Here is a 72089-nt window from a genome sequence, read left to right as displayed (position 1 = left end):
TTAGTGGTTTTCCCGAGTGTAGCTCGGGGTAAAATTTGAGTACCAAGAGTGGTAACCCCGAGCTACACTCTGGCTTACCATGCGGCGTTGCTCAGGGAGTCCCTGCAGCACTTACCTTGTCCTTCGCTCCCGCGATGTGTCCCCTGCAGCGTCCCCGGCCATCTCCTCCGGCCGATGCCGGCATCCGGCTTCCGTGTTCCGGTCCCTGTGACGTCAGGACGTACAGGCGCCGGAACCGGCAGCAAATTAGAAATTTTTTAAAAATTCCATTTTTGCTGTCATTGCTGTTTCAATGCATTTCACATATATTTTGTCCCTACTGCTTTGTCCTGTGCCCTGCCTGCATTTTGTCTGTTCTTTCTGCCTGGAAACTTAGAAAAGTTCATGGCGTCCAAAAAGCGTCCCTTTACGTCAAAAGCGGTTTTTGACCAGCTAGAGAACAGCAATAGTAAATCAGAACCACTTGCAGAATTGAGTGATGATTCGTGGGGAAATTCGTCATCAGACACTGAAAACGATTTTGCGACTTTGCTCAGCGATGTGCGAATTTGCCTCTGTATTTCAAATTTCAGTGTTTTTGGTTTGATTATATTATTGAATTAAATTTATTATTATTATATTTTTATTTTTTATGATTATTTATTAAATTATAATTTATGATTTCGTGTTTCAAGTTTTATCATATCCGGAATGTTTACTAGACTCTTGTTCGTACTGATTTCAGTGAGTTATTCCTAAACATTACAGCCTACAATAAAAAACTACATATTTCCATGCAAAAAAATGGTACCGCTTTCAGCACAAAAAATCGGAAAGAATCATACCACCGAAGAGGTTAACAATGCAATCTGGTTCAGACAAATGCACTGAGTAAAATGCAAATGAGTTTGTAACCTGCTTATGGGTTGTTGTTAACTTTGAATTGACACCCGCAGCAGATCGCAAAACATAGTGCATTTGCAATGCGATGCAGGAAACACACAGGAATTGCACCGTTTCCAAAGCTGTATATGTGTGAACCAGGGCTAAGCCTGGGTTCAGCTGATGCGGTGCAGAATTTGCAGCATTTTCTGTGCGAATTCTGCATCACATCAGAATCACACCCCGTTCATGTGAACCGCTGCAGGTGTGTATGTTAACAACACCCCAAAATCGGTCTGCAAAACGCGGTGCGATGTGCAGAATCGGATCGCATAGATGTGAATACCCATGCAATCTGATTCTAATGCGGACTAAAAAAGGGTCCTGCACCTTTATGGTGCAGGTGCAGTGCGATTAGAGCCATACAAAATGTATAGCTCCAGTTGCACCGCACACATATCGCATGTGATTTGCACAGGAATGCGGTGTGGTTCCTGTGCGAATCACATGCAATATACCACACCGCATATATGTGAACCCATGCTAAATCTGCATTGTGAGATGATATGTGGTTATTTGATACACAAATAATTCTGCTTGGATGAATTCTTTATTATTTCAGTTACATCAGTTATGGCTCACTGATGCCACCATCTTCTAGGAAAGTTCCTGATCAGCTATCCGTTCCTTGGAAAGCTGCTATTCATATGAAATTCAACAGTGAAAGAGATTTTTAATGTTTCCAACAAAATAAGATGAATATATGTTAACTAAGTATTAAGTTATATTTCACGTTACCTAGGCTGTTGTAGTAATAAATATTTTGCAAACAATTCTCCTTTAAGACAAAAGGATCACTTAACCTCCAATTAAATGCTGGTCAGAGTCAGTTACTACAGATAGAAATGAATGTGCTATTACAAAACCACCAACTGTAGCTATAAAACAAGGACTGGATTGCTATCACACAACTGACCAGACGTTAGCTGGCAACTGTAGACTGGTGCGCCCCAAATGACCTTGGGATTACAGAACGCACAGTCTTTTTTTTTTCTATTTGAGGAGGACCAGTCGGCACTTATGTGTTGTGCAGTGCTAGCGCAGGGTGTATATGGGCAAAGTTTTCCATCCCTCTGTGTCCAGTATGGTGCATGCTGTATGCAACTCTGGCTTACATCAGCAATAGACTGTCATTTCCAGGTGTTACATAGTTAGTCTAGCTGAAAAAAGACAAAAGTCTATTCGGTTCAACCATAAAAAAAAAAGTTATAATCCTATAGCCACAGTTGATCCAGAGGAAGGCAAAAAACCCAGCAAAGCACGATTGCAGTGTAGGAGTCACCGAAACAGAAAACCACATTTTTTTAATATAGGGCAATGGTTATAACCCCTATTATGCATATTATAGGTACGTTGTATTTAACATATTTCATGTTATTTACCTGTAAAAGTTTTTCTTGTGTAGACATGCAAAAGCCTTGAGACTGCTGATGGTTGCCACCATATTGGATGTAATGTCAGCAGCCCCAAAAGACTCAGCGCTGTCACTCAGGTGAGACTCTGTATTATGTATATAATATAATATTTTAAAATATAATAATATAGTATAACTAAAGGCAAAACATTTTTTTTTTTAGTTTTGGGTAGAGTTGAGAGTGATTAGAAAGCTTGTCAGTGTTTATTCCTGTCTGTGCCCCCCTGGTATGGAGATTCACCCTATTTGTCCTGTTTACCATTATTATTGAAAGTTAAAAAAAAAAAACTAAAATATTGGATTGTCTCCAGAAAAGTAAAATCTTCCAATGGGGACACGTGTGACCTTGGGGTCCCCAAGAAATTCCCTTAATTTGCAGGGATTTCTTTTCACTTCCTGTTTGGCTTTGGGACAGGAAGTGAATGAAAATCTCTGCAATGGGACACATATGGTGAAAAGTAATCTGGCAGGGGCTGTAACCCTCCCTTACCTTTTTCCAAAAGTTCTACTTTGAATCCTCGGCTGTTTCTGACAAGCTCATGGAGCTTTGGAAGGTGAGCAGAGGAGCTGGGCCAGTACAAAGAGTAATCAAACATCTCCACAGGAGGAGAGGGCTCTGACATACAAGAATGGAGGGGCTATGCTAGGGAATTATTACTTCCTGAAGTAGCCAGGGTTTACAGAAAGTTTAATTTTCTGCATTGTTTGCAATAATTTTTATGTCAGTAACAGGGTTTTTTTAAAGCACGATTTCACAAAACAGGACCTGCAAAAATAGAGGGTTTATGCTTCCAACCTGTAAAAACTGTTTTAACAGTTATTAGGTGTCAAAACAGCAAAATTGACATCTAATTAGTGTGTATGGTCAATGTGATGGGAGTCACTTTGGGTGGGGAGCTCATGGAACCCAGCTTACTTTGCAGAGGTTGGGAGACCACTGTCTCAGCTCCCCATATCCCTCATATGTGCAAGTAACCCTGTGTCTCTTAGGGGCACAGGGTGACTAATGGACGCTGAGAATGCGGTTGGAATTACTTCAGATGGGACAGTAATAGTTATCAGCCATATGAAGACTATTCCTGGTTGTTGATTCTGAACTAGACATGTGAATTGAAAGAGCTGATCAAGCTGGCCTCTCCTCTACTCCAGTGTAGGAGCCAAACCTTCTGCTCTGTAGTGAGATCCTAATTCATCAAACCATTGTCTAGGTGTGAATTTCCTTTCACCTTTTGTTTAGGTCACCCAGCTAGCTAACAAACCTAATTAACTTACTGTTTAGAGTGTTAAGTCTATTTCTCTATACAGCTGCATGTGATCATGTGATCAGTCTCAGTGTGTATTGTATAAAAAGCCTGTTTGAGTTTAAAATAAAGAGTTCCATGTTCAGACAGACTGGTATTGTCTAGTGTTGTATGGTCGGCCATGGTGTCTGTTATCTGTGTTCAGATGGGAAAGTGGTATTCTAACGGACGTACTCAAGCTCAGTCTGGGTCAGTTCCGTTACATTGGTGGCAGCGGTGGGATGCTTCCTGCAGTCTGGGACATCCAAACCTTCGCTGGGATCCAAGGTTCGGATAGCAGGAGAGATACAGATACCACCCGCAGCTATGGAAATGGAGGTCTTAAGACAGAGGTCTTATGCTAGCTTACCTAGACAATCCTGTTTCTGCACGGGACGAGTTTGGATGGAGGAATGCGTCTGTCCAACAGCTGGATGAGGGTATGGAAGGTGGAGTAGTCGGATCATCCCTACAATTACAGATCCCAGAATATATGGATCTAATGGATTTTTCAAGGGAAGAAGTTATGGGTGATGAGTCAGCTGCCAAATTGCTGGCACTGGGCCCAAGGGCTACCAACCCATGCCCTGGACATTTAGCCATTCCAGAGACTGGGGATTTGATAGTCTTCACTGCTGAGGAAAAACAACCTGGTGAGCCTCCAGCAGAAGAGCTGGCAACAGGGCCAAACATTTCTGAGCTCTTCCCAGCAGCAACAGCAGCTTCAGTCTCCCTGAGAGAAGAGGCTGCCGGCCTTTCTCCTACACCACTGACCGGGACATGGGATTTCCTGCCAGCAGCATCTTTGGAGGTAAAAGAAACTTCTCCAGTTGAAGCGCTGACAACCAGACAGCGGGTCCAGGACCTCTGCCCCACACCTGCGGTAGTTTCAGAGGCCCAGGGGGAGAAGGGAGAGGAGGTTGTTGTCCTCCCTCCCCCACAGTCAGCCAGAAATGCCCGCAGCGGAAAAAGAAGAAAAGAATTAGCGCAGGGCAGGCATGACTAGGCCCAGAGTGGGAAGGAAGATGTGTAAGGGTTAATGTTAGTATTAGGGTTGGTAAAGGATAGCTGGGGGATCTGGTTGGTAGAGGAGAGTGTAGGTGGGGTCTCCTGCACTTTAGGGTGGAGTGTTCTGGGGAGGGGCGTCAGTTGGGAGCTGGACGTGGGAAAGAGAGCTTCCCTCTCGCCCTCCACCAGGGTGTCCTTCCCTGAGGTTTAGGTACAGTGGCAGCTGCCAGGGAGGGACATTTGGCCCAGCTGCGGCTTGCAGGGGCTGTACTGGCTGCGGAGCCGGGTCTCTGCCTCCCTGCGGGGCCCGGGCTAGTCACCAGCGGCAGGGGGGCAGGAGCGCCCATGTGCTTAGGCCTCCGGAGCACTTTTGCCCGCCCCACAGAGAGCTCAGGACCAGAACGGGAGCCCCACTCGGGACCCTCCGGCCCCGCTGGCAGGGCGCTCTCCTGTGTCTGCCTCTGGGGAGGCCAGGATGAGAAGGACGGTTGGGCCGGGCTGGGTGAGTCTGCGGCCTCCAAGGGGAGGGCCTGGCTGCGGAGCCGGGTCTCTGCTTTTCTGCAGGGCCCGGGCTCCTCGGAGGTAGTTGGGCAGGAGCGCCCAGGTGCTGGGCGGTCTGCGCCTCCGGAGAGCTTTCCCCCGTTCTCCCTACTAGCCCTGGGCTCGGCTCCATGATGGGAGCCCCACTCGGGACCCTCCGGCCCCCGCTGGCAGGGCGCTCTCCTGCCTCTGCTCCCGGGTAGGCCGGGAGGAATCCTAGGCTTCGGCGGAGTTCGGGGGGGCGGGGTCACTCGTGGACGAAGCCCCGCCCCCCGCCCGCACGGCAGTGAGGACGGGATGACAGCGGCTCCTCCGCTGACAAGGCACCTGTCAGGGAGGGTGCCCGGCGAGGGGAGATGTCCTGCTGCAGCTGCCGGGCTGTCTGGTGCTGCGGCCGGCGGGCCCCCTGTCAGCATGGAGCAGTGGCTCCATCAAAAAAAAAAAGAAAAAAAAAAATTTTTCCACAGGTGCAGCGCTAGGCGGAGGGCTGGCAAGTGCCCAGGGTCGTCAGGGAGCGTGGCTGGTGCTGGGCGGCAGGAGCGGCACAGACCTGCGGGACCCGTGGCTCCTGGGACTGGGAGGCCATCCAGTCATCGAGAGGAGGAGGACCGATCGGAGGGCGAGCTGTCAGAACCCGATCCGGGGGCGACAGCTGGCCGCTTGGCGCCGGTGGATTTTTGGACGCGCGGCTGCTGGGACGTCTCCTGGGCAGCCTGGTGAGTTACCAATTTTTTTTGGGGTCTGCTCTCTTCTTTTCAGCTGCTCTCCGGGAACTGTTGGGGGCGGGCTTCTGCGGTGTCGGGGGGCGGCGTCATCTCGTTGGGTATTGGTGCGGGGGTCTGTGATTTGCGGTCCGGCTGGGGACTTGTTGCGGCGCTTTGCGCTGGGCGGTAGTGGGAGTGCTGGGCCTGTTTCTGTGTGATTCCCGCCTGCAGGTGGGGATGTTTGCGGGGGCCTAGGGCAGGATAATGGGGACGCATGGGGGCCTGGTGTTTTCTTCTCTGGGTTAGGGTCAGGGGTGGTTACGGCGGGGTCCGGTGCTCTGGGCTAGGCGGCCCCATCCACGGTTTTGGGTGAGGGTGCAGGGGGTGCCAGGGCCGGGTGGCTTCGCAGGGTGCCTGTGGTTCGAGGGCCCGTTGGTGTGCATTGACATTCGGATGTACGGGAGTAGATTGGGTGAGGTGTGTATGTTGGGATCTTCACGCTCTTGCTCTTGGAGCGGCTGCCTGTCGATGGGTCGAGGGTTGACGAGGGCAGGCGGGAGGACGCGGAGAAGCGGCGTTCTTTTTCGTTTATCCTGCGTGCTTTTGCTAATTGGTTGCAGGCTTTCGTGATTGTGGCCAGTGTCATTGGGGAAACGGCCCCTGAGCATTGCTCGGCGTTTTCTGTTCCCTTGACGCTATTAGCAAGGCTCCTGGGTTTAAGGGGGGATCGCTGGGCTACGGTGCGATGCACAGTTTCGGCAGCGTAGGGCGGTTTACCCGTCATTGCGCTGGGACAATACGGTCCGTGGCCTTTGGATACAGCTCATGACTCCGGCGAGGCCCTCTGGTCTGTTTTCGGGATGGGCTGGTGGTCCGTTCTCCCCGGGACAATCAGCCTCAAAGCGTAGGGGTTCTGCTGGCGGTTCCAGTTTTGTTCGGAGGGTTTCCGCATCCCGTGTACTTTGACTTCGATTCCTCCTTTTAGCGCGGAACTCACGGTCGGCCTTGCAGTATGCAGCGGTGGTTTCGGATAAGTTGCGTAAGGAAGTGGGTTTAGACCGCGTGGGCGGCCCGTTTCCTTTTTCTCCCTTGGGGGGTTGTGCCCAAAAAGGAGCCTCATGTGTTTCGGTTAATTCCTCACCTGTCTTTCCTGACAGTGGGGTCGGTGACCGACGCCATCGATACAGAGTCAGGTGCGGTGTAGTATACGTCGTTCGATGCGGCAGTGTTCTGGGTTCTTCGGTATGGGCGTGGTGCGCTCCTGGCGTTATGGGATATTGAGTCAGCACTTCGGCTGTTGTGGGTACATCCGGACGGTCTTCGTGTTTTTTGGGTTGTCGTTGGGAGGGCTCGTTTTATGTTGTGAAGTGCCTTCTCATGGGGTGTTTTATATCCTACGCTTTGTTCGAGCAGTTTAGTTCATGCATGGAGTGGGTGGTGCGGGATGTCTCCGGGGGTGCCTGCGGTCATCCGTTATTTAGATGATTTTCTTTGTGTGGGTCCGCCAGCTTCCGGGGTATGTGCAGTTTTTGCTGGCCACTTTGCAACACATTGCACAACGTTTCGTTATTCCGCTGGCGTTGGACGAGACGGAGGGCCCGGCTGCGGTGATTACTTTCCTGGGCGTTGTTTGGATTCCGGAGCTGTGGAGGGCCGGCTGCCTGAGGACAAGCTGTTGGCCTTCAAAGTTGAGATTCGTGGGGTACTGGGCAAGTGTAAGTTTCAGCTGCGGGCCTGGCAGTCGTTGTTGGGCAAAGCTTACCTTCGCTTACCGTATACTGCCGATGGGTTGGGTGTTCTGCCGCCGATTGCTGATTTGGCTCACCTTTTTGGATTCCTTCAACAGGCGAGCTCTGTGGATGTCTGGCCCTGGGAGCTATTTTGACCTGGATTTGTTCCCGGATGCGGCGGCTTCCGTGGGATGTGGGGCCTTTTGCTGAAGTCGGTGGAGCGCAGTTCCATGGCCTGCTTCCTGGTGGGAGGCGGGGGGTTTGTTCTTCGTATCTTGGTGCTGTTGGAATTTTTTTCCAGTGGTGCTGGTGGTTGCCGTGTGGGGGGAGCATTTTTCGGAAGTAAAGGTTCATTTTCGGTGTAACATTTTTGGGGGTGGTTCGGGTCATCAATCGGGTCTCCGCTTCTTCGCGGTCGGTGGTTGGCCTGCTTCGCCATTTCGTGTTGCGTTGCCTGCAGCTGACCATTTTTCTTCATGCTGTGCATCTCCCTGGGTTGAGCAAACTCTGGTTGTCGCTTTGGCTCATTTTCAGTGGGACACATTCCGAGGGTTGGTGCTGGGGGAGGAGCACCGCGGGGTTCCTTGTCCCGACTAGCTGTGGGATTTTGCCTTGGGGTCGTTGCAGGCTGGATCCGGTAGTCGGGGAGTGTGGCGACATGGTCTGCATACTCGACTTAAATGGTGTGGGACCCATCGTTGGTATGGTGTGCCCGGGTACATTCCAGTTAACCAAGGTTTAACTGGCAGGTGGTGGTGCTGCACTGCGGATGGTATGGTTGTCTCCGACCTGGTTGGTTGCGTCTGGAGGCCTAGTGGCATATGGTTGTCCGCAGGTGCATTTTTACTGGCGGGAGTGGTGGACCTGCTGCAGCGGGTCAATATTGATCCGTGGGGGCCTGAGGTGGGTTCGCTGTGTTGTACTTTTGGCACGGAAATTAGAGCGGGGGGTGTCGGCTGCTGTGTTTGATTGCCGGTTGGCTGGTTTGGCCTTCTTCTTAAGTTGCTGGGGTGTCGGGGTTTTTCACGAAAGCCTTTTTGGGTTCGACAGGCCCTTCGGGGTTCCCGTAGGGCTCATCGCTGCAGGGATTCACGGCATCCGGTGTCCGTTGAGTTGCTAGGGTCTTGGTTTGTGCGCCTGCGGTCTGTGTGTCTTTCGGGCTTCGAGGTGTTTGTTTCGGTACGGCCTTTGCGGTGGCCTTTTGGGGGCATTGCGTTTTGGTGAGTTTGGTAGTCCGTCTACATCAGTTATTGGGGGGTTATTGGGGGATGTGGTCGTGTGCTGGGTTTACTGGGGTGGAGGTGCTCGTCCATCGGTCTAGGACGGACCAGTTGGGGCGTGGTGCATGGGGTGCAGTTCTTTGCTCTTCCAGCATCTTATGTGTGCCCAGTGGGTGCGGTGCCAGATTTTCTATCCCATCGTCCGGTGGGGCAGGGGTCCTTTTTTCCAGCACGCTGAGGGGTCCTCTTAATTCCCTTTGTGTCAGTTTTCTGACGGTGTTTCACGGCGGCTGGTTGGATGCGTCCTTGTGTGCTTCGCATTCGCTTTGGATGGGGGCTACTACGGAAGCTGCCGGGTGGGGTTTGTTGGATATGGGTCGCACGTATTGGTAGGTGGGATTCACGGAGATTTCGACTGTGCGTTTGTCCGCATCTGTTGGGGGTCTAGTGGGGTCTCGTGTTCTGTTGTCATGGCCTGGGGGGAGTGCCTGTCCTGTCTGGGTGATGTATTGTCCTGGGGGTATTGCTTGTCCTTTTCTTTCAGAGGGAGCGGTGTGGCCTGGTGTGGATCCTGGGTCACTCCTATGTGTTCTTGGGGGGCCCGGTGGGCTGATGTTAGGCCTACTGGTAGGCAGCTGGGGTTGGCTGGGCAGGAAGCTTCTGTCGGCTGGATGGGTGTGCCGGGTATGTTGTGGGGTCGTGTGCTGCAGGGGGGCAGCGTTTGACTCGACGGGATGGCCCACTAGATGTCCTGGTGCTTCCTGCGGGTGGCATCGATCTGAAGGTCGACATGGAGGTGGGGCGCTTTTTTGTCCATGATGGGGGGCTGGTGGTCCGGCATCTGGAGCTAGAGGTGGATACTTGGAGGTATCTTTGGAGTGCTGGGGTACATCTGCCTGCGGTTGGAGCGGATTTCTGGTCTCTGGGTCTAAGGGATGGAGTTCGGAGGGGTTTGTTGTGGTGTGGCACGCATGGGTAAGGGCTCACCCAGCGTGCTGTGGCGGTGGTTGGTCTTTGGAGGCGGTTCTTATCTTGGAGGTACAAAATGGTGTGGGACCCATCGTTGGTATGGTGTGCCCGGGAACATTCCCAGTTAACCGAGGTTTAACTGGAAGGTGGTGGTGCTGCACTGCGGACAGTATGGTTGTCTCCGAGCTGGTTGGTTGCGGCTGGAGGCCTAGTGGAATATGGTTGTCCGCAGGTGCATTTCGGATCGTTTTGGTGGTGCCTTCAAAGACCAACGACAACTCTTTATGTTTTCTGTTATAAGGAATGGTTGATGTGTTTAAACTTGATTGGTTAATAAAAGGCCGTGCTGGCCATTTACTCCAAAATTGGTGTTGTGTTTTCTGTAAGTATAGTAAGTAAAGGGGATTGGTATGGAAGGGTAATGGTGGTGTAGTGGGGTCTGGATGAACCTATCTCGGGTGCACTAGTCAAGAAATGCCCGCAGCGGAAAAAGAAGAAAAGAATTAGCGCAGGGCAGGCATGACTAGGCCCAGAGTGGGAAGGAAGATGTGTAAGGGTTAATGTTAGTATTAGGGTTGGTAAAGGATAGCTGGGGGATCTGGTTGGTAGAGGAGAGTGTAGGTGGGGTCTCCTGCACTTTAGGGTGGAGTGTTCTGGGGAGGGGCGTCAGTTGGGAGCTGGACGTGGGAAAGAGAGCTTCCCTCCCGCCCGCCCTGTTTGGTGAATGTTGTGTTCCTCCTGGGGGGGGGGTGATTTTGGTTCCTGGGCGGTGGTTGGTCTTTGGAGGCGGTTCTTATCTTGGAGGTACAAAATGGTGTGGGACCCATCGTTGGTATGGTGTGCCCGGGAACATTCCCAGTTAACCGAGGTTTAACTGGAAGGTGGTGGTGCTGCACTGCGGACAGTATGGTTGTCTCCGAGCTGGTTGGTTGCGGCTGGAGGCCTAGTGGAATATGGTTGTCCGCAGGTGCATTTCGGATCGTTTTGGTGGTGCCTTCAAAGACCAACGACAACTCTTTATGTTTTCTGTTATAAGGAATGGTTGATGTGTTTAAACTTGATTGGTTAATAAAAGGCCGTGCTGGCCATTTACTCCAAAATTGGTGTTGTGTTTTCTCTAAGTATAGTAAGTAAAGGGGATTGGTATGGAAGGGTAATGGTGGTGTAGTGGGGTCTGGATGAACCTATCTCGGGTGCACTAGTCAAGAGTGGAGGAAACTGTCTTCCCTCCCAAGCCAGAATCTGTGCACCAGGGGGACAGTGACAGAGGAATGTCATCCCAGCAGCAGATCCACAGTCTGGGAGTGGAGGAAGCCGGCCTCCCTCCCCCACAGTTAACCGGAGTAGATGTGGGGTCCCCAGCAGAAGTGCTGGCAACAGGACAGAGTGTATTGTATAAAAAGCCCATTTGAGTTTAAGATAAAGAGTTCCATGTTCAGACAGACTGGTGTCGTCTAGTCTTGTATGGTCGGCTGTAGTGTCTGTTGTCGGTGTTCGGACGGGGAAGCGGTATTCTAACGGAAGTACTCAAGTGCAGTCTGGGTCAGTTCCGTTACAGTCAACATCCTATATACACTTTGAAAACACATCAGGTCTCATTGAGGAAAAATATCAAGTTGGATATCTATACTGATATGGACTGTAGAAAAATACCCCTCGGGGAACATCATGGGACTTTACTGGTACAGTATACGACAAACTCACATATTTTAGTTATAAACTTATATCTTTTATTGAATACAACATAAACTGGACTTGTTTAAGAACAATACATGGCTAACCAGCCCAAATGTATCTGCAATGTTCTCTATGGCATTATATCGTCCAAAAGGTGGACGTGTTTCACTTGTTAGCTTCCTCAGAACAGTAAAAATTGGATGCAGAGGGATCAATTGTCTTAACTAAAAATATATATATACATACATATAACATTAATCATATACAGAAATTTTCCAGAAACAACATAAACTATTATATGGACTGGGTAATTAGGGATGTAAGGATGCCCCATCATTTTATGGAAATGAAAATTATCATCCTACAGAGGACTGAATTCAAAGACACCCCTGAAATCAAAGCGAAAAAATGATGCAGCAGGCTAGTCCATTTTGCTGAAATTTCATTGCAGCAACTCAAAATGGTACTCAGTAGTTTGTATGGCACCCACGTGCTTGTATGCATGCCTGACAACATCTGGGCATGCTCCTAATGAGACAACGGATGGTGTCCTGGGGTATTTCCTCCCAGATCTGGACTAGGGCATCACTGAGCTCCTGGACAGTCTGAAGTGCAACCTGGCGGCATCGGATGGACCGAAACATGATATCCCAGAGGTGTTCTATAGGACTTATGTCAGGCAAGCGTGGGGGCCATTTAATGGTATCAATTCCTTCATCCTCCAGGAACTGCCTGCATACTCTCACCACATGAGGCCGGGCATTGTCATGCACCAGGAGGAACCCAGGACCCACTGCACCAGCGTAGGGTCTGACAATGGGTCCAAGGATTTCATCCCGATACCTAATGGCAGTCAGGGTGCCATTGTCTAGCCAGTAGAGGTCTGTGCGTCCCTTCATGGATATGCCTCCCCAGACCGTCATTGACCTACCACCAAAACAGCCATGCTGAACGATGTTACAAGCAGCATAATGTTCTCAACGGCTTTTCCAGACCCTTTCACGCCTGTTACATGTAATCAGGGTGAACCTGCTCTCATCTGTGAAAAAGCACAGGGCTCCAGTGGCAGACCTGCCAATTCTGGTGTTCAATGGTAAATGCCAATCTAGCTCTATGGTGCTGGGCAGTGAGCACAGGGCCCACTAGAGGACATCAGGCCCTCAGGCCAGCCTCATGAAGTCTGTTTCTGATTGTTTGGTCAGAGACATTCACACCAGTGGCCCGCTGGAGGTCATTTTGTAGGGCTCTGGCAGTACTCATCCTGTTCCTCTTTGCACAAAGGAGCAGATTCTGGTCATGCTGATGGGTTAAGGACCTTCTACGGCCCTGTCCAGCTCTCCTAGAGCAGTGGTGGGCAACCTTTTTTTTCAACTGAGCCAAATCTCGCCAAAACCACGATTGAAATTTATTTTGAGAGCCACATTTTTAAAACTGAAAATACATAGGATGGTACACTGTTTTTAGTTTCAATAAGTTTTTATAGTAATTCATCCCCCATATAGTAATTCATCCCCCATAGTAATTCATCCCCCATATAGTAATTCATCCCCCCTATAGTAATTCATCCCCCATATTAATTCATCCCCCATATAGTAATTCATCCCCCATAGTAATTCATCCCCCATAGTAATTCATCCCCCATATAGTAATTCATCCCCCCTATAGTAATTCATCCCCCATATAGTAATTCATCCCCCATAGTAATTCATCCCCCATATAGTAATTCATCCCCCATATAGTAATTCATCCCCCATATAGTAATTCATCCCCCATAGTAATTCCTCCCCCATATAGTAATTCATCCCCCATAGTAATTCATCCCCCATAGTAATTCCTCCCCCATATAGTAATTCATCCCCCATAGTAATACATCCCCCATATAGTAATTCATCCCCCATATAGTAATGCATCCCCCATAGTAATTCATCCCCCATATAGTAATTCATCCCCCATAGTAATTCATCCCCCATGTTAATTCATCCCTCATATAGTAGTAGTAAGTAAGTAGCAAGTAGTAAGTCAAGTCCCTCCTGTGTCAATTCACTTACCTTTGCTCCGCGCGTTCCTCTCGCCGTGCTCCCCGCGCCGTTCCGGTCTTCAGGGCGGACTGTGAGAGGAGCCTAGCTCCCCTCACGTTCGTCACGCTGCCCCGCCTACACACATCCTGACAGCCAATCACTAGCTATCAGGATGTGAGTGGCAGCGAGACTGGCCAATCATTGCTGGGCTAGCTGCAGAGTCCTCGGCCACCCGAGAGGAGGGAGGGGAGGGGAGCGGCCGCCCGAGAGGAGGGAGGGGAGGGGAGGGGAGCGAGCGCCCGGCACACAGAAGAGCCGCATTAAAATGTGTAAAGAGCCGCATGTGGCTCGCGAGCCGCGGCTTGCCGACCACTGTCCTAGAGTAACTGCCTGTCTCCTAGAATCTCCTCCATGCTCTTGAGACTGTGCTGGGAGACACAGCAAACCTTCTGGCAATGGTACATATTGATGTGCCATCCTGGAGGAGTTGGCCTGCCTGTGCAACCTCTGTAGGATTCAGGTATTGCTTCATGCTACCAGTAGTGACACTGACCCTAGCCAAATGCAAAACTAGTGATAAACAGTCAGAAAAGATGAGTAGGGAGGAAAATGTCTGTGGCCTCCACCTGTAAAACCATTCCTATTTTGGGGGTTGACTCATTGTTGCCCATCTAGTGCACATGTTAATTTCAAAACACCAAAGCAGCTGAAACTGATTAACAACCCCCTCTGCTACTTAACTGACCAGATCATTATCCCAGGAGTTTAATTGACTTTATGCTATACTCTGATTAAGAAGTGCTCCTTCAATTTTTTTGAGCAGTGTAGATTTAACCACTTTCCCCCCAGCCACAATGTCCCTTTAAATGGGTCTTTACACCCAGGGGCTGGGATGGACTTCCTAATCTTGTCACCATTGTGAATCACTGTCACAGTGGTCACATTATTGGGAGCCCATCCCATTGGTTCCCAATCATGACCGGAGACCGAAAGCACCCAGCAAAGAGATTCTCGGCACAGAAACCTCAGCCGTTCATGGACGTACATGTACAGCATGTAGACATTAAAGCCCATCCTCTTTGCCACCACACATATGCATTACATAGGTTGCAATAGGTTAACGTAGAACTTTCACCTCAGTTTTTTTTCAGTGTTTTGTCCCCTATTGCTTTTTAAGCCTAGCTACAAGATCGAACAGGGAACCTAGTTATAAGATCGAACTGTGACTGTTCAACAACCTAGCTAGCAAGGAGAAGGTTGCTTGATAACTAGCCCTTGTCTCAGGTTCAAGCAGGGGCATAAGGAATGGGGGGAATTAGCCTTCTGTCCTGTAAACTTCTTGCCGCCACTTATCTCGGGCAAGTGTTTGCAGGTAAGACAAGCGCCAGTTATTGAGCAGCTAGTTACATTATCAGATGTACTTACATGTTACAGAACACATAAGAACATGGGAAAGTGCACTTCATGTATTTTATTCCCCAGAGAGCAGAACACTGCAAAGTAGAGTTAGGGTTCTTCTTTAATAAGCTAAAATATTTGTTTACAAGTAGGCTGTATGTAGATTGATAATATTGTAGTTGCTAAATTCATGATACACAGACACATCATTTCAATTAATGACTTATATGTGCTGTTAATCCCCCTTATTACAGTTCCCACGATCCTCTGCCAGCTACTTCAATCACAAGCCATCAAACAACATCTGGATAGACGTATGTAGCATCGATCTTACATATTGAATGATATTGTATGCTGACAGCAGGGAGTGAGATCAGTTAATATTCCACTTGTTGAGGGTTTTCAGCCAATTGGAGAGACTTCTGTGAGATGTGCGTGTTTCTACTCTGTCTCTTGTCAATGGAAGTTTTAGACATCCCATGTTCTCATTTAAAAAAAGAAAAAGGAAGCTACCGCCCTCTTTCTAGCATGTGAAGCCCTGTTTACTCACAGTTTAGATATTGATTTCAGAATGAGTAGAATCACAGCCTCTCCATCTGGAGGTGGCTTGGCTGGTCCCTCAGAGCATTGTACAGCTCATGGCGCCACGCGGTGGTAAACATCAGAACAACCACAACCCTTGGGGATGGCTGCCAAAGACTCCCAGTTTGTACACAGGCCAAGTTTGCACAGGAACCAGACCAAGAATAAGGTGAGTTAGTTACCAGAGGCATCCAGCCACCCAGGCAGTGAAAATATAAGTCTGAATTGAACATGGAAGAAAAAATATGAATTTCCATTATTTAAAAAAAAAAAAAAAAAAAATGTACTTTTCATTTGTAGCTACTGTATATAGTTACTGTAGCCAAAGAGAGCCTATTACAGCGCACATAAGATCTGCTAATGCAAATAGTTTTGTCAAAAGGTATAAATGCCAACTTCTTACCTTTTATAAATGAAAATAAAAACCCTTGAAATTAATAGCATTATTACACAATGGTCTGGCCAACATCACATCTGGCACACCAACATCCGAGTGAGTCAGATGCTTGGGTCTCTTGCCATGTGCTGTGGTTCTATTTGCTGGCCCGTGTCATTATAGGACACAGTAGTGACCTACAAATGGAATCACATCACATAGAAGGAGATACAGGAATCCATCATAATGGAAGTGTTGGATGTGAATATTCTGCTGGAGTCCATGCTGCTGCTTTGTACCAGGTCCTGTACCGGCATCTCTTTCTCTGACATCATCAGGAAGCTGGCTGTCTTTTTTTGCAGCTAGCCCCTAATGAAGCACATGCAGTGCAGATCGTCATCAAGGTACTGGTTGCAGGCATTAGAAATAGAAAATCAGTTCCCATAACGACATGTCGCCCATGGCGAACATGCCAAATTGTGCCCCCTCACATTCTCAAATATGTACGAGAATTATGTGTCAGCAAAAATCCCCTCCTCCCCCAAAAGAAATCATGCACTAATCTGCATGCTTACCCCTAAGCATAAATCCTCCCCCTCCTCCCTGTTCAAATCTGCCCCCCTGCTGAAATTCCCCCTCCCAGCACAAATCTTTGCCCCCCCCCCCATTCCCCCAGCTCAAATCCTCTCTCTCCCCACATGATCCCAGAACAAATCCCTCTCAAAAGAAAATTTCTCCCTCTTAGCACAAATCCTCTACCCCCTCAAATTTCCTCCCCAAGCATAAATCATCTTCCCCCCACTCCAAATCCCCCTTTCCAGCATAAAACTCCCCAAATCACTACTCCTAGCATACCTCCCCAAATTTCCCCTCCTAGAACAATCCTTACTCCCTGCCATCTACTAAATTCCCCTTCTCAACACAAATCCCCTCCCCCCAACCTCCTTGTGGTGCCCCCCACCTCACATGATACCACAGTGCCCAGGGCAGCCACCCCTCCTGCCCACGCCTTGTCCGGGCCCTGGTCATGTCGCATGAACAGTAGGATAACCCGTGACAGTGAGAAGTAAAATGTCATTCTTGCCTTGGAAACATGTTGTACCTGAAGTTGAAGTGCTGAAAGCAGAAATAATGAGCAGAAGAAGAAATAATGAGCATCACAGTTTGTCTTTTATGGGGCTGCATAGCAGCAGATCAGTCAGGTTACCTATGCTGACCTGTGTCTATAGCCAAAAGTGCCTACAACGGGCATGCGAGCATCAGAACTGGACCACAGAGCAATAGAAGAAGGTGGCCTGGTCTGATGAATCACATTTTTCTTTTACCTCATGTTGATGGTGAGGTGTGTGTGTGTCACTTACCTGGGGAAGAGATGGCACCAGGATGCAGTATGGGAAGACAACAAGCCAGCAAAGGCAGGGTGATGCTTTAGGCAATGTTCTGTTGGGACATTATTATTATTATACAGGATTTATATAGCACCAACGGTTTGCTCAGCGCTTTACATTATAGTGGGAGACAATACAGTTCAATACAAGAGGGATTAGAGGGCCCTGCTCCTTGGAGCTTACAATCTAGGAGGGCGGGGTGAGTGGTACAGTAGGTAGTCACTGTGGGGGATGGAGTGGTTGGAAGAGTAGAGGATACCAGAATTAGCAGAGGGTGGGATAGGCTTCCCTGAAGAGAAAGGATTTCAGTGAACGCCGAAAGGCAAGTAGAGTAGGTGATAATCTGATAGATTGGGGTAGAGAGTTCCAGAGGATGGGTGATGCCCTGGAGAAGTCTTGGAGACGAGTATGGGAGGAGGAGATAAGGGAGCTAGAGAGTAAGAGGTCTTTCGAGGGCATTCATGTGGATGTTACTGTGACGCATACCACCTACCTAAACAATGTTGCTGACTAGCTACACCCCTTCATAGAATTGGTATTCTACAATGGTAATGGCTTGTTTCAAGAAAATAATGTACCTTGCCACACTGCAAAAATGGTTCAAGAATGGTTTGAGGAACACAAGGAATTCAAGGTGTTGACTTGGCCGTCCACATTCTCCAGATCTCAATGTAATTGAGCATGTATGGGATGTGGTGGAAAAACAAGTCTGATTCACGGAGGCCCCACCTCGCTACTTACAGGACTTAAAATGATCTGCCACTGATGGTACCAAATACCACAGCATTCCTTCAGACGTTTAGTAGTGTCCATATCTCAACTTGTCAAGGTTGTTTTGGTGACAAAAGGGGGACCTACTCAATATTAGGTGGGTGACCATGAAGTTATGTCTAATTGGTGTATATATATTTATGTTACACACACTTTGTGTCTTATTACCCCTTTAAACTACAAAAAAAAAATCATTACATTTTGAAATATACCTAGTATAAATATCTATATTTATCTATCATAGTTTCTCCTACTTTCCTACACAGCAGCATTCAGACTCCAAACAGGACTTTATTGTTTTGTACATTGCTTTCAATATATAGCCAGACACATCAGTTGTGCTCCTTTCACACAGGCAGTGGTAAAAACAGGTGCTTAATCTGCATTTTTACCACCTGCCTACAAGTGGACATGTTGCTGTTCAGGTGAGTACACACTGCAGCGGCCACAATGCATTCCGCTGTGCAAATTTTAACGGGACATGTCCAGTATGACAGGAAGCTCCTCCTTACTGTCCCATGTAAGTGAATGAGACCACACCATGACAAGCCAAACATTTGGCTCCCAGTTGCAGTGTGGTCCTGCAGTAAAAAAAAAAAAAAAGGCATTAGGAAGCAGGAGTATTGCCTTCTGCATGCCTGCAAACCTCCTTTTTCTTTTTTTCTTTATATCTTTGTAGCACCCCTCTAGTTAGCTAGGGGCAGCTAACTAGTTTTTTTTTTTAGAAAGGCTGAGTAGCTGGGCTGAGTTAAAGGGGTCTAATTTAGGTCAGGGCTGAGAAACTCTGCAGATCATTTCCTTGATACCTCCCTCTGCTCTAGAAACTTGGAGAAGATTCTAATGCAGAGGGGTGAGGAGGGTCTGATCTGCATACATAAGGGATCCTCACCAATCCCCAGGCAGGAGGGCTTGGCATGGGGTCAGGGCAGCCCTTAATTATGACTCAGTAGCAGAAGAGTTTGAGTGGAAGATGTGAAGAAGGCTGAGATGTAGGAGCCTGGGAGGGGCCCAGTGGAAAAGGGCCTACCTACAGGCCGGGACCTGGAAAGTAGGAGCACTCAGCCTGATTGGTCCCTGGAGGGAGGACCACCTGTGGAGCCAGGGAAGGAGCAAGCCCAGCAGAAGGCCTGAAGGCAGCCACCAACCCAAGCAGCTCACAGGCAAGGAATACGTGAATAATCCTGCACCCTCTAGGCCAGATAAGGGGAAAGGGCATTCTGGTGGGAAACCTTACTAGCTCCTTACCTGGGACTGTGTAACTTAAAGTGCCAGCCACTGATCCCTTTGCCCAGGGATTTCCACCAGATAGCTGGATGAGAAGAAGAGTCATCTGGGGTTTGGGTGGTATACCCAGAGAGGCTGGAAAGCTCTACTAGAAGAGACTTTGCTGTATAGAGACTTGTATATGGCTGCCAGGAAGCTGTCCTCAGTTGCAGTTCCCTTGGGCATCCCATACACCTCTCAACCCCATGCAAGTTTAATACCCCTAATACAACTTTAAAACCAAGCTCAAGGACTGTTTCCAGTTTCCCGAATGCAAGTTTGTGCCAGGAAGTTGTCCTCGGTTGCAGTTCCCTTGGGCATCCCATACACCCCTCAATCCCATCCAAGTTTAATACCCCTAATAAAACTTAAAAACCAAGCTCAAGGACTGTTTTCAGTTTCCCAAATGCAAGTTTGTGGAAAATGCATGTTGCGTGGCTGTGCAGGACTATAGGGGGGCCCAAATCATCAGCAACTCCTACGGGGGTAGTGCTACATCTTGACATGATTTGATATGCAATATATCTTACATAACCCTATTATTCTAAGATGAGTAATTTGTCTAAAGGTTTGGTATAAAGTTTTGTTGTAAAAGAAATAAAACAATAATCTAAGATATAATTCTTTACTGTATAGAGTAATACAAGACTTTGGTGAAAAAAATGGGTCATCAATTTCTGCCAGTGCATTTTATAGATTGCCATTGTCAAACGATTCAAAAGTAATAAAGGCCTAATAGGATTCATTTTTATTAGTATTCAATGTAGGCATCCAAGCTGTGTGGCTGCTATATTTAATAAGGAACTGCATTATCCTCCAGCACATCACAGTCCAAACCCCAAAAGGAGGCTGCACAGAGCTGGCAGTCTTGTGGCTTTTCTGTTTTAACTCCGCAAGGCACTGGATAGCTGCACTTGAATCAGTGAATGGATTATCCTCTGACACACCACTGAAAATGTCAACATCTGCAATTAGAAATCCCCAAATCAGGTCCAGCTGTAGAAGAGGGGGCATGATGCCAGGTGAGAATGGGCAAGATTAGCAGTTTATTTTGTGCTTATGTCTGTCCCTCAGGGCCCACTCATTACAGTTTATGCAGCAGGTATACACAGGTAAGCTTGTTAAACCTGAACTCCAGAAAAACTTAACAAAAACGGTATCTATACCTAAAGAAATATTAAATTGTAAGTGATCATTCTATAAATGAGGTGATTTCATTATTTTTCTTTCTTCCTTTATTTTCATGTGGTGATCCCGCCAGTAACATTTCTACAGTGACAATGGTGACTTGCTGCACTATATCTATGGAGCAGTTGCATTCTCATACTCGGTTGCTTGTCAAACACCTTTTTTTCCTCACCTCTATGACATATGGAGGAAGTTTAAGGACTGGTAAACTGCAATACATTTTTGTTGGTGGGTATAGAAATACCTATCTCCATTTTGGATGGAAAGAGAAGAAAGGTTAGATTCTCTTTTTACTGTTGTATGTGTCTCCACTGTGGAGATTCACCATTCTGTTTGTACTGGTTACCACTATAGTTTGGAAAGAAAGGGAAAATCAGAAATCCTAGAGTTGATTAAAGATAAAGAGGTGAGGGCAAAACTTCCAATGGAGACACCTATTCCAGGGACAATTGCCTATGGCCTGGTTCACACCAGATGTAGTCCAGTGGACAGTGTTTAGCATGGATTCCAATGGCCTTACATCAAACCAGAGCAGTGAGTTCCATTGCAATCAATAAAAGGAGAACATGCTGCATTTTCTCTGTATGGAACGTGGTTAGTAGGTCCTACTGATGAAGCTGTACTTGCTGTGGATGTAATGACCCATGTTTTTATATGCGGTTTTAATATAATTTATTTTTTTTATTGGAGTGTTTTTAATAAAATAAAAAAACAGAGCACTATTTTTAGCCCCATTCTATTTTTGCATGCATGTTTTCCTGAGGTGGATGGGAGTCGGCGGAGAGTATAAGTTGAAAAGTGAATAGAAGATCTATGATCCACTGTAGCAGATGCCAGATAGTCCAAGGTAGGGAACAAGTGTGACGGGACACTAATCCATGAGAGAAGGTGAGCATATTGTATGCACACAGGGTGGATGCATGTATCACCTGGTTGGGATTTTTAGAGATTGGAGAGAACACTGTATCGAATGCGGTGCCTGACCCTGCCCTTCTCACCAACTCATGACAAAGGATCGGTCAACCTCACACCGCACTGTCACTTACGTAACAATGCCATTCTCAGCTACACCCTTCATAAAGATTTTCCAGATCACAGGGCTTCAATCTAGCTGCCAGCAGGCTGAGAGCGATTGTCACTGAGTGAAGTTAATGAAGCAATTAAGTTTTTAAGCTACCTCCACCCCATTTTGACTGAGAAGGCAGAAACTGAATCGTAGAAATAACAAATATGAAAAATATAAAAAAAATTCTGAGATTTGGCATATACAGTAGCACTCTTCAAGAGACAGGGATTCTTTGATTTGCATTAAAAACCTTAGGGACAGTTTTAACGCTTTTCAAAATACTAATGTCAAAATGGTGCAAAATATTAACAAAAAGGTCAAAGTGGTGCAAATAAAATATTTACAGAGAAAAAAAAAAAGTGGTACAAAGAAGAGTCAATAAAAGCAACAGAAATTTAAAAGTGAGTTGAAAATGAAGAATACACTTGCAAAGTCCTTGGTTTTAGCAGAGTTCAATCGATCAAGCAAAAACGATTCAGTGGCTCTCAAGTCCAGTTAGGTGTTCCTTCATTGATGGTAAAAACAAGAGCTGTTAGAGCAGCGGTTCTCAACCTGTGGGTTGCGACCCCTTTGGCGGTCAAATGACCCTTTCACAGGGGTTACCTAAGACCATCATAAAAACACATATTTCCGATGGTCTTAGGACCCAAGACACCGCTCCTCTATCTGTCTCAAGGCGGATATGCCCACATACGAGTACCCAGCTTGATGACACCCATATATATGTGACAGGGTTGGCGCCATAATGTACTTATGTGGCCCAGTCACACATGTGTAAAGAGAAGCTACTGTGTTGAAAGCAGCAGTATTGGAGGCAAGATATTTACATTACGATTCATAATAGTAGCAAAATTACAGTTATGGTTGGGGGTCACCACAACATGAGGAACTGTATTAAAGGGTCGCAGCATTAGGAAGGTTGAGAACCACTGTGTTAGAGGGTCCTAACATTTCCTTTTTACTGTCACATCAAAGGGGTGTTGACAGAGACCATCTGACCAATTACTTGGTTTACAGGGTGGACTGTATAGTAGCCCTCCCTTACACACCGTTTTATACTAATAATAATATCTTCCACTTTATACAGGTTGCATTCTGGAAACTGGTAGATTATTGTTCAGCATTCTATTTCGTGCCCAGGGATTCCAAACACAGAGTATTTTGGAACTGTCTGTCACCCGGGAGGCAGGAGACTGCTTTTTTTCCCCTTTCGTGTAATTTAGTCATGTATGACCTTGATTTGTTCAGTATGATGCCTACAGAGCAGCCAACCTCCTTTGTTAGGAATACATCAGGCCAACCACTCAGCATAGGAACAAGGAGCATGTAGCGATCACTGGGGTAGCGATGTCTATTTCAGTGATATCCAGCTTCCAGGGGAATTGGCCAGGTATGCTATATACATAGTTACAATGGTCCAAGCTGGACCAATGTAACTAGGCAAAGATATACCATGCACAGAATTCTTCTTTAAATAAAATATAATTTAAAGTGGTTCTAAAGGCTTAAGGTTAATTTTGCCTTAAAGGATAAGTTCACCTTTCGTAGAATGTTACATTTATGTTGAAGCTGTAACATGTTATGAAAAGGACTGGCCCCCGCTCCCCCATTGTGACAGCCAACTCTGCCCACATCACTCATTTACAGTATTCTGTGAATGGGAAAACTACAAGTTCCAACAGCCTTTGCAGCTGTCGGAAACTACATGCCCGTACGAGGTTCAAGCAGACAGATACACTGACCGATCTGCAGGAGCCCTGCATAGCACCTGTGATCTGCTGATCGCTGGTGCTATACTTTCCCAAAACAAAAAATAGTAAATGTACATTTTTTTTATCTGCAAAAAATGTGCAGTCATTTTTTGTTAAAAGGTGAACTTATTGTTTAATGCACAGGTGTCAAACTGGCAGCTCTCCAGCTGTTGCCAAACTACAAGTCCCATGAGGCATTGCAAGATTGACAGTTCCAAGTATCTCCCAAAGGTAGAGGCATGATGGGACTTGTAGTTTTACAACAGCTAGATGACTACCAGTTTGTCACCCCTACTTTAATGCAGAGAATGCATTAAAGTTAAAAAAAAAAAAAAAAAAAATCTGTGTCCAGATCCCCTCCCGACCCCCTTTTACTTACCTCGATCCAGCGCTGTGCATGAGCGCAGCAGCTTTCTTCCTCCTCATGGTGCAGATGGGAGCAGCTGCTATCAGTCAAATCCTATGATGAGGGAGTGGGGGGCAAAGCACCACTGTCTGTGTCAACGGACACAGGCAGCAGGGCACGGGAGCAAGCCTTCATGAATACTCAAGGGGGGAATACACAAAGGGGGGAGGTGGAGGTGAAAGAGGCAAGTATAACATATTTGTTATGTATGCCCGGTTCACACATTTGAAAGGGCTGTTGTGCTTGCATTTCATGCAAGGAAAATATTCATGCACCTTTTCCAAAATGCATCCACAGGGAAACCACATGGTCTTTTTGACCATGCGGTTCCCACATCCACATTTGTGCTGCAGGATGGGATGCATGGAAGTGTCATTCAGAATGAATGGCATCCCGCATGTCTCGCAGGAGAAATGCTATGTGGCTATCACATAGATTTACGCACCCACAACCAGTCTTCAGCATGTGGGCTAGTGTGAACCAGGGGTACAAAAAAAAAAAAAATTAACTAAAAATAAAGGTTTAAAATCACTTGTAAAAGGAACAGATTGAGAAGGGTTAGATAATGTAAACGTGTGTATAAATAAAACCATTACACAAATAAAATGCAAACATAATTTGCAGAAGACCAAAATTTTCACTTTTTATTGAAGCAAAAATTACAAATAAATAGTGTTCAATCAATATACAACAAAACATACCTAGAACAAAGCTGCTAATTTCACTCCTCAAGGACCAATAACAAGCAGGGATACTAGCATGCTTATGCGAATTAACGCTTAATTCAATGTTATTTTGATAAACTCCTAAAACTGTGGGTGAATCCTGGCCCTTGAGGTCTGAACAGTCAGCACTATCTTTGAAATTAAAAAATAGAAAATGTCTGTATATTTCTTAGCATTTACCTTTTTTATGAAAACAGTCTGCAATGTACATTGAAAGACATTCTGACATGTAAGCCTAAAATACTTCCTTAAAAAGATTTAAAAAATAAAATAAAGAATGCAATTTCCAAGATCTCAAAAGTGCATATCCACAGCATATAACTCGTTGCAAGGAGTTCCGAGTACTGCATGATGGCTGCACAGGACTGTCACAAAGGACTGGAATAAGCCCAGTTGGCTTTCTGATAAGCTTACTGGAAGGCACTTCAACAGATAAAAAGGTTTAATACAAAATGCACATACCTTAAAATATTTACAGGTATAATTAACTTAAAAAATTAGAACATTATATTAACATTCATTTAAAAATAAAAATGTATTGCATTCCTTTCCTAAAGCAACGCGGTCTAAAATCGAGACATAAGAAAAGTATTCCATTCTATATGAATTAAGGAAGGACATTGGTGCAGTATTGTCTATAGCTTTTGGATATAGCGGTTTAAAGTTTGTGATGTTAGCTTGGTTGTATTCTGTGTAATTTTAGATCTCTAAATTTGCATAGAAAGCTGTTCCTGAATGATAAGTCATCTACATATTTCTGCAAACTATTACTTAGTATGTGGCAGAAGCATTGGGAAGATCAGCTTTTTTGGAGGTCCCGTCTTGACCTTACCACAGCCATTAGGCCTGTGTTTAGATTTAGGGAGCATTTGCATCTGCATTTGGGGGGGGGGGGGGGGGGTCTAAGTGAATTGGGACATGTAACAGCCGCCCTGCAACTGTGTGCATTACATATTGTGGCACAGTAGTGTGGCATGTACAGGGTAAAAAAAAACAGGCATTGAGGAAGAGACATATGGCCCAGTCACCACCTGCCAAACACCTCTGTAAAGCAAACCAATGCGAATTGCTTTTCAGAGCAATTGTATATCATTGAAAGAACTTTGTTGGGTCATTTTAATAAGTTCAAAGAAATACCCATGAATCTTCCCAGAAATCTTGCAAGCTAATAACTTCCTGAGCTCTCTGCCTATGTGGACTTATCAATTACATGGATCTCAGAAAATAAATACACATAAGAAATTGGCAAAAAAAAAAAAAAAAATTGGTGAGTGAGTGTTGCCATCCTAGGACTGGGAAGGGGATACTAGCAGTTGAACCTAAATGGAAAGAGCTTTGAAATAAAACTAATGCAGGCTTCACAGGGTTATAGGAAGACAACATAATATTTATCCGATTGAATGCTCTAGCTGTGCGACCAGTGGTGGTCCTTTCTAAGGTGCTCCCGGTCCTGATTGCACTGCCACCTCCACCACATACAATGGAAGGTTAATTGGTCTGCATTGTATGTGAAGCTGCTGGAGGAACACCCACAGCCTGAAGCAGGGTATAAGGTAACTAATGCACGCGTCTCATCACCCACTAGATATATTGAGCATTTAACCCTTTAGCATACTGTATATAGAAAACAGAGAAGACGAAAAATAATCTTGGAAAATGGTTGCAATTCTTCTAAAGCCATTATTGGAATTCAGAAGTACTGCTCCTACAATAGCTACCCATTCATATTTCTGTCTGTGCAGGACTCAATCTCAAAAGTTCCAAGAGAAGCACATATGCTATTTGCCTCTCGGACAAGCACCTTATACTAAATGAATTTCAGCAATGGTTCTGTGCGGCACTCTGCATACATCAGTGGGAAAATATCTAAACCATTTGAACCTGCTGACCCAACTTTTTAGTCAACACTGGTATACTCTTTTACATCTGATACAGTGGTTTTTGTACAGACACCAAATGTCCCATTTTACCACAATTGTATATTGCCAAACCACAGTAGGTATATGGGGAAGAGATTAGGTCTGTATGTAAGCATTGGTATGTATACAGGGTTTGTAAATGTATATGTATAGCTTATTGATCTTGATTCAAACAATGCAAGTCTTTGAAAGGTGCTCATCATGTCTTGTGTATGAGCAGTTTACTACACTTACCATAAACCTGTCATTAAAATGAGAAGTACAGCCAAAGCTCCTTTGGCTGTACTTCTGTGAATCACAGGAGTGGAGTTTGTTCTGCACTCCTGTGACCCGTTTTCAGCAGGTCCAGGCTGGGGAAAGATCCTGACTTCAAAGCGGCACCTGGCTCAGCCTGAGCTAGCCGCTTCCTCCCCCTCCACAGTCCAGCACTCTAGTGACCGTGGGCTGAGGGGGAAATGAGCAGAGCGTAGAGCGGTGACTGACATTCACCAATCTCTGTTCAGAATGGCTGTGAGAACTCAGGGATGAGTGGTCATGCGACTGCTCAGTTCTCACTCTTATAGTCGTCGGGGGACAGACACAGTATCGGATCGATGCTGCATCCACCTAGTTAAGTATAAATGGGGACAAAAAGAAAAAGCCCAACTTCTCTTTTAAAATATGTCAGCTGTCATTGTAGATACCTGACCTGCTAACTTTCAAGCCTTCCAAATCGATATTCCGGAACAAGTGTCAGGAAAGTCAGTCAAAATGTGAGAGGTCCTTATCAAAAGTACCTTTTCCATGTCAATGACTCACTATTAAAGCGGTAGTAAAGTCACTTTTTTCATTTTTACTAAACAGGTAACAAAGCTTACCTATAGGTAAAATGAATATCTCCTAAACAGTCATTGGGTGAAGATGAAAGCCTCTGCAGCGGTGACAGCGCACTGCAGGAGGGCTTCACTCTAAGGCAAGTCTTTCATAATGTGATAGCATATTATATTACCTTCCAGCAGGAATTTCTTTTATGCGTTTAGGGTCAGTTTGACAGCCAGGCAACTAGTATTTTCAAATCAACATGTCAGTAATGGCACTATCCAAGTTTTTCTCATGACAGGTTTTTGGTTAGTACATCCAAAACGGATTACTATTTAGGTAGATTAGAAAAGGGAGATTCTGTCAACAAGATACCTTTTCTAAACATTGAAAATACATCCTCTAATGACTGCCTTTATTACGGCATATCTTTTGTTTTGGAATTTGAATTCCGGCTAAATTATAGACAATTCAACAGGAAGACTCCATGAAGTGTATGGTAACGGTAGAGCCAGGAAAAGCATGCAGCCTGAGTCACCAACAGGTACTGTACAAGCCAGAAAGTGATAAAGCCTGGCATTATCCACAGTCAAGATACGTTTTATGTGAACTGAACCTTTGACTCACAACTATCATGATCCTGCAAAATAACAAAAAAAAAAACAAAAAAAAAAAAAAAAAAACCCACCACACAAAAAGCAGATAGCTCAGTTCGTCAAAAGAGTTTCTGCCTGTCACTGAATGCACTTGAAGGCAATTGGTGGCTGATGGGGCCATGTCAGTACATACAATGCCAATGGGGTGGCTTTTTGTACCTATTGGGATCCTTATCAATAAGGAGATAAACTGGAGCAAAGGTGCCATTTTGCCTGTGGCCCCATTGTGCCTTAATCCTTCTCTGCATCCTTTCCTCCAGAGATACAGTGCTGTTTCAGAGCAGCCAGTTGCCAGGCCCAATCACTGTCATGTAGGGGTGGAGAGTGAGAGGCATTGACCCAGTACAAGCTCAAGCCATGGCAATATGGAGGTTACTTGGGTCTTACTGTATGCTCTACTGTGTGATGAAGAGTGTTGGTAATGGAAGGGTACAATTCAGTACCACATTATGGGCAACAAGTTTCCTTTGTACATTGTTTTAATAAATATCAGGATATAGTAATTAGAAATACTAAAAATGATCAGCTTGTATGCATATACATACGTGCCTATACAATTTTAGCTTTTTAATAAAAAAAAAAAAAAAAAAACATTATGACAACCTGCTTAGAAATAAAAACAAAAGACCCCCCCCAAAAAACAATCATAATAATATTTGAAAAGTGCAAAATACATAACAGCACCAACAAACTAGTGGAATAAGAATAAAAATATTGTCCTATTGTGGTTTCGTTAGTCTGGGCTTTTTTTTTTTGAGGTCTCCATTTCACTGCTTCACCATTGTGCATTCTAACAGGCTAGCAGAAAAATTTTCATGAACGCTGAGAGGTAGACATCATCTGTATCAATAAACATTTTCCAAACATTTAACACTGGCAGAATAAAAGTACAACAGAAATGGTCTAGAGGGAAAGGTGTCATGTTGATGGGCTTCCTTTATACTTTGAAATATTGATCTTACAATCTCAGCCATCTCTTTCAGCTACTTTTCTCTGATTTAAAAAAGGGAGCTATTACATTTTCAAGCTTGTGAGTCCTGATAAAAATATATCATTAGTCACTAGAATACTTTGCCATACAAAAGACTTGGCATACACATTTTGGACCCAACTGCAGTTATAGTATTTACTGGATCTTCACCATGATGGATCGAATTGCTCTGGACTGCTCTTAAAATTCCATCAATAGGCATTCGATTTCTTCAGCTATTGTCCTCATATTTCCAACAAACCTTGTCCAGGACTACTAGATGATCTGTCTTGGCTAGTGCCAACAGGGGATCCTTCTGTTGCCCCTGGCCCATCTTCTCCTGTGCCTTCTACAGCTCCTCCACCACCATCACCCTGAACACCACCCTCCTTTGTCCCATTTTGCTCAGCATGACTCCGCTGGTGCTTGCTTAGGTGATCACTGCGTGTAAATCTTTTTGCACAGAGAGGACATGTAAATTTTTTCTCACGAGTGTGGGTGCGCACATGTCGCTCAAGCTCATCACTGCGTGTAAAGCGCTTTCCACAGAATAGCCAGTTGCAGACAAAGGGCCTCTCTCCTGTATGCCAACGAAGGTGAGCCTTAAGATGAGATGCTTTGCCATAGACCTTACCACAGCCTGGAATATGACAGCTATGTACAGGTTTTCTCTTCAGCCCTGCTGCAGAAGCTCCTAATCTCTCTAGTTCCTGGCAATTTGGGCAGTCACATGATGGACGTCCGGAATTCCCATATGATGAGGCTCTTTGAGGCTTCAGAGGCCCTGGAGCCTCAAGCAATGGACTAGCAGTAAGAAGTTTTGGCTTATACATATCTGGCCCCAGTGAGTGCTGAGATGGTGATAGAATATGAGATGATGGGGAAGGGCTGGATGAGGGTGATATGGATGGAAATCCCACAGGTGCATACGTGGCAGGTGTCAATGTGGTGTATTCAGCAGTGTACTGGTTGCTCATACCTGCTGGGCTTGTCACAGGTGGCATAGATGCAGTTAACCCATCTGGCTGTGGCTGGTTACCTAGCCAGTTGCTATTAGGATGCATATCCCACCAAGAGCCTCCTGCTCCAGGGGGGGAACCAGAGATCCCAGGATGATGGATTCCGGTTTTGTACCATGAACTGTAAGGATGCCCTACATCTAGGGAGGTGTAGACTCCTGGAACACACTCAGCTGTTGAAAGACTTTTGGGCTCCTGGCACCCTGAAGAAGGGAAAGAATGGGAAAAGGAGGTGTAGTCACTACCATAACCTGAAGGAGCAGGTGGTGTCCCACATGGTGTCATTAAATTGCTTCCGCCTAAGTAGGCAGAGGAGTATCCATCCCCCATCAGTTTAGTTGCACTAAAGTCATTTGTAGGACTATAAGACTTTTTTGGTCCAGATTTTGATGATGGCGGAGGATCCCGAATAGGACTTGAACCTCCAAACTTGTTGCAGGCAGCAGTTAGCATGGCTAGAGGACTCGAGACATATCGGGCTTCTTCCTGAAAAAGAAAAAATCCTCTTATGAACACAAAATACCAAGCATAACATTAAACGTCCCAAATAACAGACTGATCATTAAAAATAAGGTGTCTCTTTGGTCTGCCATGATGAGCAAGTGGAAAAGAATCTGACAGCCATTATAAGTGTGCGCTCATGTAGCTAGATACTAGCCTAAAAAATTTTTTAAAAAAAGTCTCCATTTATGGGTATTGAATTGTGTGGTTTAGATAGCAAACGTGTAAATCCTGGTACTATTACTCTCTTACTGCAGGTCCATTGAAAATGGTAAAAGTTATGTATCATGCACAGCTGCCAACATGGACTGTGTCGGAGATCTCCCTACTTATCTAAATAGGAAAACTTCTAAATACACTCTGTAGCAACATTGCAGATCATCCACACCAGACAGTGAAATGTTCAGATTACAAGAAGCTAGCAATGGAATGACAGTAGCATGATTTGGCTAAACATGGATGTGACTTGGTGTAAAAAGGTCCTTACAAGCATAGAAAACTTGGTTTTCATCTAAAATGTCATCTTCCATCACATGGCATATGAAATATGGATTTATGGATGCACAGTATTTGTTATCCATGGAAAATCCAATAGAACCACCATGTACTTTATTTACAGAGGTAATATTTTGTAATGTTTGATGGCTGTGCTTTTGGTCACTTGGGTTTAGACACTGTGGCATATACTTGTTTTATGGTTAAAATTCACACAGAAGTGTCTCTGTATGTACAAGTATTCAGTGTCTCAGGGGTAAGCTCAGCAAAACTACTGCTACCACAGTCCACAGGCTGCATTAGCAGACATATTTTAACACTGACCTGGCAAGCAACAAAAATTAATATACACACACACACACACGATAGAGGATATATATATATATATATATTTTTTTTTTTTTTGTACATACTCCTGTGACTCCTCATAGACCATATCTTCTTTTATTAGTTCATTATGTATTGCCTATCACCACTCTGTCTAGTTAATCTGCGTAGCCCCAACCTCTCCATGATAAGGATCAATTCCAGATTTCATAGCAGCTTGCCAGTGTAAGCTTGTATCAGCCTTTCTCTGATCAGACAGAATTATACTTGCTAGTCATTTAAAAGTAACTAAAGATGGCCATACACAGCGCAAATAAACTGCACAAAATGGACAAATCTCCCACTGCAGCTACTTTATTCTGATAGCTGTCAACGTAACCAAAGAGTGCCTGCATCTGACTGGAAGCAGGTGCTGTTCGGCCATTAATTTTTTGTCCGGCTTCTTGATTTTTTCAGTCAAAGGCTGTCAGATAGGAGGGTGCCAACAGGGCTACCCATGGAGTGAATTTCCACCAGTTCATCAGGAACTGGCTGAAACTTGCTCTGTGTATGGCCAGATTAATAGGCAAATGATAAAATTTTCAAAAAGACTTCTAAAAAGGTGAAAGTCTATGTCACACTAATCTGCTGTCACTTACATCAGGCTCACCCTACAGCCCTCTTCTGGTTGACAACCTCTGCCTATCAGAAAATGTTGGAACTGGGCAGAAAGAGCCAGAGATACCAACCATTAATTTGAACTCAGAAGTTACAAGTGTGTAATGTCAATTTTAGCAAATCAGATTTACAGTTGAAATGTAACCTTTTTCACTAGAAATATTTGACATTGTCAATCTACTTTTGTGGAACACCACTCAACCTGGACAGTGACACAATTTTCTCTATTATTATGAATAATAATAAAGTCCTGCTAGATCGCTTTATGTTGGCCACTTTTGCTATGCTTAAAATCCAGCAATACGCTGTCTCAGCATGATCTGCACATGCTCAGTTGCTCTCTTTTTTTTTGGCACTGTGCCGAATTTGTAAAGCCCGATCTGCTGACAGTCTAAAGATTGACTGCTGCTCAGGGACTCTGGGCTTCAGCAAACGGTCAGCCTCCAGCAAGAAGAAACTGGAGCAATGCTGGAGGCAATTTACAGCACACACTAATGTTGGTACCATAATTATTAATGTGTTTCCCATTAAATAGCATTTTTTTAATCAAGTTTTTATGGGTAAAATGCTACTTTAAGAATACAGTAGTATCATCTAACCCAGTGTTTCTCAACCTTTTTTCAGTCAATGCACTCTTTAAAGTTATGGCTAGTTCCAAGGCACCCTTTACAGTTGTGGACAGTCTTGAGGCCATTCTAAAATGGTGTGCCTCAAGACTAATTTTAAAAGGGGCGCTCCATTCTAAAATGTGAAAAACTATTCTTATAGTTTTATATAATGCAGCAACATCCACACTAAAAGGCAGGCTTGTTTCACCTGCTGGCCTGTATACACGTTTTGGGCAATTTTTAGACATTTTGCCAAACCACCCCTAAAAAGGAACCTTAAGGCACCCCAGGTACCCTGGTTGAGAAAGGCTGATCTAACCACCTAAGCTTGCTTGGACAATGAAAATATTAACAAGCTGACTAGGCGGCTTGTTCCTGCACTGAAAGTTATTTTCACAGCATTAATTTGACAGCACTGTCCACTGGAATAGAAACCAATCACTCTGCTCTCCAAGTCCTGCTGTAAATGGCATTCCAGGGGCCATTATAAAAAACTTTAGAGATACCTATATTAGCTATAGACAGAAAATAATTATTTTTAATAAATATATAACTGGATTTAACGTGGTTGTAAGGTAATATATACATAGAATTATTTTTTTAATAAGAAACGTCATACTTATCTGCTCTGTGCAATAAAATTGCACAGTGTGGCCCCGATCCTCCTCTTCCGGGGTCCCCTGCTGGCGCTCCTGGCTTCTCCTCTTGGTGTGCCACCACAGAAAGACTTTTTCTGTCGTGGCACACCTGGCTACTTGATCGTGAGCTGCGCTGCCTGTGTCTATAGATGCAGACAGCGTGGATCTGCCCAGCCCCCTCATTAGCGGATTTGACTGACAACAGTGGCAGCCCATGGCAAAGACTGCAAGACCAGGGAATGAGAGGAGAAAACCAGTACAGACAGGCACAGTGCAGGATCAAGTGAGGGCTCAAGTATAAGGGGGATTGAGGGGGCAATACTAATACCTAAACATGGTTTACATTAAAGGAGAAGTACAGTCAAAGCTCTGCGGGGCAGAGCAGACAGCGGCTGTGAGAATTCAGCTATCAGTGCTCATGTGATCGCGGAGTTATCACACTTAGAGCAGGCAGAGGACCGATGCAGCATCCACATAGGTAAGTATAATTTGGAGGAAAAAACAAAACAAGCCCCATACTTTTACTGCAGGGATTGTTTGGGCTTTAGAACCATTTTAAGGATGTACATTTACCTAGAGTTCAGCTTTAACACAATTTGGAATGACCTCAATAGAATGGAAGGTGATATTTTTATACTCTTATAAAAGAACTTATGTTACATTGCACTTTTATTTTTGTTTAACAAACCTAATGGTCTATATTCAGGCGTGGAATATTTGCAGGTAAGCATTGATCTAACGCAGCAGGGCCAAAATCAAGTCTCTAGATAAACAGAAGACAAAAAAAGTTGTAAACTTGGCTTAAATATCTAAATAAAAGAAGCTCCACTGCCACACACCGTGCCTTTATACAGAATGGTATTGTGTAACTGTGTGAGGGCACTGTCAGCGCTGAACTAAGAACATCTATTTGTCCTATTAGGTTACTACATGGTGTTTACAAGAATGAAAGAATACCATCCTATATATAGGTGTTCCACAAATAACATTAGCAACAAATTTCTGGGGTTTATTGACCTCAAAGCGCGGGCTAATATTTGCTAAGCCAGCGTCTGAGGCTGCTTATTATCCACAGAATTTGAAGCATGTCCTTGCTGGGTTTATACAATTTATTTTTAATATTTTATGATCCCACCCAAAACGTATCTCCACCTTAGTCTCATAGTGTGAATTTAAAAATATCCCCTACAAATAAACGGAACTCAAGTCCTGTTTAACCATGAAGATACTAGAGGATTTCTCAGTTTTCTTGCTCCTAGCTTCTCTTTGCATGAATATTAGGCTGGCCTTAGACAGATCGCCTTCTCTGTTCAACAGAAGTCAATCCTTAGACTTCTGTCAAATGGACAAGCTGGAAACTTTTGACCAACAGCTACAACCAATTGTCAAAATACAATGTCCCATAGGGTAGAGGGGTTGGGGAAGTCCTCTATTCACCTCATTTGCGTTGATGGAGTCTTTTTTTTTTTCGTTCAACCCACTGGCTGAATGGAAAAACCACCCATCTATGGCAACCTTAACAGAATGTTACCCCAATATTTCATATTCCTGATATGTGCCTGTTGTACCATGTACAAGTGTTAAAAAGTATTTTTTTTTTTTATTGCTTCCTTGGTGTGAAATATCTTGTGTTCCTTCCAGTCCCCCGATTTTCTATTTCAAACTGACCAAGCTAGGCATGACAGCACATCCATCCCAGCTTGGTTTTCTGGCTGTGCTGGGAGAACAGCCTGCCTGTCCTCCAATGATCAAAAACTTTTACTGACATGCCGCATCCCCCCCGGAAAATCAGTGTACTACTGTTTCTCCACCCCCCCCCCCCCCCCCCCCCACCTCTCCAAGCCCCATCTGCAGCTTAGAACAGATATTATGTAAATCACTTTTTTTTTTTATATATAAATAAAAGCATTGTAATTAGGATTTATTACATTTAAACACAAACGCTGTACCTTTAATTTCTGTTGCAGAATGATGGGTTATTTTACAAGGTGAGGGTTCACATACTGTATATTTTACCTCCAGCTTATTTATGAGATTTTCCACTTACAGTCTAATCTTTCTATGCACCAACATTTTAATGGTTAAGAAAAAGGCTAACTGAATGAATATTGATTCATGATGTGGCCAACACACACATCAGTAGGATCATTCAATGAGGCTAAACCGATCATATTGAAAGCAAATCGTAAAGTTCCCCTTAAAAAACCCTTGGCAATTGCATGGACCGTCACTCGTAAGTGACTTTTTCCATGAATTCTCTTAGCAATTATTTTACAGGGTAGGTTGCCAGGTCTTTCCCAACCCCCACCATGCAGGAGATCCCACATGGCCAGGGATGAAACTAGGACAATTTAGACAGGAGACAATTAACCTACCAGCATGCTTTGGAATTGGGAGGGAAACGGTGTACCCGGAGGAAACCCACGCAAGAACAGGGAGAACATGCAAACTCCATGCAGGAGGCGCCATGGTTGGGAATTGAACCCATGACCCATTTACTGCATGGCAGGCGTGCTAAGCCACTGTGCCGCAATATATATATATATATTTATAGATTATACAGGATGTATATAGCGCCAACAGTTTGCTCAGCGCTTTACAATATAATGGGAAACAATACAGCAACAATACAGTTCAATACAAGAGGTTTAGGAGGGCCCTGCTCCTTGGAGTTTACTACATATAATAAATGCACATCTTTTTGCGGGTAACAAATGTGCATGTATTATTTTTTTTTTTATTTGGAGCCTGTAGAGCTTTACACCCGTGCAGAAGATTGCGGGTGCAGTCTCAAGCTCCTGCACTCTGTCAGTGTAGCTGTCTGCCTAAACCCCGAACAGGCAGTTATCGAATGACAGGAAAAAATCAATGAACTAACTAGAGCACTCACCAGCACCCTGGTAGTTAATTGAGAACTACAAGCCGTCAGGCGCAATGGCTGCTCATTTAGTAACAGGTTACATCCTGGATACGGGTGTAACATGTTATGAAAGGTGAATTCTAAAGAGCCTTCATTCAATTGTTTTAGTGTGCTGTCAAGCAATTTGGACTCTGCCAAAAAATAGTTGACTATGGTGGAATGTCATCAATTGCTTCTGACCAAAAACAAACATTAGCACGCATTAGAGCACTGATCACAATTTAGATTGATTAAATGATTTTACACAGATGGATCTATGTTCGATCGATATTTTCACTTGATCCCAAAAATACATTACAATACCCTGTATGTTGTATCATTTATTTTAAAAGGATGATAGAATCATTCACAAACAAGTGGTCTAACTAAATTGATTACAAATCGCTACATGTATGGTTAACGCTAGGTTCACACCTAAGTGTTTTCTGCAGCGTTTCGCAGAAACGCAGTACAATCCATTTAACATGATTTCCTGTGGGACAGGTTCCCATCTCTGTTTTCACCTGGTGTGTTTTTTGGAAAGGGTCAGGGACTTTTTTTTAAACACAAAACATTGCGTTTTTGGTACTATAGACTTCAACGAGAACTCGTTTTGTGTTTAACCGGTTCCTGCCCAGCCTATGGCCGAATGGCAGCCGGCAAAAACCCTCATCCCTCTGGGTGGACGCCATATGGCGTCCTTCAGGCATGCGCAGTTGCATGCCAGCAGAGCCGCGCGATCTGTCACCGGCCGTGTACCTCGGACATGGCCGATGACAAATCTGTGTACTGGCCCCATTGCCAGTACCATGTGACCTGCTGTTACCAATCACAGCAGGTCACATGACAGTTGTATACAATGTATGGCGGTCAGTAATAAAAGGAAAAATAAAAAAAGGGTTCGAAAGTCAACTCGCCAGCCAGCTTGCAAACAATCAAACTAACCGGTCTAACAGTATGCGTTAAAAACAGGGGTTTAGTTAGCACACATTTGCAAATACCTACGTAAGCCACAGAGCTTCCTAATCATGCCATCCATTGTATACAAGTGTGGCTAGCTGTTAATGGTCACAGCCATCACATGCACAAGCTGGGCCAATCACAGCCCAGCTGTGTCATGTGATTAGCGGTGGCCAAATCAGTTAAGAAAAAAAAAAAAAAAACCCACACACAACCCTGAATGAATCAATTTCTTTCAGGTAAATGCTTGCTTATAGCAAAGTAATTCTTTGCTATAACCAAATTGTGTAAAAAAAAAAAATATATAATAAATAATATAGATCACTTCCCCAAAGTAGTACAATCTTACTATGGTAACATTATACTACTTTGGTCATAGTGAAATATGAAAACAAATCATGCATGATGGTGCTATATTGTTTGTTCTCACACATTTCATGTCAATGGAATTATACTGTAAAATGTGCAAATCTTGCTGCCATCCACACACACACTTATCTAACAATTTCAGTCATCTATCTAGAACAATTCCAACCTAATTAAAATCAGCATGGCAACATCCCAACCACATAAATTGAAATATAAAACCTGCTTGTGAGTAGGTTGCCTTGATCTACCCTTTTGAGTATTGATACTGCAAAAAGGTGTAGGGTATGCCCAAGTGCCAATCAATCAGCCCCTGGAAGAAAGGAGAAGAAGCCCTGTCTAAGCTTCAAGTGGTGTCTTTGATCTTACATTCGCACCAGGTTATTAGGTGCCTGAGCAGCCAACTGCTGAACACAAACACTGTGCTGTGCAGCCAAGCGAGTCACATGATTCCCCATACTCGGAAGCATAGGGTAGGTCTCTTCACTAATGACCACCAAACAAAATGGTGGGGAGCAAAAGGGGAGAAAAGTATAACTTGCTGCAAAGACCACAATTCTAGTGAACCCATTTTACAAAACATGGTCCAAACATCAGATGCCAAGGTCTTTGTGTACCCCTGACTATACAGCACAGTTAAAGGGTTTGAATAAAACCTTTACTAAAACATTTTAATGTTTCCTTTGGATGTTGAAGATGCTCCTCGGAATGTCAGATGTCTAGAACAGGGGAAAAACTGCTGTTATCCTGCAGGATCATCATGGAAATCATTGTGAGGAGTGCTGCCAAGTAATAGAACAGGAAATTATATTTTTTTTTAATCTAAAATTATATATATATATATATATATATATAATATTTTAGATTAAAAACTAAATAATAATCAGAATCTGCAAAAAAGCCATGAAAAGTAAATATGGGAGTAGGCACAAAAGAGTTTCAACATGGTATCTACAAGGGCTAAACTATTCCATCTAGGGCTAGGCTAACAATATCTCAAAGCTTTGTCACACCCAAGTGGCCTCCTAGTAACCTCTACACTGCTCAACTCTCCCCAAGAATACTTTGTCACATTGTTAGTTAAAATCTTATCATAAATTGGCTGACAAATGAGTTTTCATTGTGTGAAACTCACAAAACTACTAAATATCCCTCCTGTGAGTGTGGATTCACACATGTGCGATGCGAACTGAAGCTCCGTTCTCACGGTGAATTGACAAAGTACTTGTTCAGCGGTTGAGGACAGGTTTAGGTCAGGTTCAGTACAGGATTTTTTTTATACAGCTGTGAATAAGCGAACTGTGCTGAAATCCCTTCACAGCATATGACATGTGTGGTTTAGAAGCAGTATACATAGAAGTCAATGAGACTAATCTGCACCAGAACCGGACCGCACTGCTCAGAAATCAGACAGGACTCTTTTCTTCATTTAAAATCCACATTACCAATACACCACATATATCTAAAACAGGCACAATTGAAACCAATGTTATTTTACATGTCATGTGAATTGGATGCGAATCAATCCGCATATATGTGAAATTGCCCTGAAAGTTATGTTACCGCAACAACATAAGTGAATCCATCTGTTAACATTATCGCAATTATGCAGAAGATGCACTAGAACCAAGGGGCATACAAACAGACAAAGTTACCCTGCATCCATGACACCCATGAATGAATTTAAGTAAGCCTGTATAGAAAGAATAAAAAAAAAAAAAAAAAAAAAAAAAAAAAAAAGGATTATAACATTCAGCCTGCATTTCATTAAAAGAAATTAAGAAATTATTAAGAAAACAGCTCACAAACGTATCCTTGTGCTGAATATTTAGAAATTCCCCTCACTTTGTTGTCTTGCCACATTAACAATACAATCACATGGTCTCTGACAATGGGGACTAATGTTAGGGGAATTTACCAGAGCTCCCAATCTACTGGATCTTCCTCAACATAATCATCTAAAATTTTTCGGGTAGAGAAAATATAGCCATTGCCTCAGAATTAGTCATGTGACTAATACAGAACAACTATTGTTTAAAGGATAAGTTTTAGGTTCATTAACTTTTCTTTATTCAGGATGCATTTTAAAATAACACTGCCTTGGTTTTTCGCTATAGTTCTTAAAAAGAGCAGCCCTCCCAAAAGGAGGCTTATTGACTCCTGTTCACCTGGGCCTCCTTTAAATGTGCAACAGTTTATCGCCTCTCTCAGTAGCAATCCATGGTGCATCACTTTTCAGAGGGTGGTACAGCAAGGGCATTCAGCTAGTGATACTGCCGCCTCCTGAATGCCTGGTTTTCATTTTTTTTGGGCTCTTTTTTTTTTTTTTCTTTTGCAGTTGAAAGGGATTTAAAATCCATTCTGCATCCAGCTGGCTCATGGTTGTGATGCAGTCCATTTGATTTTAATGGTCAAGTTTGATAGGTGGTGCCACGTATCAAACATGTCATGGCAAGTTAAATTTGCAGCAGCCAAATGCACTGCAGCAATTACAAACCTCTTCGGCTGCCATGGCTTTAAGTGGGTAGTCAGGAGATGGTAAAATGCAGACCATCCAACTTTTTTTCTACCCATTTCGGCCCAGGAATATGAGGTGGAGGGAGAGTCCGTCATAATGACCATAGCAGGTGTGCAGACCCAGGAACTGAAGTGTGGCCTTCAAATGGTTCAATTCCACATCTACCAAAACTATCATACTGGGGATCTATACTGATATGGACTGGGTAATGTGTTAGAAATGTAAGGATGACCCATTGTTTGATGGAAATTAAAATTAATCAACCTACAGAGGACTGAATTTAAAGACACCCCAAAAATCAAAGTGAAAAAATGATGCAGCAGGCTAGTCCATTTTGCTGAAATTTCATTGCAGCAACTCAAAATGGTACTTAGTAGTTTGTATGGCCCCCCATGTGCTTGTATGCATGCCTGACAACATTGGAGCATGCCCCTAATGAGACAACAGATAATGTCCTGGGGTATTTCCTCCCAGACCTGGACCAGGGCATCACTGAGCTCCTGGACAGTCTGAGGTGCAACCTGGCGGTGTTGGATGGACCGAGATAGGATATCCCAGATGTGTTCTATTGGATTTAGGTCAGGCAAGTGTGGAGGCCATTCAATGGAATCAATTCCTTCATCCTCCTGGAACTGCCTTACTCTCGCCACATGAGGCGCCACATTGTCATGCACCAGGAGGAACCCAGGACCTACTGCACCAGCGTAGGGTCTGACCATGAGTCCAAAGAGGTAGAGGTCTGTGTGTCCCTCCATGGATATGCCTCCACAGACCATCACTGACCCACCACCAAAACGGTCATGCTGAACAATGTTACAGGCAGCATAACGTTCTCCAAGGCTTCTCCAGGCCCTTTCATGTCTGTCACATGTGCTCAGGGTGAATCTGTCATCTGTGAAAAGCACAGGGCATCAGTGACAGACCTACCAATTCTGGTGTTCAATGGCAAATGCCAGTGAAGCTTTATGGCGGACTAGAGGGTGTCGGGCCCTCAGGCCACCCTCAGCTAAAGTCTGTTTCTGATTGTTTGGTCACACCAGTGGCCTGCTGGAGGTCATATTGTAGGGCTACTCATCATTGTACTCATTATTTTCCTCCTTGCACAAAGGAGCAAATACCGGTCCTGCTGATGGGTTAAAGACCTTCTATGGCCCTGTCCAGCTCTCCTAGAGTAACTGCCTGTCTCCTGGAATCTCCTCCATGCTCTTGAGACTGTGCTGGGAGACATAGCAAACCTTCTGGCAATGGCACGTATTGATGTGCCATCCTGGAGGAGTTGGACTGCCGTTACAACCTCTGTAGCGTCTTGGTATTGCCTCATGCTACCTGTAGTGACACTGACCCTAGCTAAATGTAAAACTAGTGAAAAACAGTCAGGAAATATGAGTAGAGAAAAAAACAGTCAGTGGCCTCCACCTGTAAAACCATACCTGTTTTGGGGGTTGTCTCATTATTGCCCATCTAGTGCACCTGTTAATTTAATTAATTAACAGCAAAGCAACTGAAACTGATTAAACCCTTCTGCTACTTAAATGACCAGATCAATATCCAAGTAGTTTAATTGGCTTGGTGCTATACTCTGATTAAAAAGTGTTCCTTTAATTTTTTTGAGCAGTGTACTTGGTTCTTCAGCAGCCTGTGACCCCATTTTCCCTCTCCTGCACTGTAGCTTCCATCAGATTCTACAGCTTATACCACTTCCAACAGTGTTGGATACTTCATGCGGTGGTTCCATCCTCTGGCCCCAAATCACTACGGGCAACAACATTATGTAGGGGCCACTGCGCTCAACAGGGACACAGCCATCCAACTTTTCCAAAAGTGTTGACTGCTAATGATAGACTGTCAGAAGCTGTAGTACATCAAAATAGCACGATAAGAGACACAGACCATTATGGAGAGGGGTATAGTAACTCTCTTATTACAAAGAATGGCTTTGGGGGATGTGTTGGAATAAGAACAGTTTTACTTTAATACATTAACTGCTGTAAGTAGAACAGCACTTGCACCAACAAAAGGCAATGTGACTTTCAGCAGAACATCACAGAGGAACCAAGAAAGCTTTTGCCCTTAGCCAGAAATCCAGCAGCACAAAAGGAGCAAATGCCTCAGCATTGTGGCCACATTTTACAGCAGAAGTTCTGGCAATGTAACAGATATTGTGGCATTTCAAAATTAGAAATTAAAGCAGTTAATTCAGAACTTCTCATCTCTGGGAACATTTGGGTTAAACTGGCTTCTTTCTTGTGCTTCCCTTTGAAAACTCTCCTAACCACAGTTAGGAATTATATATATTCCCCTCGGAGGATTTGGGGGGGAAAAAAATAAAATAAACTTTGTTGTTTCCGGACCCAAAATCCCATTCTGGTTAAATCCGCACACTGAGTCCACATTTCTGGTTGAGAGGAGAGACAGGATTCTCTTATGGGGAGTTCTTTGATACTTTAACTCTACTGGAACTGAAGTCATGATCAGCACTTCCACACCATGCATCCTCAGCCTTATGTATATCAGGAACTGCATATTCATTTACAGATCCATTGCCACTAGAACATTATGTTTGTGCTACATAAGCTATACAACAGGTCTTATATTACAAGCTCTTTTTTGTTTAATGATGCACATACAGTAGATGTTAAATTGAATCACAAAATTTCACATAAAAGATTTAAAGCCAAACTCTAATCTAAGCAAAAAACAGCTAACTAAAAGAGGGATTTGAATCTAGGAGAGTCCGGTCTAATTCTTCCAGATCTGTGCAGGAATTCAGTGTGAAACTTTGCCATTGTGTAGGAGATTCCTGTATTAAGACCAGCCACTGCTGCTCTCTCTTTGTGCAGGGTGACTGGTCTTGTCTCCACCCCCTCCTGTAGTATTCTGCAGGAAGCCTGTAGTGGGTGGAGTTGCTGGGTCCCTCTCACATCTCTGCTCTCTGCAATGGCTATGTGTATATGGTGCACACAGTCATTTATATCCTTTCAGGTTATTACAGAATATATTTAAAATTACCATTTTTATTCCGGGGTTCAGCTTTAACATGTCAAAATTCATTTTCTACCTTTGCAGCTGTTATTAAAACAATACCTAGTGATCTTACCATTGTGGTCCTTGCGCAATCAGTTCCTGAAATGGGGTGACAACGCTTTGTACCCGTCTCCAAACTTTGCTCCTGCGTTGTCACTTGGGCTTCCGACGTAGACTAAATGTGGCTGTAAAAAATACATCTCTGGAGCTCTTATTTATCCAGGTTTTGGTGCAGCTAGTAGTGGTTTGTCACATTTAACTGGACTTGTTCTGTATTTTCACAGCTTAACCAAGTCACTTCTTCAGATCTAACAAGCGTTAAAAACATACCCCGAAAACATATGGTTTTTGAAATTAATGAGAACAAATCAGTGTTACAGGCGATTCTATATAGGGGGGGGGGAAGGAGAGAGAGAGAGAGAGAGAGAGAGAGAGAGAGAGAGAGAGAGAGAGAGAGAGAGAGAGAGAGAGAGAGAGAGAGAGAGAGAGAGAGAGAGAGAGAGAGAGAGAGAGAGAGAGAGAACACACTTTTAAATTATTTCCTTGAAGTAACAAAACCTTATGGAAATCTTAAAGTAATTCTAAAGATTGTAATAAAAAAAAAATGTTATACTTACCTGCTCTGCACAATGGTTTTGAGTCCCATCCTCTTCTTTTTGAGTCTCTTGCCGGCTCCACCCTGTCGGCATGTGCTCTCCCCAGCACCCTAGCAAGCCTCTCAACATTGTCTATTCACACACAGAGTGTGTGGCCCCGCCCCCTGCTCTCTACACTGGATGTGATTGAGAGCCAGTGGCTCCTGCTGCTGTCTGAGCCAATGAGGAGAAAAAGACCTAGGAGAGCCACTGCTCTCATGCACATGGCAGGATTGAGATGGAGCTCAGGTAAGTATAAGGGAGGGGGGCTGCACCCTGAAGGTTTTTTACCTTAATAAATAGAATGCATTAAGGTAAAAGACCGTCTGCCTTTAGAACCATTTTAACTGTGTAAATGGTAACAAATGTTATTTCTGATAAAACATACTTGTGTTGAAAATCTTTTTGAAAAACAGACTAGAATTTATAGATATATTCATTTATAAATATGAATGACAGTTTGCCAACAGTCTGCAGGAGCAATGGGTGCAAAGTCTGTTCTATACAACCTACCTGTCTCTTTATAACATACCTCTCCCTTCAAGGTAGCCAGCTGATATAGCTATTCTAAATGGCTTGTGAACATATTACTGGTTGTATTGACAATTTCTGGAACTGACCTAAATATATTTAAAATGACGGTAGGTAGTAGAAAGTAATCATTCCAGTTGACTTCCTACGCCTTAAAAGGAATGTTGTCTGTTGTTGTTTACATAAGCTGGAACAATAGGTTGCACAGCAAGGTTACATTAATGTCACATACATTATTTCCATGCAGGTATGGGAACAATTACTAACATACTGTATCTGTGATTGTTCTAATGCAGTGGTTTAGGGTTACTGGCCTAACACACACACACTAATATATATATATTTATATTTTTTTTTTTTATTAGTGTGTGTGTAATTTTTTTTTTTTTTTTAAGAAATTGTCCATTTAAAAATGTAGTCAGGTAACTTTGGTCTAGCTATTCTGGAGTTCAAACAACCTTTCATTAGGAATATTCCTGGGGCGAGAAAAGAAAGAAAACAAAAACAAATGGAAAAGCAACTTGTATAAAAACAGGCAATATTTTTTCTCTTTTATCTTTCATTTATATTATTGGTTAGGGTTCATTCTTTGCCACATTTCACTTCTTTGGAGGCAAACGTTTAAACTCTAACAAACGCCATGACATTTGTTACAGTCAGCACGCTGATAGATTCACTGTTTGAAAAAAATAAATAAAGATTAGAAGATGCAGGCAACAATTTAGTAGAGGATTTATAAAGCTGTATTAGGGATTTCAATTCCCGTTACGTGGTCCAGAGTCCAAAGCTGGCCATACACTAGTAGACTTTTGATTGAAATGGTTAGCTTTCAAAACATTTGTTTTGATTTTTGAAGTAGGGCCATATAGATGATTTGATTTTGACCACAGTGACGAGAAAATTCAAAGCTGCAGGATAGAACATTTTGCTCAGATGAACAAATATCTGACAATGAATGCGGTTTTCGTTCAGGAATTCCATTCATCCCAAAAATGAATCTTAAATACAAATGAAATTTTGAAGTAATTCAACATCTGATTCATTGTTGTGATGACAGGATGTTCATACACATATATACACACACACACACACCTTTGAACATCTGCCAGTGTATGGCCAGCTTAAGGTAAGAAAATTGCCTATTCAGCTATGAGACAGGATCATGAAGCTCACCTTTGCAATGTGATATACAGCATGTGTTTGTAACCTGTCTGACACCATGCCCCTGTGACATCGTTGCCCATACATGCACAGACAGACATCACCATTTGATTTTCGCTTGCTTTGCTACTGCAATTGACTTTAGATATCAAAAAGGTGTTAACTTGTTATTGGCACTCTGTGATGCGTTTTTAGCCCAATTCTATCTATCAAAATGTGATTAAGTGCAGTGGGAAATCGCTGATCATACAATGATATAATGCATTTATATAATCACATACAGACCCTTTAGGAATGTTTTTCATCCAAATTTGTTTGGACCAACACAAAAATCAGCTTGTAAGATTCCGCTGGCTGAGAATAACTGGTAAAACCCACTACCTGAAAATTTCTAAAATTGATATGTGCAAGTGGCCAACTTAATTCTAGCCATGCACGCAAAAAAAAAAAAAAAAAAAATTACCAATTCCTTAAAAGTTCACTTGTTTCAAACCATCTTTGATTCAAAAAATGATTATTCAGTGCAAAAAAATATCTATCCACTTCCTTTCAAAGAACGGAATGGTTTATTGACCAAAGCTCACACTTCCTACAAAACAATTTTTTGAAATGAAACAACCTTTCATTGACACTCACTATATCATATGTGGCAGATTAAAAGAAGGGAAACTGCTAAAACATTTCAGAAGTCAATTTCAGTTTAAAGTCCTTGGATTTGTTAGAAGGTGATCAGCAAAAGCAACCTTTGTATTGCTGATACTAAGGTTTTATTTAGGGATTAATAAAACAATCAATCATACACGACATGTACCTGGTAGCGTTACTTCTATATTATCCACCATCATAATAGTAGTTTGTAAAGAGTAAACTGCTATAAGACAACATTCCAAATCCTGCAGAAATGCTTCACAAACATGTCAGGATCAAACCAAAAATGCCTGTGTACACTGACCCTTATGCATGATCCAGTTGCTGGGGGGCCTATGAACTGAAAACAGATGGGACCCACAGTCCATGTATTACACTGCTGATAGCCAGCCCTGTTAGGGATGACAGCTGTCATTGCAGGTTACAATAAGTCACTATCTGCAACCTTCCTGGCACTAAAATGGCACAAATTAAAATTATTAAAGGACCCATTTAGATTTTTGTTTGGGAATAGAGATTTGCTTTTTTTTTTTTTAGAATTAGGCAGGTGCATTGTCACGCTTCAACATGTGGTTCCCCATGCTGAGTCTATCATGCCCCATGCAGATTACATCACATGGTAAACTCTATATGGAGTATTATGAAACACCTCATCCAGAGCCTCAGAGTCTATCATGCCCCTTCCAGAGACTACCATATGTGTTATTATTGTGCATTTTCTGCATTTTTTCACTTTAGCATTAGAAGTGGATAAAAATTGTATAGTAGTAGTATGCGGTGTATGGGATACCATTAACACCCTGTTCAGAGTCCATGATATGGTATGCGATGTATGGGGTAACATTGGGCACCCTGTGCATAGTCTAACATACTCCATGCAGAGTACATGACTTGGTATACTATGTATGGGGTAAGATTAAACACCCCTCAAAAAAGTAAAATCCCATACTCCATGCAGAGTACATGACTTGGTATACTATGTGTAGGATATCATTAAGCACCCCATTCATAGTCTATCATACTCCATGCAGAGTACATGACATGGTATACTATGTATAGGGTATCATTGACCCCCCCCCCCCATGTATAGTCGATCATACTCCATGCAGAGTCCATGTCATGGTATGCTGTGTGCGGTGCATCCTCAGCCCCCCATGTATAGTCGATCATACTCCATGTCACAGTATGTTATGTATAGAATATCACTGATCTCCCCCCCATGTATAGTCAATCATACTCCATGCAGAGTCCATGTCATAGTATGTTATGTATAAGAGATCACTGATCCCCCCCACGTATAGTCGATCATACTCCATGCAGAGTCCATGTCATGGTATGCAGTGTATCCTCAGCCCCCCATATATCGTATACACAGTGAGTGTGAGTGTTAGTCCTGCTCCCCCCCCGTGGTCCGGCACGGAGCTCTTACCTCTAACATAGGTGATGCCATCCCTCGTGTGCTGTGATCGGAGTGCTGGGCTCGCAGTGCAGTGGTGCTGAGTGGATCCTGCGATCCTCCCCCTGCCCCGGGCTCACTCAGCTCTCGCTCTCCCCAGCACTAGACTTTATTCAGTGCCCCTCCCCCATGGCAGCAGTCCGAGGCAGGGTGTGTGTGCTCTCTATGACCCTATTATCCTGCTCGGATTGGGGACACGGCTGTGTGCAGCCAATACCGGACACGTACCATGGGGGACTGCAGGAATGTCTGCTTCACAGGTTACCTACAAGAGGGGAACAATGATCTGACTTCATCACAGTCTTTATTATAGACCTGAAATATGGGCTTTACCTTGCTGCCCTCCTCCTCCTCCTCCTGAAAATGCTGCTTGTCTGGCTGTTCTGATGTCTCCCTAAATGTAATACTTTCTGAATCCCTGACTAGGGGCAGAAAAGTGTTCTATGTCCTTATCTGAAGACTTGTTCCAGGTCACCAACTTAAAGCCAGAATCAGCATGACAGCCAGGTGACAGGCATTGCAGAAAGAAAGGCCAACATTTGTAGTCACATAATTATATAATTACAGATTTCATTTAAAAGATCCGTACTAGTTTACCTATACATTTTATTGTCACCTTTGACAGTTATTAGGTACATATAATCATACATGTATTCAGACACATACATATAATCATATATGTTATCAGGCACATACATATAATCATATATGTTATCAAGCACATACATATGATCATACATATTATCAGACACATACATATAATCATACATATTATCAGGCACATAGATATAAATCATGCATGTTATCAGGCAGATACATATAATCATACATGTTATCAGACATACATATGATCATACTTGTTATCAGGCACATACATACACCATGTTCCAAATTATTCTGCAAATTCTATTTAAGTGTCACAAAGATTAAATATTTTGTTTTTCAGTTGAACTCGTGGATGGCATTGTGTGTCAGGGCTCTTTTGATCACTGAAAACAATCTCGGACACCTGTGATAATTAGATTGGCAGATGAGCCCAATTTAAGGAAACACTACTAAAGGAGGGTGTTCCACATTATTAAGCAGAGCACCATTTTCAAGCAATATGGGGAAGAAAAAAAGGATCTCTCTGCTGCCGAAAAGAGTGAAATAGTTCAATGCCTTGGACGAGGTATGAAAACATTAGATATTTCATGGAAACTTAAGCGTGATCATCGCACTATTAAGAGATTTGTGGCTGATTCAGAGCACAGACGGGTTCGTGCAGATAAAGGCACATTGAGGAAGATTTCTGCCAGATCCATGCATCGGATCAAGAGAGCAGCTGCTAAAATACCATTACATAGCAGCAAACAGATATTTGAAGCTGCTGGTGCCTCTGGAGTCCCACGGACATCAAGGTGTAGAGTCCTCCAGAGTCTTGCAACTGTGCATAACCCTTCTATTCGGCCACCACTAACCAATGCTCACAAGCAGAAACGGCTGCATTGGGCAGAAAAATACATGAAGATTAATTTTCAAACAGTCCTGTTCACTGATGAGTGCCGTGCAACCCTGGATGGTCCAGATGGATGGAGTAGTGGATGGTTGATGGACGGCCACCCTGTTCCAACAAGGCTGCGACGTCAGCAAGGCGGTGGTGGAGTCATGTTTTGGTCCGGAATCATGGGAACAGAGTTGGTCGGCCCCTTTAGGGTCCCCGAAGGTGTAAAGATGGCCTCTGCAAAGTATGTGGAGTTTATGACTGACCACTTTCTCCCCTGGTACAGAAGGAAGAACTATGCTTTTCATAATAAAGTCATCTTCATGCATGACAATGCACCATCTCATGCTGCAAAGAATACCTCTGCATCAATGGCTGCTATGGGGATAAAAGGAGAGAAAGTCATGGTGTGGCCTCCATCGTCCCCTGACCTCAATCCTATTGAGAACCCTTGGAGCATCCTCAAGCAAAATATCTATGAGGGTGGGAGGCAGTTTACATCCAAACAGCAGCTCTGGGAGGCTATTCTGACATCTTACAAACAAATTCAAGCAGAAACTGTCCAAAAACTCACAAGTTCAATGGATGCAAGACTTGTGAAGCTGCTATCAAATAAGGGGTCCTATGTTAAAATGTAACGTGACTTGTTAAAATGTTTAAAAAGTTAAAATGTTGTTAAAAGTTTGATTGAAATAGCTTTTGATTTCAGTAAATATGCTGCAAACACAACAAATGACAATTTTCAGTTCTTTACAACCTATAAAGTGTTTTGAAATTTACTGTGCGGAATAATTTGGAACAGTGCATTGGAAGTGTTTTATGTTTAAAAAAAAATACTGTTATCATTAGGAGGTTTGTTCAATAAAATGTGAATTGTACTCTTAGTTGATAACATGAGAATTATGCTTACTGTTATTTACATCAATTATTTAGGTAAATGAGAAAAATATCATTTGCATAATAATTTGGAATGGTGTATAACCATACATGTTATCAGGCACATACATATTATCAGGCACATACATATAATCATGAATGTTATCAGGCACATACATATTATCAGACATACATATAATCATACATGCTATCAGGCACATACATATAATCATACATATTAGCAGACATACATATCATCTTACATATTACCAGGCACATACATATGATCATACATATTATCAGACACATATTTGATCGCCTGTGCATTTTTTATTTTTTGCGCTATTAAAAAAAACTATATTTTTGACTTTTTTGCTATTAAACATGTCCAGTAAAAAAGTCAAATTTCATTATAAATTTAGGCCAAAATGTATTCTGCTACATGTCTTTGCTGAAAATATCCCAATATGTGTAAATTAATTGGTTTACATGAAAGTTATAGTGTTTACAAATAGCGGTATAGATACTGGAATTTTTGTTTACTAGTAATGATAGCGATCAGCTACTTATAGCAGACTGCGGCGGACATTCTGACGCTGGGGGAACTTGGTTTCACTGACATCCCCAGTGACACCAATACAGTGATCAGTGTTAAAAAAAAAAAAAAACACTGACTCTGTACTAATGGCACTGGGCAGGAAGGGGTTAACATGAGAGGCGATCAAAGGGTTACCTGTGTGCAGGGAGTGTTTTACTGGAGGGTGTCTGTGTGCTTCACTATAAGCACACTTCTCTTGATGGCTGTGATGTGCACAGCTATCCAGAGCAGCATGTCCGAGCTGACAGGGAGGAGGACTGTTAGTAAGCAAAACAGTCCTCCTCGCCGTCGGAGATGCTCGGTAATCACTGGACCAGCCAGGACCCGGTGACTGATAGCCGTGGCCACAAATGGCGGCGTGAATAGGGCGTGCACGCGGTTAGCTCGCTCCCCCTACCCGGATATGCAAAATCACGTATTTATGTATGTATATATATATATATATATATATATGTAATTTTACGCACCCCTGCATCCCTGTAGCAGTATATCTGCTATAGGGCGGCAGGAAAGCAGTTAAAGTGTCGCATCCTACAGCAAAAGCCATGGAGTCAGGAGAAGGGTACAAAAGAATTTCCAAGGCATTAGATATACCATGGAATGATCTGAGGAAACCAGGGTCGAACGTTTTAGCCATCATTCCAAAAGATATGTTTGGCGCAAAAACAACACTGCACATCACCAAAAGAACACCATACCCACAGTGAAGCATGGTGGTGGCAGCATCATGCTTTGGGGCTGTTTTTCTTCAGCTGGAAGTGGGGTCTTAGTCAAGGTAGAGGAATTACGAACAGTTCCAAATAATAGTCAATTTTGGCACAAAACCTTCAGACTTCTGCTAGAAAGCTGAACATGAAGAGGAACTTCATCTTTCAGTATTATGACCCAAAGCATACATCCAAATCAACAAAAGAATGGCTTCACCAGAAGATTAAAGTTTTGGAATGGCCCAGCCAGAGCCCAGACCTGAATCTGATCGAAAATCTGTGGAGTGATCTGAAGAGGGCTGTGCACAGGAGATGCCCTCGCCATATGACAGATTTGGATTGTTTTGCAAGGAAGAGTGGGCAAATATCGCCAAGTCAAGATGTGCCATGTTGATACCCAAAAACACTGAGTGCTGTAAGAAAAATCAAAAAAGTATTAGTTTAAGGGTGTGCACACTTATGCAACCATATTATTTTAGTTTTTTATTTTTACTTCTCTCCACCTAAAAGATTTCAGTTTGTTGTTCAACTGAGTTGTACAATTTATGGGTTACATTAAAGGTGGAAAAACTTCTGAAATGATTTATCTTTGTCTCATTTTTTTACATCACAGAAACCTGACATTTTAAGAGGGGTGTGTAGACTTTGTATATCCACTGTACATATAATCATACATTTATCAGGCACATACATATAAGGCCTCATTCACACAGGGCGTACTATACCATATGCCATATGTCCATGCAGCCACTGTGTCCCAATTATATCCCCATCAATGGGATTGCTTGCATGGGGATGCGTGGAACACCTGTGCATCCCCATGCAGGTAAACATGGCCCTGCATGGGTGTATTGCATAGTACGCCCTGTGTGGTCAAGATCCAAGATTCCCTCATCTACACTAATCGGCATGAATGGATGAATCTGCGGTACTGGCTATTGTATTCTGACAGCCGCCACACACGTCTGTCACACTGACTACATTTGACTTAATGCTTATATTACTTGGCAAGAGAGGGCTACAGTTTGTTGCCAGAGTCTGCTGAATTCTGACACCAGGGGAGGTAAGGATGAGGGGGTGCTGCGGCTGCACAGAGAAGCACAAGATCTGTAGGAGTTCATTCTATCCTCCTCTCTGCTACTGACTGCTGAGATGGGGTAGGGTGGGATGGCAGAGATGAGCCTCTCTGCAGCTGCACGGCGAAGCCCAGGATTTGGCAGAGGAGTTCTGTCTACCTCTCTGCTGCCAACTGCTGAAGCAAGGTGGGGGTGGCGCAGCTGCAGGAGAGGTGCAGCAAGGCCCACATAAAATGGCTTGGTGGGCCAGATTCTGTTTGATACATGTGGTCTAGAGTGGGGGTCAGCAACCTATAGATCGCGGTCAGGTGACTGATAGATTGCAGTCTGGGCCTGCCGACTCACCATCCCAGGGCATCAAACAGAGTGTAATGCAGAGGGACTACTTGTAAAGTTGGAGCTGTAGTAGGGAGCAAGAGCCGCATAAGGCGATGTCTCCTCTGTAGTGCTGGATCCTGTCCCATGCGGAGTGATACCAACCACTCCACCTCTAATCCTGGCTAGCGGTCTCCGGAGTGGTGCCAGCAGCAGGAAGGAAGAGATCTTCAGGTCAGTGGGAAGCAATACACTGAGATAATAATACAGGTCTGCTTTCACACTGATGCACTGTAGTTTACCCACACCCGGGTGCAAAGCAGTGTACCTGTAGCTTTCCTGTGGCTTTGCTGCGCTTTGCCATAGACTTCTATTATATCCTGCAGGTTTTGTGCCCCTTCTGAAAGCGCACCAAAATTCTTGAATGCAGGAAAGTGCACCAAACCTGCACGATATAATAGTCTATGGCAAAGTGCAGCTAACCCAGGAAAGTCACAGCTGCACCATGGTGCAGGTAAACCGCAGCACATCAGTGTGAAAGCAGCCTTATATGGGGCACAGAACAGTAAGGGTTCACTTACATTTGCCTTTGGCTGCAGTGGCCAGGGGTGTATACATGTCACAGCCGCAGCAAGAGTTATACACCCTGTCATGGTTGGTGGGTGTAGCACCTGTCAAGCATGACCTATTCAAGTGAATGAGGCCGCTCTGCAAGTTCTCTGCAACCTTGTGCAGTACAGCTTACAAGGGATTAAAGCAGGCAGCGTTGTGTTGCTTTCTCATTACCTGATTTAAGGCTAGGTTCACATATGTGCGGGTGGTGCCGCTGCGGATCTGCACAAAAATCCGTGCAGTCGCACCACCCACACAAAAGAATGTGGACCCGTGGGCGGGTGCCATTAATTCTAATGGCACGCCGCCCACACTGGAAATTGCAACTGCACTGGGAACCGAGGTTCTAGTGCGGGCTGCGGTTTCCAAAGAAGTGCAGAGTCTTCTTCCCTGCGTGTCCCGGGGCACGAGTCGATTCAAATGAATGGACTTTCGTACCCGTGTAAACTGCGCTCCGCAGGAACGCAGATATGTGAACCAGGGGTAACACCTTGGACCTCACAGAAGCATGCAGTTGTGGGGAGCTTGTACAGTGGCCCCATTTACTTGAATGGGTCGCAATTGGCAGGCTGCAGCACCCACCAAAAGCAACAGGGGGGTTCATTCCTGCCGCGACATGTGTACACATTTGGCTGTTGCCTCAGCAGCCAACGGAGGTAGGGATTAAGGGTGGTAAAGCTGTGACTCAACCATGAGGTTGGTTTTACCCCCCCCCAACTTTCCATGTGAACGAGCCCTAAGGGTGCTGCCGCCGAATGTAACTAAGGGCTCATTCACAAGTGCAGCAGGCACTGCTGCTCTACTGAATAGCAATCCAAGTGTGTTTGACAGGTGGTGAAGAGGCGATATTTTGTCTCCTGACCACTTAATTAAAACCCATGATTGCTGTGCAATGCACGCAGTTGCAACACAGTAGCACAGCCATTAGAGATTTAAATCAGGTGTGAGGAGGCAACACTTGGTGACACTGTGCCTAGTGATCTCTGACTTCTCCCATGTTGTTCAGGTAGATCACTGCTTTTTTCCTCCCCATTTTACTTTGACTATTTTTAATTACTTTACCCAGGAAACCGAATATCACATTAGTCTCTGAAATAAAAGCTGTACATGCTATAGCATCAGTTTTTTAATTCACCTAAATCTAGGTAACCCATGCACTACGGTACAGGCACAGCTCACTTATCAAGCAGTGAATCAATATTTAGCAAATACATTCTTTTTCCTTGTCCTTTAGTTAAATGGGTTGTCCAAATATTGATCTTTTGGTGGCTCTGTAGTAGTTAGTCGAGTTTTTTTTTTTTGGATGTAAAATTATAGTTGTTTATACACAAAGACTAGTTTCATATTTATGTTCATCCTTTTTCTTTGAGGTCTCAGATGGTAGCTGGATAAACCCAGAAAGCAAAATGGAGAAGCAGACTTGGAAAAGGTGGCTTGTCCACAGTGCAATGCCAAGGTCCTCTGGCACACAAAGGGAAGATACCAACGTGCACCATCCCTTCTCATGGGCTGTGATTGATCATGACTGCATATCCACATGGAGAGTGTACATGTAAGGGGTAGGGTAGCAGGTGGGTGGTACTTCCCCCATGCTTCCCTCCTCATTGGGCACTAAGTGTGGGTCACATGAGAGGGCTAACCCTGGGGTGGGCTATTCTGGGCTATGCTGGGCAACTATGATGAGTCACTTGCCTTGCACATGGGGTACCTTTACTGTGCCATGCTCATCAATGCCCAGCGACAAGGCAGTGGGTTGCTTTCAGGGATAACAAGACTTTAAGGCGGACTCCCAGCTTAAAGATGGCCGTACACTTGAGCTCTTTGTTAGTGTACACCACTGCTGTCACTTATTGCATTCAGAAGGGACACACTGAGCCCAAGCTCACTTCACCAGTCCATCGCATCTCTGCTATCTCATTCCCAGTAATGGAATGGAGCCCCCACTAGATGCTGACTCCATGCATGCTCTCACTTAACTCTTCCTCTTCCGTACCTAGTGCCCAGGCTGTGAACTTCTGAGTGCTGGACTGCTATGGGAGATGGACCAGCAGGGCAGATAATGCTGAAAGCACTCCCTTGCTACAAGAGGATGTCCCATCTAGCACAGGTACACGCTTCACGACAGGCTGCTTGTTAAACCTCTCTTACTCTTGGTAACCACTTGCTGTCATCATACCCCAATGTGCTTACTGACCCAGACTGGAAACCACATGTGTGCCAAAAGGATCGGTGCTTCCATTAGGCAAACTAGGCAGCCGCCAACGGTGCACTTCCACTTAGGGGAGCCTGGGCGTAGCTCAGGCCAGTGCTCTCTCTGTGTGACCTATGGACCTCTTGTGTGAATTCTTAATTTCTCTGCAGGGTCCCCCTCTTCTTATACACAGGGAATGATGGTATCTTTACTCTGCACAATTGTCTCAAAATCTGTCCACACACATGACCATTTAGTACATGACAGTATTCCATGTAGCACTGAAGGGTCGGTTCCCCCTAGGATGGGAAGTGATGACATTAGCCCAGGATCCTGAGCAGTCAACAGTCTCTGATTTGAGGATCAGTCCATGCATCACTGGCACACATGATCCTCCAGCTGTAACAGGGAGTCGGCTAGTGACCGAATGGGGTGGGTCCAGCGTTGGCTTTGCCTTCTTCTACACAGTTGCAGCCAATCAATGGGCGGAGGTGTGCTCTGGTTTCAGTGTTAACCCTGTGTGAGTAGGATGATCGGGGCCTGTTGTGTATGAGAGGAAAGCGGTGTAGTTCTGGGAGGCTGCCTGTCCTCACTGAGAGCCGCATCCTGGACTCCACACCCCGGCAGGAGCCATCAAAGGTGAGCCAAGCCTAGAAGAATGGTGGGTCATGGAGGTGACAGGAGGAGGAGGGGGGCGAACAATAGTCGGGGTCAGGGAAGCGGATGCTGATTCATCATATGGGACACCGCCACATCATGAATGATCCTTCAGCTGAGGGGGGCAGAAGGGAAGAAAGGAAGGAAGGACAGAGGAAGATGCCGTTTTTTTGATGCCAGTATAGCAGCTGAGCTGCTGCGCCTTCCAGTGTTCCTCTCAGACTCAGTCCCTCACTGCAAGCCAGCTGACCACTGTTGATCACTGTGGAGTTTTGTAACTCTGTCTCTTTTTCTTTTTGTTGCTCTGTCTGATTGGTTAATACAGTTAATTCATATTTGGTTAATATATATTTTGTTTTTAATATCAGTGCTGGTGGCATCTTATGGCACTTATTTTTGCAAACTAAAAGAAATTCGCAGTTTAATGCTTTGTTAATTTTATATTTTTTACTTTTTTTTTATTTATTTATTTTTTTTGGAGGGGGGGCGCAAGTAGCTGGTCTTGCCTAGGGAACAAAATAATCTAGCACTGGCCCTGTGTGCCAGTTACTTGCATCTTTATTAAGTTCAGACCAGACAAAGGCACAGTTTCAAAGTTTTACTGAACAACATAATAGCAGATGACATCGATAACAGTTTTTCCATAGACTAATCCGAGACTACAGCGGTTGCCCCAGCATACCCGCAGTCCCCCTGCATTGTGGTAGGCTCCCGGACATGGGTGAATGCCATGGTGACAGGAACAGAACCCAACAGCAGGCACTCCAGAGCGGGAACTGGACCCCTGTCCCTTTATAGTCACACAAGACCAGTGAGTAGGGCCTGGAAAACATCAGCAAACGAAAACAGCAGCACAGTGTTATCTCCCCCCTGCCAGCAGGGGCAGCATCTAGCTAACTAGTGTCAGGCAACCTGTCTACATACAAGCCAGTGTGGGGTGCAGAAATGATAGCTGATCTCCCACAGCTCTAGGGTTACAACATGGTTGTGATGTAGCAGTATGGTGGTGGGTTGTTAGTGATGGGAAGGGATATTGGTTAAACCAGTGTGATTTTGTTTTAATGAGCATGGCAAAACAGGTACAGGTTTCATTAACGTTAGGATGTGCATGAGGCCTGAATGTTCTGTTGCAGAAACGATCAAACAACATGAAAGGAAAAGGTTACATATAAACAATTTAAAAAAAAACTGCAAAAAAAGGGGATAAGGAAAGAAAGCGTTAATCATTGGGTTTTTTTAGGGTAAATAACAGTTTAAAAAGGAGAAAACAGTTCTAGGCTTGCTGGAACTGACATTATTTGTAAATATCAAGAGTAATACTTTGATCCATCTGTGAACACTAATCAAAATATAATGTAGCAATATTGTTACAATGAATAGATGAAACTGTTTGCAGACATGATCATACAGGGACCACAGTCGATTGATAGCCAGACTCCACAGATTACTTTGGCATAGCTATAGGGAGCCTATTTTAACCTGCTTGACAATTTGTCAATGACACATTTCATGTAGAGGGAATAAGAGCCTTGCAGCATTACTGAAACTTCACGGAGTCTATGTTCAAAAATAGTCCTATGATATTATTCCAGGACCATCGCTTGACAGTGACTCTGATAAATCATTGAATGGAATAGTTTTACAGAAATACATCTTGTCCAAAGGGTTACCAATCAAGTTATAAATATAAAATTATTATCTGATATTTGTAAGTCTGGGTCAGAAAACCATGGCTTTTTAAAGGGACCATGCCCTTTCAAGACTGCTGTTGGCTTTCGATGTGGAAGAAAAATGTTTAGGCCTTTCTCAACTAGGGATCCATGGAACCCCAAGGTTCCTCTTTGAGCAGTGAGATAACACCAATGGTCCTGCCAGCTGAAGAAAAAAAAACTATGCGTGTATAACCAGCTTAAAGTGGAGCACCGCCTAAAATGGGAAGTTCCGCTTTAAGCCTTTGTCCCCTGCTCCCTGTTAAGGATTGGCACCTTTGGGGAGTGGGTACCCGAATTTGACAGGTACCCACTCCCACTTCTGCTGTGATCGCCTGGGCGATCAGAAGTGGAAATTGTCCTCTTCCCCTCTCTCCCCATAGTCTTCCAGGACATGTTACAGGTCCCAGAATACTACAGGGCCATTCACAAAGGGCAGTGTTTCTTATGCATGTGCAGTGGGCACCCGGCTGTGAAGCTGCAAGCTGTCACAGCCAGGTGCCCACACTGAAGATGCCTGCCCCAGGGAGAGAAGATGGCCAGTGAAACCAGCGGTGGTGAGGACACCACTGGACCGAAGGGCAGGTAAGTGTCTGTATTTTAAAAGTCAGCAGCTACAGTTTTTGTACTTGCTGACCTTTATTTTATTTATTTTTTTCACTTTAAGTTGTTTTTTTTATACAGCCAACCACCTCCATCCACACAAATTCAGGGACATTGTAGTCTTACAGCTGCATCCACCATTTTCAGAATACCCTGATCAGCAGCTGCAGCCACTGATCAAGGATAATTTCCCAACATATACAGTACCTTTGACAGAATTCAATAAAATGATTAACTTCTCCCGAGCAGGGTTAGCCACATATTGATCAATATTTGCCTGGTCCCTGCTGAACCAGTCAAATTTTGATCCGTGTATGGCCAGCTTAATTCTTGGTGCATGGTGAGTTCTAACAACAAGGACTTGGACATAGTACCATGACATCCAAGCATTGGAGGGTTTATTAATCAAGTGATAGGTGTCTATGGGCAATGCTTCCACTTTCCATTACTATGGTTTTCATATATGAGGCTTCCAGTCATGTGTAGACATATTACATTAGGTGTGTATATTCCAGTATAACACATCACAGACATCACATTGAGAACTGTACTGAGCGATGACTGAGCAATTGATACTTCTGCACCCTCAACACTCTGTTCAGGAAATTAAAATGAAAGTTCTTTATTATTTTAATCTCATGTAACATGCAGTGGTTGCGCAAAGATACGTTGGACTGACAGTGCAGTTATTGGTTGCTCAGTATCTACAATCACACATGATTAGAGGAAAAACGCGTGATTTCACCAGCAAGCAATATTATCGGACATTTAGTTTCCTGAACCTGCAGGAATATGAGAAATGCAGACAGCTGTAAGCACTTCTGTATTACACGTCAACTTGTATTATCCATTTATTGGCAGATGGCAGCAGCAATAGTGTAGTACATTTGATGGGGTCTTTTGAAGGACCCCCCCTCTCAGCTTGTTTGTTGAGTATGGGAGTCATCCCCAAGAAACAGCAGGAGACCAAACAGGTTAAAAAGACTCTTTGATGTCTGAAAAGAAAACTAATAAAGTAGAGAACAAGAGAGGATAATTGGACTCAGCAGTAGAGTTCCAGGTGGGAATCTGCCCCATGGCATTCTGGACAATATAATGTGAATTAAGGTGTACCTGTAATGAGGCACGGCATTTGTAAGTATGTTCATGATCAGGGAAATAAGGCTACAGACATTACTGTATATTCCTTTCCGAAGAACTAAAAAGTGTTAAGATACCCATAAACACAGAACGTCTTTCATGATGTGAATTACTGTAAGTTAGAGCTTAGCTGATCTCCAGGTACATTGAAAAAGCACAAATTACTACAGATCTGTACTAATATATCATTAAAGCCTCATTCATACTATGCATTGTGCTAATGTGCATGCATTAGGGCAGCCTGTTCATGTTGAATAGATTAACACCTTAATGCAGAAAATAATTGACGTGCACTTTTTTTAATGTTACACTCATACAAAAGTATGTTTTGGTAGACAACAATATAAGTGTGTTGTGCTGCGTTTCTTAGTTGTGTTGGGGTGTCATTCAGAATCAATTGCAACCAACATACTGTGCTGTGTAACACATTTTGTTCATTGCAATAGTGTGTACTTTTACCACAACAGGATAGTTTGAATGGGTTTGAAATTGATTATTTTACAAATGCAAGCCGTAAGTACCTGAATTTGACCTGTTATGAGCCTTTGGCACCTGCAGCCAATCAGGTGTCCTGCAAACAGTTTGGCACCCAGAAGAAGATGCTGGTGTTGGCAATGGACCTTATGAGCACCGGACAGTTGGAGCTAAGATAAGTATTGCAAACTTTAGTTCCGCTTTAAGGGCTTGTTTACACTTGCATTAGCTATTGGAAGAGTGACATAATGTCGCCTCCTTACCACTCGTTTTAGCCCCTAAAAGCCTGCACCACAGGCAGTTGCAGTGTGGTCCCACTTAAATGGTTCACAATTGGAGAATGGTACTACCCGCTGAACACGGTGGGGAGATCATTTTTGCCACACCACATTGCAATGCAAGCCCAGCCACGGCATGTGTAAACCCCTGTAAGGTTGTCTTTGCAGCTTAGAGGGGAGTGATTACAGGGCAGTAATCCAAATTTGAATATTTATAGCTGGGCTTGAGGTCAGACATATGGCCTTAGGAGATGAATCTGGGCCAAGTTTAAAGTGGTTGAAAAGGCTCAAGATTTTATACCTTCATGTGTGCAGCAGCCCCCGAAAACCTGAGCGCCATCCCAATCTAATGATGTGCACAAGAGCCTCAGCTCTCCAGTGACTCTCCCTCCTCATTGGCTTAGACAGCAGCCAAATCCATTGGACAATGAGCCAATGAAGAGAGAGAGGAGGCAAGGCTGAGCCGTGGCTCTTTGTGTTAATGGACACAAGCAGCGGCTTGGGAGTCCCTACAGCAAGTTGCTTGCTCTGGGGGCACTTGGCAGGAGGAAGGGTCTAGGAACACCGGCATGGTACCTGAGAAGAGGAGGATCAGGGCTGTTCTGTGCAAAACCACTGCACAGAGCAGATACATATAACATGTTTGTTATTGTTTAAAAATGCCTTTAATATTAGTTTAACTTTCAGGGTGTGTGGGTCAATAGGAGTGCAAATGCAGTCATGGGGTGTATTGGTTGTTTAGACCCCCAGACGTGCCTTAAAGAAGTTTGTGATCAACACAGTGTACAATATATAGAAGGAGCCATACACAGGCGATTTCACAACAGAAAATCCCATTTCAGGAGACCCCACAACTTTTCCAGCTTTATGGCAGGATAGGTTCAGTGAATGACAGTTTTATTTTTATATACAGTAATTATCTCAATTTATCAGTTTTTTTTTCTTTTTCTCTCTTTGTGAAATAACCATAACTTCCAATGTTCTGAAATAAATGTATGTCGCTTGGGTTGATCTCTAGTTGGAATCAAAGTTGTTCTCAATTGAGCCACCTCTCTGGCAAGTTTTTATCTGTGAATGTCTGGCCTAGAAGAACCTAATCTGACAGATTATTTTAGCAGTTAGGTAGAGATGGGATAGGCTTCCCTAGGTCCCTTTCACACAACTGTTCCAATTGGTTTCGCCTGTCCATTTTTCAGAATAGGATCGGAACCTTCATTCTCATCATGTGTCCGTTTACACCCACCGACATCCAATCTGATCTGGATCAGATGGCAGTCAGGTATAAATGGGCAGGCGGTCTGTTTACATCCAATTTCTCATAGAGGAGAGCAGGCTCTGTCCATGCAGAAGTGGAGCAGACATGGACTTGTCATTTGCCTGCTCAGCAGGGATCAGCAGACAGATCCCCTGCTGAGCAAGCGGATAGCAGCCAGAGTTTGCCCCATGTGAAAGGGGCTTTAGAGATGAGTTTTCAAGGATAGCCTGAGGGAAGAGAAAGAGGTAGCCAGACAGATTGGGGTAGAGAGGTCCAGAGAATGGGACAGACTCTTGAGAAGTCTTGGAGACAAGCATGGGAGAAGGTGACAAGGGGGCTAGAGAGGTCTTGGAAAAGGCAAAGAGGATGGTTTGAGTGGTAGTTTGAGTTGAGGCTGATGATGTAGTTTAGGGCAGAGTTGCGAATGGCTTTGAATATTGTTAGTATTTTTATTTTTTTGCTTTGGGCGAGTCAAAGCCAGTGAATGCATTGGCATAGAGGCAGCTGCGGACTGACCATTTGGGAACTCGGCACTGCCTGAGGGCTCGGGGTCAGTAGGTGGCCCCATGAGATGCCCCTGGTACCTTTCATAGGCTTTTTTTCGGGTGTGGTTTGAGTATGGTAAGGACACATGGGCCCCATGATCCCCTATTGCCCGGGGGCCCCATGAGTTGTCAGTCCGCCCCTGCATAGAGGGTTGGTAGACAGTGAGCAGTTGGTAAAGTGGAATCTAGCAGCAGCATGCATGAAACTAAAGCCTAGTACACATGATCAGAAAATCGTACAAAAAATACAGCTTTCAAAGCAATCGTACAATAATTTGATTGTTAGTACACAGCTTTCATCTGAAATTATTTGAAGGGACAAGCATGAAAATGTTTCCTGTACGATACCAGATCATAGGATTTTTGTTTAACCAGTACAGTTTTCATCCGAAAATACAATACAATACAATACTTTACGTCACTTCCGAATTTTTATTCTGTCGTACGAGAATTTTTGTAACTTTAGTAACCTCCTCATTTTTGATATGGACACTAGCATGCAAAACAACCAGATAATCATTCGTCTAATATTCTCATTGTGTGTATGGGGCTTAAAAGGAATAGCCTGTGCAGAGGTACAGCAATAAGGAGGGATCTGCAATAGTAGTCTAGGATTTGTACACTATTTGCATTGAATGATATCTCATGAATATCTAATTGCATTAATTGTATTTTTTTATCTATCAGGTGTTCAGTTTTCAAACAGCAGCTATCATGTAAAATGCAGTTTTCCCTCATAGGACCTGTACTTATTTTAAAGGACAAGTTCACCTTTTAGAAAAAATATTAAATGCACATTTTTTTGCAGGTAACAAAAATGTGCATTTATTATTTTTGTCTGCAGGAACCTGTAAAGCATTGCCCCAGCAATCAGCAGTTTGCTGGTGCCATGCAAGTCTCCTGCAGATCTGTCAATATACCTGCTTGCTGGTACAGGGTGTACAAGCAAGCAGATATACTGACAGGAAGAATGAATGAACTACCACGGAGATTCATAGCGCTGTGGCAGTCCATTGAGGACCAAAAACCGACAGACGCTAAGTCTGTCAGGACTTGTAGTCTCTCAGTCACAGATGACTGTAAATGAGTGATGCAGCCGTGTGGGAGGAGCCTCACACGCAGGGGCGTATTTACCACAAGGCAAACAAGGCATTTGCCTAGGGCGGCATTTTTTCAGGGGACAGGGGCATTTTTCAGGGGGGACAGCACCGCCCCTCTAAAGAAGAGATGGAAGGAAGGACACATACAGCATGGGGACCAGGTGGGATCTGAGAGAGGCTGCAGGCTGCTTGATGGTGCATGCAGAGCCTGACTCTTGTTCCCGAGGATGTCCAGAGCTGTGAAGGTGAGTGTCTTTGTTCTCCCCGGGGGGGGAGGGTTGCCAGTGTATGGGGGGCAGTGGTAGCAGAAGGAGGGGGGGCTGGGGTGGGGTGTTGTTGATCAATGTCAGGCTCTTATCGTGGTAGAGGGGGGTGTTTGTCAGTGTCAGGGTCTCTCCATGGGGGAGGTGATTTTCGCATTGCCTAGAGCAGCACGAAACCTAAATACACCTCTGCTCACTTTTTAAAAAGTTTGACAGCTAGCGAGGGGGGAGAAGATCCCCCCCTAGCTGTCAAAGCGGGGAACAGGGGGAGAGGGGGCCGGTCTCTGATCATAACATGTTACGTGTTACACCCTGAATATGGGTTTAACATGTACCATGTTATGAAAGGTGAACTTATCCTTTAAAGCCCAACTGAACCTTCAGTTTAAATCAGCTAAAAACATGTGAATCAGAATGACAAGTGTTCTATTCTTACATTTGGTTTCCTTTCTAAAGCAACTACATCCAAGTCCATTGCTAGGAGCTGCAAGGTGCTCTCTGTTTGGAAGCAGAGGTCTCTCTGCAGAGCTCCAATGTGCCTCCTATTGAATCAGACCTATAACATCCCGGTCACATCAAACCCGACTTTGAAATCATTGCGACTTACAGTGAAGTCGCACGATTTCAAAGTCAGCTGACATACTAATTTCAGGTGCAATTTGCAAGACATCTGACACAGAAATCAGTGCGGCTCCGACCAGGTCTGAACCGCACCGATATGACCGCTGTAATTGCGGACAATAGGGGGCGACTTAGCAGGCGATTTGCAAGTCGCATGGCATTCAAATCACATGCCAATTCGCATCCAGTGTGACCGGGGTGTAGCTCAGGCTTCCCACTGATTGGCTCTGACTGAGCAGGGGGTTTGCAAACTTCTGCAAAGAGAACAAGAACAAGGTTTCCACTGTGCAGCGCCATGGCACGGGACGGGCTTTTCTACTTTTTAAGAACATAAACTGTGAGACTGTGAGCACCTTTTTGTATTGATGTCCCTGGAATGTATTTAGCTGATTTAAGCAGAAAGTTCAAATGGCCTTTAGTTCCCAAATCAAGTGGCGTGCTAACAGGTGGGCTGTGGTATCAATAACTGTTAAGGAGGAGCCCTGCACGCCGTGATGTCACGCTGCCGAATCACGGAGGTCTGGTGGCCATCTTGCTTACCAGCTGGTCAGTTTGAATTCATGCAATTTTCATTACATTGCTTCGTTTTTGCATTGCATTAAGTGTATGTTCTGGATTTTACTCTTTTGCTAATCAGTACCATTAAAGTATCCTTTTTTAAAATACTACACTATGGGAATATCCCTTCTCTTTGCTCCGCACCGAGCACTTTAATTCCCCAGCGATCCCCGGAGACCACCCCAGTGCCTGGAAGAGGTTGATCCATATATCCTGGCTTGCCACTATCCTATAGCCTAAAAGAAGGCCACCCACCCCCAGGCTACACCTCGGACCACCCTAAGAAGGGATCCTTGACCGACCACCTTTATACCATACAACGCGCTTTATATATGCGCATCTGGTGAGTGCGCATTTTATCTATTTATCAGAACACCCACCTGAGGATTTTCTTATATACTGGGATTAAGCACAGTCACCTGGCGATCACTTCGAAGAATTTTATTGAGATATTATTGACATTTTATGACATATACGCATTTGTAATGTATGTGCGTTTCTACTAGAAACTATTTTATATTTTGGGGGATTCTCTTTGTTTATGAGTATTATTTATGGTTTAATGCACCTACAACCTCTGTGCGTTTTCTTATAAGGTTTCATCTGGTATATTATCCCTTAGCGCTGCACTACTTTTATAGAACAATAACTGTTGGTCATGGTATTTTTAGCACAACATCCATACTGTATACAAATACCTTGCATAACACCTTTAGAAAAGTATGTGTCACTACAGTTTGCCCTGAGCACAAAGCTAGCAATGGGGTCACATTTGTTGTCAGTTGCTCAGCATCAGGCTTGTTGCTTTGGTTACCTAGCAGCCATTCTGAAGACAGTGATTAATGAGGCAGTGTGACAGGTAGTGGACCCAGGCACAAGGTGTGTGCTTCTGTTGTCATGCTGGGGTCTTCCTTGCATTGTTCTTGCTCCTTTCTTCTGCTGATTCAGCCCTAAAGCAAAACAGATCTTCACAGGTGTGAGGAACAGCCTGGGGTCTTTCAGGTTAAATCCTGACCAGCTACCAACAACTGATTCATTTTGGACTCATCACTCAGAAATCACATTGATAGTGCAGGCTTGAATTTACATGATCTGTCAGCGATGTCCATATATTTGTATAATGAAGGGGTCTTGGTAGATCTGGCATAGAAGGTACTGGTGAGAGGCAGCGCTGTCTTGCCTCACCTTCAGGGCCAAATGTCTGCATAGCCAACAAAGGCTTTGGTTTGGGTTGGCCAGGCTTCCAGGGGTGGCCCACAGCCACTCACCCTTCATGCTGCTGACCATCAGCAGAAAATTCCCTTGTATAATTAAAGATTTCAGACAGACGCCCTGCCTGCCAGTGCAATCCAGCAGGGTCCTTATTCTTACTGTACAGTTTTTGTACTTTCCTTCCTAAAATAATATACTATGTGCTTACAGTCCACCAACTCTGGATCTGTAAGCTGGACATACAGATTTAGAACTTTGACTGATCAAGGACTGGTGACAAAATTCACACAGCGAATGGCCAGCTTTAGGGCAGTTTCACACGGATCTTCTGCGGTGTGACGTCAGCGCAGTGTACTTGCGTTTTCTTTGCGGGTTACACATGCTTTCCCATAGACTTCTATTAGAGTGGGCAGTTGTGGTGCGTTTTCTGAAAGTGCACCAAATGTTCTCACGCAGGACTTTTGGTGTACCTTTAGAACACACCAAAACCACCTGATCTAATAGAAGTCTGTGGGAAAGTGTGGGTCAACTGCACAAAAACCACCAGTATATCTGCGCTGCAGCCATATCACAGCAGATCAGTGTGAAACCAGCCTTAGAACTGAACTGCTAACAGAGGAGAGCAGTCTTCCCTATTCTTCTAGCTATTGGTTGTAGGTGTATTGTCACAAGCGAGAGAAAACCATCTCTTTCTGCCTCTTTCTTCCCATCTTTGGTCTTTCTTGTGTGGTAACAACATCTGACCTCCTTAGAGTGATACTAGTGATGGCCAGTGGAGTAGGATAGGTGGAAACAAACAACAGCAACAAATTCATCATATCATCAATAAGTACTGGTATCTATTAAAAGCTGACCCTACTGTAGCTACATGTGTGAAGGACAAAGCTGAGATTACTTATCGCAGGAATAAGTCAATTAGAGATGCCTTAGTACACAGTCATTTTACTAGATCAGGAAGGGCAGATCCATATTGCCGTAGGGGAAACCTTCATTTGTGGTGACAGCATACTGTTAATATATCTCCCAAGGCAGAAAACATGTTCTGCCCAATGGTGAGATGCATGAAGCACGACATTATGCTAACTTACAAACAGCAGGTGTTCTTTATATGATGACATGCAGATGTGGCAGCTTCTATATTGGTAAAACCAAATGTAAATTTTGGAAAAGAATTTATGAGCATGTTTCAGCCATCCAAACGGGAGATATTTAATCCCCTATAGGTAGACATTTAATCCCCTATAGGTAGACATGGTACCTGGTATCACTCTAAGAATCCACAATGTGTTAGTTTCTTCACTCTTGAAAGAGTTCACATAGAGGTGGTGACTGGGACCGTTGTATCCTTAAAAAAGAAGCAAGATGGATACATAACCTGGCGGCGACACAGCCTCCGGGTTTGAATGGCTCACTGAATTTTAAACCCTTTTTTGCCCTGAATTATTATTTAAATTTCTTCTTTTTTTTTTCAGCCACCATATATCTTTATATTTATATTTTCTGTAATTGGTATTTTTGTACAATTTTGTATGTACTTTAAAACTTCTGAACTTTACATGTAATTTTCATGTTTTTGGTTATCTAACTAGTAAATTGTAAAAGTTAGATGGTGATCAAAACTGACTCTGAGGAGGGCATTTGGAATCATGAACGCATGTTCTATATAATACTATAATTTTGATATATGCATGGAGATTGGATCTGGACAGCTTTTCTCTTTTGGTTTGCTAATCCCTTTTTGTTCGGTATTTATGGTGGCATATTTGTGTACAGTACGTTATGTCTTCCTGAATGGGCTTTTTTAAGATGACCACACTACGCCAGGCGTCATGACGACACACGATGCATTGACGTCATCACGTCATGTGCGTACGTCGATGACGTTGCTGCACATGTGCCGTATGGCGGGAATGACGGCAATTTGGTGGCCTAGTCTGCTATTTAAGGCCCTTGAACTAGGGCATTATTTCCATATAATACATAGTACATAATAAAATAATTCAATAAAATAATAATTAAAACTACTCATTACGACCAGTGAACCGATATAAATGATAATCCATCTATACAACTGGGACCATACATGTGGACCCCACATATAATAGTACTCCAATGCCATAACAATAGAAAATACATGCTATAGATTATAAAAGAGATGTTCCTACAATCAGATCCACCTGACCTATAATTCTTCAGTATAGGTCCCAAATCATTTACCACCATAAAGTGTCTGATAGTGCTAAAACAATATACATCATTATGTTAAAAATCTTCTATGAATCAGTTGATGTCAAAATCTACTTTTAACCCTTATGGTACCAATGATTGCAAATAAAAAATCAATTTGGAATATTTCTGACCGAGGGTCCTGATCTTATTACTACCCCTCCAATGTTGCTTATATTTTTCTATTCCCCAAAATTTAAGTCCTGATGGGTTCTTATTATGATGTAGTGGAAAATGTTTAGAAAGATTATGTTTCCCCCAACCTTTCACGATGTTACTTATATGTTCTTGTATCCTTTTAGCCAACTTTCATTTTGTTCTGCCCACATATTGCAAACAGCATTCACATTTCATGCAGTATACTACTCCTTCCATTGTACATGTAATACAGTCTCGGATATCGTACTGTTGCCCTGTACTTGCAATGGATGTTTTCCTTCTTTTCGGATTATTTTTGGTACTACGACATCCACAACACCTTCCACAAGCAAAAAAACCTTTTTCACTGCAGAAAGATAATTCCTTCTTTTTAGGTGGATCCACATTTTTCAATGGACATCTACATTGTTGATTGAGGGACCTCTTCCACTTCTGCCTGGATCCAATCTCATGTTATTAATAGGTAAATGCTAATAGAGCATTTGTTGGATTCATTATTGCTTTTTTCAATATGCTATATATTTATCTTTATTTCTTTGGCCTATTTTTGTATAATTTTAGAACTATATACTTTGTCTCCCTGAAGAAGCAGGCTGTGTCCCTTGAAATGTGTTGGAGAAACAAAGAAAGTGTCAACTTCGTTTATTTTTATGATTATGCCAACTATGACATTCCTGCTATCAAAAGCCATATTTTGCAGTGTTATACGTTGATTTTGTCTGTTATAAGCAATACATGATTTTTAAAATGAATGTGTTATTTGCTCAACTTTCATTACCACAACTGTGATTTGAATTTTAATAATAAAGCTGCAGTTGTTATATCCTTCAAGTATTTAATTTTGTGGTATGGTGCCTTTAAAACCCCATTAGTGGCACCAATAAATCCTACTAGCAAGGGGGGAGACCTTATTGTGGGTCTCCATCTCCCGTTCTCTTTTTCCTTTACTAATATTTAGGATAGGTAGAAGTGGCACACGAACGTTGATTTACAGGGTCAGCAAGTATAATCTGATGTTATATGCCCATTTTGAAATTGTTACATATTATAAAAAATGCAAACACAATAATTTCAGTATTGTGTATGTTTTTTGGAAGATCAAGTCAGGTTAGTCCTTGCAGTCAATACCTTGACTGGGCAGGTGACTTTTGTTTCCTGTCTGCAAGATAAAAACCAATATAATCTTCTTGTAATGGAATGACATCAGCTGTCATTGTAATCATTTGATAATCTGAGCATAGATAAACACTAAAAATTGCAGGTGAACAGTTTCATAGGTTACAAAAGCCTGGTTAAGTCTTGATATTCTCTGCTGATTAATTGTGATGAACTTTACACACTGTTCTATCAAGTGGATGCGCACTCTAAATGGAAAACCTGTCATTCCAGAGTCAGATCATTCCACATAGCCATTGTCTACCGTAAGCATAAAGTTACACTACAGGCAAAACTGCAATGCATATAAAGACTTATGATTTTCAAATATAGATAGCAGTAGAATACCAGCTACCCTACTATCTAATTCTTGGTACCAGTATCAGCCACATGAAAATAAAAGGCTGAGCTTTCCCAGTTTAACTTACCCAATACTTCTGACTGGCTTGTGAAAGGAAGTGTAGTTCTACCCCTGAAAGAGCTACTTGGTAATTTGAGTCAGAAAAAATGGTGGCTTGAGCATAAATGAGCATACATTAAGAAGGTTTAGACACAGTCGGCTAGACAGTATACCCACCATGCCAAAGTAATCAACAAATAAATCATTAAAGCCAGCAATAAATCAGTGCATATAAGCAGTAATTGCAATGTGAATATTAATACTATAACTAGTCTAGAGGTCTAGAATGCACTCTAGGAGAATGGCTATCATATGGTACAATGTCCCCCCAAAGGTATCTCTTAGCATAGGCAATAGGTAAAGTCTCTGTGTAGCCACTGTAAAGGGACAGTCTTTAGTCCTAATTCTTCAGATGGCTAGCATTGGGGCCCAGTTGTACCATTGGTGCCCATGAGAATAGTTCCAGTCAAGCCTGCAAGCAGCAATAAGGCTACAAGATGGCTGTATGGTAAGTTCCAAAAGGGCTCGATCTTTCTAGCAGCAGATATTAAATTCCCACAGCAGCAGCTCACCTGTCCCAGCTGTTGGCACACTAGATTCAGCATTCCAGATCCTGCTTAATCTGCAGTTATGCAGCAGTGATGGTGCACACTGCACAGCGATGTGACCTCTCTGGGCTCCCTCATGGCAAGAGGGATCTGTGTCCTTTACAGCCTGAGAAAATGCATCTCTTTTCCCTCCTCCTGGCAATCTCTCTCTGGGAAACACAGTTCAAAAGCTCCTGATTACACCTCAGTCTCTCCTGTGGACTACAGTTCCCACAGTGGAGTGCTGCCTAAATCTATTGAACGCTTCCTACTCAGCAGCTCTTGCTGATATAGCTGTCAACCAGTTCAGTACCGCAGGGAAGTAGCTACAGAGAGCAGCTTCAACCTGTGTTTCTCTCAATCTCCATTCATAGCCAAACACCTGGCTACAGAAGAAAGGCAAGTAGTATAGCACAGAATCATGTGACAGGAAGCTAAGCATTGCCCAGCAGCTTATGAGAAAAATTTGCAGTATCAAGTGTACAATCAGTTATACAGATAAGTACAGTATATTAATCTTTCTGGGTACTATTGTGTGATTTCATTAGGATTTTAAATACTGCCAACCCTTCTGACCCTGACCTATGTGTAACTGGTGGATGAATAATTTTCATCAGGATACCCTGTCATTTGGTGGCTGATTTCTACTGGTTGCTGTAACCTGGGGACCACAGAATGCCTGTATAGAGGTCAGAGCATGATGAAAGGGGCAAAAACAATAATATTTCTAAGGCCCCTTTCAGACAACCGTTCCGATCAGGTCCACCTGTAATTTTTCAGATGGGCTTAATCCGATGGTCCATTCATTCCTATGGACCAGTGGGTGTAAATGAACAGCAGATCAGAGGTAGCCAGATGTAAACAGACGGGGAGTCCATTTACACTCAGCAACCCATAGAACTGAGCAGACTCAGTCCATGTCCTCTACATAAACTGAGTGGACATGGACCTGTCATCCGCCCGCTCTGTGCTTATCAGTAGGGAATCTGTGAGTGGATTCCCTGTTGACTGGAATGCAGTCCTCCGGGGACCTTACTGGGAGCAAAGCAAGCAGTGGAGTTAGAACACCTGTTCTAGTTCTTGTTGAGGGATTTAGAAAGCACTGAAGCAATTGGGTCAGCATGACTGCCAGGCCAGCAACACTCCACGTCTTAGGACAGGTTAGTATAACCATACAAGTTACGACCATTGTTTTATGCCCCATTGGCCAGATGCACACCCAGAACCATTGGTCTATAGTGCAAATATAGATCACAAGATCTACATCACAGAAGTCATGGTTTTCATACAATGCATTGATGATGGCCAAATACCCTGAATCAACGTAGCCAGTTTGGAAAAAATGACTCTATAATATTGGGCTATATTTGCACTATACACGAGCAGTTTTGGATGTACATCTGGCTGATGGGGCATAAAGCACTGTCCTGAAATGAAGACTAATCCTCTTGTTTTTGGATATGTGATGGAAAGAGAAATGTGAATATTTTCCGTTCTTAATACAGTTGAAACGCTATGAAAAGCCACACTGCCCAGTAGATCATATGTGGGTCTGATTGTTTATAATGGAACACTTAAAAGCCATTTGTTCCCTTTAATTGGTGTTCTGGAAGGTTTTTTCTATATATTTGCAGTATGTTTAAATGGGTATGTTCTAAACACATTTTACAGCTGATCAATAACTTCTTGGATCAGCATAGAAACCCAGTGTTATGTTAAATATTCAGTATGTGTGTGGCTGGGTTGATGCTCCTCTGAAAAGTGATCTGCAGTGGATGCTTTTCAGAGGAGTTTGACAGGTGGTGAGGAGGCAATATGTTGCCTCCTCACCAACTGTTTTAACTCTCAAAATGTCTCAAATGTCTCAAAAACCACTGCACCACAAGTGTGTACATTGCATGCAGTTGCAGGTTGGTTGTGGCTTGGCACCATGCACTTGAATGAGTTGCATTTGGTGCCGGCACTGCATGCCAAACGAAACAAGGAAGATATTTTATGCTGCAGTCACAAACAGATGCCATTGCTGATGTCCTTCTGGAAAAGTTTGCATGTGTTTGGCTTCAATAAATTCTGAGCCCATAACAAGAATGCAGAAAGTGAAGTCAGAA

At 43.6% G+C, this 72089-nt stretch overlaps 1 protein-coding gene across 1 annotated transcript; it reads right to left on the bottom strand.

Annotated features, from left to right (window-relative positions):
* Positions 1-24287: 24287 nt before the first annotated feature.
* On the bottom strand, positions 24288-47429 carry SP7 (Sp7 transcription factor). The gene is made up of 2 exons (XM_089691450.1): positions 47155-47429; positions 24288-30243 (listed from the first exon to the last, which is right to left on the bottom strand). The coding sequence occupies exons 1-2, from the start codon at positions 47173-47175 to the stop codon at positions 28984-28986; spliced, it is 1281 nt and encodes a 426-aa protein (XP_089547576.1). The 5' UTR covers positions 47176-47429; the 3' UTR covers positions 24288-28983.
* Between the last annotated feature and the right edge of the window lie 24660 nt (positions 47430-72089).

This window comes from Staurois parvus, unplaced genomic scaffold, assembly GCF_062004578.1.
Source record: "Staurois parvus isolate SC_StPar_1 unplaced genomic scaffold, SC_StPar_1.0 ptg000562l, whole genome shotgun sequence".
Taxonomy (NCBI): domain Eukaryota; kingdom Metazoa; phylum Chordata; class Amphibia; order Anura; family Ranidae; genus Staurois; species Staurois parvus.
The sequence above is the reverse complement of the archived record's forward strand: the minus strand, read 5'-3'. Positions and strand labels throughout refer to the sequence as shown.

What these genes read in the sequence shown, in the direction of transcription:
- SP7 (XM_089691450.1), bottom strand. Translation starts at nt 47,175, where the DNA reads ATGGCATCACCTATGTTAGAG. An exon ending in TGGCATCACCTATGTTAGAG is followed by an intron (nt 30,244 to 47,154) that starts GTAAGAGCTCCG and finishes TTTCTTTTTCAG; the next exon opens with GAAGAAGCCCGATATGTCTC.